The sequence below is a fragment of the Carassius auratus genome, unplaced genomic scaffold (genome assembly GCF_003368295.1).
Source record: "Carassius auratus strain Wakin unplaced genomic scaffold, ASM336829v1 scaf_tig00047446, whole genome shotgun sequence".
In the NCBI taxonomy this organism is placed as follows: Eukaryota; Metazoa; Chordata; class Actinopteri; order Cypriniformes; family Cyprinidae; genus Carassius; species Carassius auratus.
This window is the reverse complement of record NW_020527031.1, coordinates 4,944-77,032: the sequence shown is the minus strand read 5'-3', so window position 1 is coordinate 77,032 and position 72,089 is coordinate 4,944. Positions and strand designations below refer to the sequence as shown.

General features: G+C 37.9%; 1 protein-coding gene across 1 annotated transcript; it reads right to left on the bottom strand.

Annotated features, from left to right (window-relative positions):
- Positions 1-22,832: 22,832 nt before the first annotated feature.
- On the bottom strand, positions 22,833-41,273 carry LOC113088892 (uncharacterized). The gene is made up of 15 exons (XM_026255861.1): positions 41,180-41,273; positions 40,552-40,642; positions 38,219-38,305; positions 38,042-38,134; positions 37,796-37,870; positions 37,224-37,337; positions 34,074-34,208; positions 28,945-29,028; positions 27,550-27,648; positions 27,358-27,438; positions 26,273-26,368; positions 25,390-25,488; positions 25,070-25,098; positions 24,382-24,438; positions 22,833-24,264 (listed from the first exon to the last, which is right to left on the bottom strand). The coding sequence occupies exons 2-15, from the start codon at positions 40,619-40,621 to the stop codon at positions 24,025-24,027; spliced, it is 1,359 nt and encodes a 452-aa protein (XP_026111646.1). The 5' UTR covers positions 40,622-40,642; positions 41,180-41,273; the 3' UTR covers positions 22,833-24,024.
- Between the last annotated feature and the right edge of the window lie 30,816 nt (positions 41,274-72,089).

Sequence of the window (72,089 nt, the reverse complement as noted above, 5' to 3'; positions counted from 1 at the left end):
CAATGAACGTTCAGAGGGAGGATTCATAATAGACCTACAGCTAATGAGAGAGCAGATACAGAGCAAGAGAAAGTCCACTGGGAGGAGTCACAGACCTACAGCCAATGAACGTTCAGGGGGAGGAGTCATAATAGACCTACAGCTAATGAGAGAGCAGATACAGAGCAAGAGAAAGTCGACTGGGAGGAGTCACAGACCTACAGCCAATGAACGTTCAGGGGGAGGAGTCATAATAAACCTACAGCTAATGAGATAGCAGATACAGGGCGAGGGAAAGTTCCACTGGGAGGAGACACAGAACTACAGCCAATGAACGTTCATAGAGAGGAGTCGTAATAGACCTACAGCTAATGAGAGACCAGATACAGAGCAAGAGAAAGTCCACTGGGAGGAGTCACAGACCTACAGCCAATGAACGTTCAGGGGGAGGAGTCATAATAAACCTACAGCTAATGAGATAGCAGATACAGGGCGAGGGAAAGTTCACTGGGAGGAGACACAGAACTACAGCCAATGAACGTTCATAGAGAGGAGTCGTAATAGACCTACAGCTAATGAGAGACCAGATACAGAGCAAGAGAAAGTTCACTGGGAGGAGTCATGGACCTACAGCCAATGAATGTTCAGAAGGAGGAGTCATAATAGACCTACAGCTAATGAGAGCAGATACAGAGCAAGGGAAAGTTCACTGGGAGGAGTCACAGACCTACAGACAATGAACGTTCAGGGGGAGGAGACATAATAAACATACAGCTAATGAGAGCAGATACAGGGCAAGGGAAAGTTCACTGGGAGGAGTCACAGACCTACAGCCAATGAACGTTCAGAGGGAGGGGTCATAATAAACCTACAGCTAATTAGAGAGCAGATACAGGGCAAGTGAAAGTTCGGGAGGAGTCACAGACCTACAGCCAATGAACGTTCAGAGGGAGGGGTCATAATAAACCTACAGCTAATGAGAGAGCAGATACAGGGCAAGAGAAAGTTCAATGGGAGGAGTCACAGACCTACAGCCAATGAATGTTCAGAAGGAGGAGTCATAATAGACCTACAGCTAATGAGAGCAAATACAGAGCAAGGGAAAGTTCACTGGGAGGAGTCACAGACCTACAGACAATGAACGTTCAGGGGGAGGAGACATAATAAACATACAGCTAATGAGAGCAGATACAGGGCAAGGGAAAGTTCACTGGGAGGAGTCACAGACCTACAGCCAATGAACGTTCAGAGGGAGGGGTCATAATAAACCTACAGCTAATTAGAGAGCAGATACAGGGCAAGGGAAAGTTCGGGAGGAGTCACAGGCCTACAGCCAATGAACGTTCAGGGGGAGGAGTCATAATAAACCTACAGCTAATGAGAGAGCAGATACAGGGCATGAGAAAGTTCACTGGGAGGAGTCACAGACCTACAGCCAAAGAACGTTTAGAGGGAAGAGTCATAATAAACCTACAGCTAATGAGAGAGCAGATACAGAGCAAGAGAAAGTCCACTGGGAGGAGACACAGAACTACAGCCAATGAACGTTTCAGGGGGAGGAGTCATAATAGACCTACAGCTAATGGGAGAGCAGATACAGGGCAAGTGAAAGTTCACCGGGAGGAGTCACAGACCTACAGCCAATGAACGTTCATAGAGAGGAGTCATAATAGACCTACAGCTAATGAGAGACCAGATACAGAGCAAGAGAAAGTTCAGTGGGAGGAGTCATGGACCTACAGCCAATGAACGTTCAGAGGGAGGAGTCATAATAAACCTACAGCTAATTAGAGCAGATACAGGGCTAGGGAAAGTTCACTGGGAGGAGTCACAGACCTATAGCAAATGAACGTTCAGAGAGAGGAGTCATAATAAACCTACAGCTAGTTTACATTTACATTTATGCATTTAGCAGACACTTTTATCCAAAGCGACTTACATTGCATTCAGGCTAACAGTTTTTCTCCTAACATGTGTTCCCTGGGATGAGTTAATGAGAGAGCAGATACAGTGCAAGAGAAAGTTCACTGGGAGGAGTCATAAACCTACAGCCAATGAACGTTCAGAGTGAGGAGTCTTAATAGACCTACAGCTAATGAGAGAGCAGATACAAGGCAAGGGAAAGTCTGCACCCACATTTTATTTAGTAGTCCGGTTATCAAAATGTGTGTGGCAAAGCTGCATGACGCACTGGACAGTTTAGAGTAAATGCATTTACACTATAGTTCTTATTGAGGGTTAACAGAGGGTTAGGTGTTGATGATTTATTGAAAATATTTTCAATAAATATTTTTTTACTTTATTATACATTGATGTGTGTTTAGCTTTTGTTGGGCTCTTGACCTTTGACTTTTAAAAAGTTAGCTTTTCTCTGTAAGACACTTTTGTTATAGCAAGTAATTCCAGGAGAAATTATGATCAGGTGTTGATGGTTACACAGTACAGACCAAAAGTTTGGAAACATTACTATTTTTAATGTTTTTGAAAGAAGTTTCTTCTGCTCATCAAGCCTGCATTTATTTGATCAAAAATACAGAAAAAACAGTAATATTGTGAAATATTATTACAATTTAAAATAATAGTTTTTAAATTGTAAAGCAATTATTAATTTAAAATAATTGTTTTTAAATTTATTATACTTTAAACGATCATTTATTCCTGTGATGCAAAGCTGAATTTTTAGGATCATTATCACATGATCCTTTAGAAATTATTCTAATATGATGATTCATTATCAAAGTTGGAAACAGTTCTGCTGCTTAATATTTTTTCAGAACATGTGATACTTTTTTAGGATACTTTGATGAATAAAAAGTAAAAAAAAAAAAAAAAAAAGCAACTATGTTTTTAAAATATAAATATTTTGTAATAACAATATACGCTACTGGTCAGTAATTTGGGGTCAGTAATTTATTTATTTTTTATTTTATTTTTTAAATAAAATCAATACTTTTATTCAGCAAGGATGTGTTAAATTGATAAAAAGTGATAGTGAAGAAAATATATTATTACCATATATGTATTTTTTTAATAAATGCAGTTCTTTTTAACCTTTTATTGATCAAATATATTAGACAGCAGAACTGTTTCAAACACTCATAATAAATCAGAATATTAGGGTCATTATACGAAAACGTGCCATTTCCCACTTTTAATGTTTCATTTTCAAAGTACTGTTTTGAAAATCTTTAAGCCCCTTTTTGGATGAAGTAGATCCTTATCTCTCAGGAAAATGTGCCGTGCCATCTCAGGCTATCTTATTTTTTTTTAATTTTTTTCATGTAACTAATTTAAAAATGTGTTTTTGGTCAACCCTGTTACCAACATATTAATTACTTTTTGAAAAGGTTTTAAATACATGTATAGAACAAATCTGATATACTGTGGAAGATACATAGGAAATGACGGCCGTGTGAGTTGTGGAAAAGAAGGGGGGAAGGGTCTGCAAGAAAAAATAAGGCTACTATGATACCCCCCCCCGCCCCCCATCCCCCACTTGGGACTTGAACTCATGACCCTCTGGTGAATGAGTTCATAGGCGTCACAGCCAGTTTTGTGGATGAAGCAAGTTCGCTGGGAAACTTTCAAAACTGGATTAAGGGATTGTAAACACATAACTGGAAAACTCTAGCATAGCTGACAAAATTATTAAAGCGTTTTTTACATGAATCCAGTCTTTTCCAACAATGTAAAAGTCAAATCAAGACATACAAAATCAAGTTTGTAAATCAAGACATACAAAACAGTCACTGACCACACATTTCTTTTAAAGAAAAAAGTTAGCAGAAGTAGCACATTATGACGTGCCTATGATAACAGGGTTGACACATCAGTAACAGGGTTGACAACAGTTACGGTATTGGTTATACTGCTTGTTTGAGTTACAGTTATGGTTGTAATGGAGTCTTAATTGGACATTCATAAACCTTTAATTCAACATGACTAATCAGCATATTTTGTAGATAGTTCTATTGAGATATTTTAGCATAAAAATTATGAAAAACCGAAACTTATCTGTTTGCATGAACTTTAACTTTAAAATGTTTTTACTGTTGCCCCTCCTTCTACTTCTCAAACCTCGTACTTTCTATGATATAGTGCTGAGAAAACACAGAGTTACCCATTGTGTGTTGGTAGTGGCGTGTACCACAGTTTGCTTTGCCAATTGCGAAACGTGATTGGAAAACAGTTTGCCAGAATATACCCTGACCCAGATCTATCCCGTTAGTGAAGCATTGGTTTCCACACTGGTTTCGTTAAATAAATAAATAAAGGAAATTATTATTTTAAAAGATTCACTCATAAGAATCATCTGTTCACGAATTGGATCGTGAACATGCCTTACCGAGCCAAAGATGATACTGAACATTTCAAATGAATAAAGAATTCAAGTTCATCTGTAAAGCACATAAAGCTATTGTTTGACTTCATAAACCTTTATTTTATGCATGCTTCGTATGGATCTGTTGACTGAATGCAGATCCTGATTTCTAGGAGAATGTTCGTGTCATTATGTGCTTGTATGCACGCTCACTAGGAGTTGCTAAATGAACAGCTGCTGCACACAGTTTTTTGTTTCAACGGAAAAAAATCTGTCACGGAATTGGTTGAAATCCCCAAACTTAAATATTAAATTAATAAATGACATCAAAATAAAAGTAATCACTGGTAATCTAAAATAGTTTTCAGATGTAACTGTAATCTGATTACCCCTTGTTTAAAATGTAATTTTAACGAAATACAGTTACTCATATTTTGTATTTTAAATACGTAACGCCGTTACATGTATTTCGTTACTCCCCAGCCCTGATTATTTATGATTGTGTAGCATGCTGTAAATTTAAGTAGTCACATGCCCTCAAATAACCATACAAGTCACACAAGTTTGATTTATTTTTTGACAAGAAAACTTTTTCAAACTGTTTGGATGGAGTGCATGTATGGAGAGTATCCCAAACGCAAACTGAAAAGCTTGTTAATTTATTGACTTCTCATAATAAAAATAATAATGACTTTTGGTTTATAAAGCACATTTATAAAAACCCAATGCACTTGTGTGTATCAGTATAGATCAGTAACCTCAACATATTTTAGCCTACCTATCAGTAGAATAAATAAAAAACATGATTTTTAGGGATGAAAACTGTAAAAACATGTATATTATGTATACTATTTGTAAGTAAAGTACGTCTGTTAAAATTCTCAGTCATCCAGGTCATAGTTATCGAAGAAGGGTTGGCTCAGGGGTGACAACCCCACAGAGGTTAAATGCCTGACACTCCCCATCAGTCATTTAGAAATGAAGAAACCCCTTGGATGAGAGGCAATATCTTTAAATATGGACGTACCAAGTCCAGTTGCCCTTGATTTAACCCTCCTTGAGTATACAACATGGGTAAGACACACAGAAGCATACTTGCGTCAACCCTCTTACCCTGTAATGGTTACAGGGTTGACGGTAACAGGGTTGACGAAAAAGGTTATTGGCGGCCATTACTAGCCATGAGGTATAGGTAATGACACCACATTACGTGCCTTAATGAGAGGCTTAAATATTATCATATATGTAAATTTTTAAATATGTACAAATAACTTTTTAACGTATACTTTTCTGGTAACAGGGCTGACACAAGAAGCGTGTCCCTGTCTTTCAGACATTACATAAACTCAAAGAAAATTCATTAAAAAGAAGAGAACACTTACTTGTCTTCTACCATCAACTTCATGAAAGTCAGATGATGTCACTTCCTGTAACTGATGCAACTTTTGGAACAGTCCATTATCTTTAAAGAGGTGTTTTCAAAAAAAGTAACAGGGTTGACGAGAACCTAGGGACCAGACTAAATGAACTGACACTTAAGTCTTTATACAAGTATATGTTTTTTTATGATAGTTTGACTTTTTTGGCCTCGATAGCAAGTAGAAGTACAAAAATCAAACTGAGGGACAGGCCATTTTCAACATTTCTTCAAGATGCTTTGCACAAAAATGCGATTAAAATCCTTTAAAAACCAAAGAAACAGAAAATAATTTATTATTTTATTATGAGACATTATGGAAACTAAAATATAAAATATTTTATTTGTTTTATGTTTTATTACGATTTACAGAGCTTTTTTTTTTCCTGAGGGACACAAAATGGCACGTTTTCGTATAATGACCCATTAGAATGATTTCTAAATGATCATGTGATCGACTGGATGTTACATGTGACACTGAAGGCTGGAGGAATGATGCTGAAAATTCAGCTTTGCATCACAGGAATAAATCATTTTTTAAAAGTATATTCAAATAGAAAACTATTATTTTAAGTTGTCATAATATTTCACAATATTGCTGTTTTTTCTGTGTTTTTGATCAAATAAATGCAGGCTTGATGAGCAGAAGAAACTTCTTTCAAAAACATTAAAAATAGTAATGTTTCCAAACTTTCGGTCTGTACTGTATATTGACTGGTCTTATTCAGAGTCTAAAGCTGAATAATTGTAAAATATTGTTAAATAAATATCTATGTATTTGTGTCTTCTTCGATTCTATTATTGATACACCATTAAACCAAAACAAACTCACAGTGGTGATGACATCAGTAACCCATCCAAGACCCAAAGATACTTTCAGCTTTATTTTGTTAAATAAAAATGTAGCCATTTTTACAGTGAGAGTAGGGAATTGGTTTTGTCTGTGCTGGATTTGAGTTTAATCTGTAGATCAATAGTGTTAAAGTTTACGGCCCATCTTTAAGTGGAACAGGCAGCTTTTGTGACTGATTGTAAAGAATTTCCGGTCCATTAGCTGCAGAGATACACTTGAGCCAGAGTTGAAGTTTAGACGTGCGGACAGGCAGAGGAGATATATAGGAAAAACACAGATGATTATCTATCATATATCATACAAATACGGAAACAGCTTCCACTGTTATGCTGATGATACTCAGCTATATATCTCACCGAGATCAGATGAAACTTCTAAATTATCTAAGCTAGCAGATATTTATTATTGGACCAAAAACACCACATAGAATCTTGTAGATTACAATCTGCAACTAGACGGATGTACTGTTACTTCCTCTACAGTCAGAAATCTGGGTGTTATATTAGACAGCAACTTGTCTTTTGAAAATCATATTTCCAATGTTACGAAAACTGCATTCTTCCATCTTAGAAACATTGCCAAGCTACGAAACATGTTATCTGTTTCTGATGCAGAAAAGCTAGTTCATGCATTCATGACCTCTAGACTGGACTATTGTAATGCACTTCTAGGTGCTTGTCCTGCTTCGTCAATAAACAAGCTACAGGTAGACCAAAATACAGCAGCTAGAGTCCTTACCAGGTCAAGAAAATATGATCATATTACCCCAATTTTACAGTCTCTGCACTGGCTACCTATTAAGTTCTGTATCAGTTACAAATTATCATTACTTACCTATAAGGCCCTAAATGGTTTAGCTCCTGCGTACCTAACTAGCCTTCTACCACGCTACAACCCATCACGCTCCCTAAGGTCACAAAACGCTGGACTTTTGGTAGTTTCTAGGATAGCAAAGTCCACTAAAGGAGGTAGAGCTTTCTCACATTTGGCTCCCAAACTCTGGAATAACCTTCCTGATAATGTTCGGGGTTCAGACACACTCTCTCTGTTTAAATCTAGATTAAAAATGCATCTCTTTCACCAAGCATATGAATAATGTATCTCTTAAATTGTGAGTGTAGTTGTATCTGACCAAATGTGCATTATTATTCTTTAGCTTGGGTTAAACTAATTAATTTTACTTTGTTGGATCAGCAGCTTTGCTAATGATGTCTCTATGTGTTTCTCTGTTTCTGCTGGATCTTCATCCCGTGGTAACTAGGATTTACACAAGCTCCAGTCTGGATCCAGAACACCTGAGAAGAGATGATGCTAACCCTGAATCAACAAACAGAACTAACAATTATTGCTACAAGTGTGACTGCATCATATAATAATTATTAATTCATAATATTAATAATGTTCATCGTCTGGCTGACTACGTCTTGTATTAATTTTTCTAAAAATCCTGTCAAACGTGCACAAACTGACAGTCACCACTTATAAGCTATTACTAAATATTGTAGAAACATAATTTTCGTTAAAGTTGCTTTGTAACGATTTGTATTGTAAAAAGCGCTATAAAAAAATAACCTTGAACAAATATCAATGCATATAATTTATAATAATAACAATTATTTTGTTTGTGGCTCAGGGATGAGCCCTTTTGACTACACTACTGTCATCTTTTATCTCAAATGGGTTTCATTCAGTACAAATCCCTGTGAGTATTTGTCAAATTCAGTTCTGTTTGTTTCTTTTGCACTTCACAAGCAAACAGTTTTTATGAATCATTGACAGAAATTCATTCACTTTTATTGTTATAGAAAAAAAAACAGGTTGTAAACGCTGGGTCAGATCCGGTACCAGGAAATATGACCTGATTAAAATGTCAAAGTACAACACAGACAGACACACCTCAACATGACAGCAGCTGACACGAATGTTACCAAAGCAATGATAATCAAATCTAAAGATCTCTAGCTCTGCTCTCTCTGGACCTTGAGCTTCAAGAGGTGCATCATGGGAAGCATTTAAACACTGCCTTTCCTTTACTCTCTGCTCATCCACAGAAATATTCTTAATTAAAAGTTTAGTTGCAAAAATAAATTTGTGCTTTTTGATTTTGTTAATTGTGTCCCCCTTTTTTCACAAACATTGAAAAAAAAAAAATAAAGTACAAACTATTGAATATTATCAGAATGATGAGCACAAATATAATCATCTTTGACTCTTCAAAATCAAACTTAAGTTTTATAAGAGATAATTCTGGCACATCCAGACCTGTGATACTTTACCGTTTAGCTTAAGACATCAAGCAAAATCATGCTGAACATAAGTAAAGCAGGAGAGTTTCATCTAAAGGTGCTTTTAATATCTACTAACTATAACACATCATTGATTTTACACACTACTGAAGGAGGAGACATGATCTTGTTCTTCACTATTAGGTACAAAAAATTACATTTTAATTAAATATTTTGTAACGTAATCCATATGTAGGAACAAACTCATGTCAGGCTTAAGCAGAAGCCTCTACTGTAAAGGATTTTTAAGATCATGACCAAAATATATTCAATTCAAATGTGTCCAAAACCTTAACTGATGTTGTAAGTTTTGCTGAAATGTTAACGGAACATAATTAACGAAGTGTCATGTCTTGCCTTCAGAATAAAGAGAAAAACAATGCACATACCGTCAGATATAACTGGAATTACAGTCACAAACATGAACAAAAGCAGCTCCATGTTCAGCTGAAGCAGAGACGATCATCTCTCTGGATCTTAAAAGTGAAAGTGATCTGCTATAGTGAAGACAGTATGTTTAAACCTGTACTGCTTTCTTCCTCATGACTGACAAAGAAATATGACACTGCAGCTCATCCAATCCTGTTCTGATTAAATGGAAAATCATCATGAAGGGTGTAAAAAAAAAAAAAAAGAAGAAGAAAAGCATCTGTAAAGAGAGTATAATCCAATATAAAACATTTTTTGAAGATAAAGCATGAGCAGAATTTCTACCCTTAATTAAAAAATGTGTTAGTTGGAATAATGAAATAATTTTCCCGCTGATTGATGCTTACCTTGAAAGGTGCTGCATGTAAATTTCATATTTATTTATTTTAACTCTATATGACTGAATCCAGATCTGAATAAACAGAAGCTGGAGAACACAACTGAGCAGTTTCTACATGAGGATCAAGATCTTCAAACCCTAGCTCTAATGTGTGGACTCAGAAGTGTGCATAACAGCATCTGAAGAACTGAGGAGGAAAAACAATCAGTCTATTCTGAGAATCATGAAGAAACAAAACCAGACATGTATGAACAAAACCACTGATAGTGGAGATATTTGAAGTTTACACACAGTCTTAGTGTACACAAAACTTTGTGTACTAGTCGCCATACCAGCACTATATAGAGAAAAAATAAAATAAGAATAATAATTTAATGTGTTGCCTTTTATTGGTGGCATGTTAAAATCACACTAAGATGACGTCGTTGTCCGCGGCACGTCGTCTGCTGCTCTCTTTCTCATTTTTAAATGTTATGATTCTATGCCTGAGCCTAATAATTACAGACTGGAATATGTCGCTGGTTTATGTTTGCCAAACACTGCTGTTAAATATCTACATGGCTATCGACTCCACCGAGAGTGACACTGGTGTGCCCCATCGATTTCCCTTCCCTGGACACTCACACCTCCATGTGTAGCAGGTATGTATTTAGGAAATGATTTTGTGATTCCACTTGCCATGACCATATTTGGGGCTTCCTGCTGCCACGCTCACTTGGTGGTTGGTGCACTATGTGCTTCCCAGTCTGCATGAGACGTCACAGTGGTTGATCGCACAAGTTTTCTTAAGTTTCAATTAGGGCTGTATTTCATGTAACAGATGAATTCACATGATATGTTTGTATGATTGTGATCTAAAGCCCCTCTGTCTCTGTGATGCACACTCACAAACAGATGTTTCATTGATAATTTTTTCTTTACTTAAGTTTGTTTTTAATATCTGTAATTGCTGCGGCATGCTGGTTTATATGCTGCACGAGGGTTAATTTAGAGTATTAATCGCAGGAATTCTAAATTATATTGTCAATTTTAATTTTATAGATTAACATTTATTGTAGAAGAAAGGAAAAAAAGTCAATTACATGAAGTATTGTGATTGGAATAGCTGATTCTGATATGGAGGGTTCTGATAGTCAGAACAGTATGGGAAGAGGGAGAGGGGTACTGAGGTTTGCTCATACACATCAGATTAGTGGGGCTGATAAAATAGGTCCACTTTTCTCAACCTCTATTCACACAAGAAGTGTTGATGTGCAGACACCCATTGTGTCTCAGTCTTGTGCCGTATCTGATGATTCTGTGCAATTATCTGATTTGAATGCTGTGCCAGTGAACCTGATTAATGACATAGTGAATGGCTAGAGTACGTGGTACAGCGACTGGCTGCACACTGCGATACAAAACATTCCCTCGTGTTTCAAGACAGCTGACAGAACTGACACTTGACTAATCGGGTCATTGTTGAATTGTCAAAAAATGTTTTATAATTTGCACTACTTTAAGTATTTTAAGCCATTTGGTACTCGCGCGCTCCAAAGGCTGTATTATGTGCCCTCCCAGTCACATCCAAAGTTTGTGTGTATAAAACCGCCTCGCGAGTATTATGTAAGTAATTTTTCATAGTTTGTTGAGCTTAAGCAACCAAAGACACACAATATGATGTTTGATGTACTCATGCAATGTATTGTTGTAGTACATTAAAGTATTCTTCAATTGAAAGTGTGTACATGTGTCATTTTAATTTAATGATTTTTGTACTTTTAAAATTCCATTATTCCAAAAATAGCTTTATAACAAACTAATAGTATATTAGTAATGTAATTCTAATGAGCTAAAATCTATTGAAAAGGTTCTTGAAGAATATTAAAGTGAGACTTAATTCTAAATGTACTTCAAGAAGCATAAATAAATAATGTAAAGAAGCACAATTAAGTTACACTAAAGATACATTATAAATATTAAAATGTATTCAAATAGCTTAACATTAATCTTAAGCATATCTTAAAGAACACTTAACATACTTAAGTTGTTCGAGAGTAACACATTCACTATGCACTTAGAACAGTATAATATAAATATAATAAGTGGATAGATATTAGTACAACTTGAGTATTTCTTTTTTACCTGGAAGCACTTTCAGGAAATACAGGACTGATGGAGTGATGGAGAAGCACTCGCTGATAACTAACAGAGTTAGCTGATTTCTTTCCTGTGATCTGGTTCTTATGTGCTCTGGTTCTCCTGTGAGTGTCAGTCACATAAAAAAAGTTAACAGCTTAAGTCATTTGTGGATTAATGCTTATTGGAGACACGAACCGTTTAAAATGATTCAGTTCGATTTGGTTACATCGAATGATTCGTTCACGAACTGGATATCACAAACTGCTTTGATTTAAACTCTCTCGCACAACAGACAAGGAAGAGAAGACAATGCTGAATAAAGTCATCATTTTTGCTATTTTTGGAACAAATGTATTTTCGATTCTTCAAAACATTCTAACGGACCCTCTGATGTCACATGGACTACTTTGATGATGTTTTTCTTACCTTTCTGGACATGGACAGTAGACCGTACACACAGCTTCAATGGAGGGACTGAGAGCTCTCGGACTAAATCTAAAATATCTTAAACTGTGTTCTGAAGATGAACGGAGGTTTTACGGGTTTGGAACGACATGAGGGTGAGTTATTACAGTTTTTTTCAATCACTAACAAGCGCTTAACCATACTTCAGATACTTTTTCTAAACTATTAACACAGACTCAAACTTACAAAACACAATTGGCCAAATGGATAATTTTCTTCTCAAAAACACATTTTGTTAAATATATACTAAATCTTCATTTCAAAATAGAACACATCTTTCTCTGCACACACCAACTTTACCAAAACACTGGAAATCTGACTCAAAATTAAATTATTCTTTCAAAGAATAACACTTGTTTTCACCTCACAAGGTACATGCAGTCAATCAAAGTACACCGGGTTTCAAAATACTGGCTATTGTTGACATTACAAAAACTTCATAGACTTTTCAGTCTCAGTTTTACAGGTATTTGCATGCAAAACATGCAATTCACTGTTTTACACTAAATTTATTGGTGGGGGGGGGGATTAAAATAAAAACAATCTCTCACTGCTCCTCTCACTGCTCCTGCTCCTCTCACTGCTCCTCTCACTGCTCCTGCTCCTCTCACTGCTCCTCTCACTGCTCTTGCTCCTCTCACTGCTCCTGCTCCTCTCACTGCTCCTCTCACTGCTCCTGCTCCCTTCACTGCTCCTCTCACTACTCCTGCTCCTCTCACTGCTCCTGCTCCTCTCACTGCTCCTCTCACTGCTCCTGCTACTCTCACTGCTCCTGCTCCCTTCACTGCTCCTCTCACTGCTCCTGCTACTCTCACTGCTCCTGCTCCTCTCACTGCTCCTCTCACTGCTCCTGCTCCCTTCACTGCTCCTCTCACTGCTCCTGCTCCTCTCACTGCTCCTCTCACTGCTCCTGCTCCTCTCACTGCTCCTCTCACTGCTCCTGCTCCCTTCACTGCTCCTCTCACTGCTCCTGCTCCTCTCACTGCTCCTGCTCCTCTCACTGCTCCTCTCACTGCTCCTGCTCCTCTCACTGCTCCTCTCACTGCTCCTGCTCCCTTCACTGCTCCTCTCACTGCTCCTGCTACTCTCACTGCTCCTGCTCCTCTCACTGCTCCTGCTCCTCTCACTGCTCCTCTCACTGCTCCTGCTCCTTTCACTGCTCCTGCTCCTCTCACTGCTCCTGCTCCTTTCACTGCTCCTCTCACTGCTCCTGCTACTCTCACTGCTCCTGCTCCTCTCACTGCTCCTATCACTGCTCCTCTCACTGCTCCTCTCACTGCTCCTGCTACTCTCACTGCTCCTGCTCCTCTCACTGCTCCTCTCACTGCTCCTGCTCCTTTCACTGCTCCTCTCACTGCTCCTGCTACTCTCACTGCTCCTGCTCCTCTCACTGCTCCTATCACTGCTCCTCTCACTGCTCCTCTCACTGCTCCTGCTACTCTCACTGCTCCTGCTCCTCTCACTGCTCCTCTCACTGCTCCTGCTCCCTTCACTGCTCCTCTCACTGCTCCTGCTACTCTCACTGCTCCTGCTCCTCTCACTGCTCCTGATCCTCTCACTGCTCCTCTCACTGCTCCTGCTCCTTTCACTGCTCCTCTCACTGCTCCTGCTCCTCTCACTGCTCCTATCACTGCTCCTCTCACTGCTCCTCTCACTGCCCCTGCTCCTCTCACTGCTCCTGCTCCTCTCACTGCTCCTATCACTGCTCCTCTCACTGCTCCTCTCACTGCTCCTGCTCCTCTCACTGCTCCTGCTCCTTTCACTGCTCCTCTCACTGCTCCTGCTCCTCTCACTGCCCCTTCTCCTCTCACTGCTCCTGCTCCCCTCACTGCTCCTGTTCCTCTCACTGCTCCTCTCACTGCTTCTCTCACTGCTCCTCTCACTGCCCCTGCTCCTCTCACTGCTCCTGCTCCCCTCACTGCTCCTGCACCTCTCACTGCTCCTCTCACTGCTCCTGTTCCTCTCACTGCTCCTCTCACTGCTCCTGCTCCCTTCACTGCATCTCTCACTGCTCCTGCTCCTCTCACTGCTCCTGCATCTCTCACTGCTCCTCTCACTGCATCTCTCACTGCTCCTGCTCCCTTCACTGCTCCTCTCACTGCTCCTGCTCCTCTCACTGCTCCTGCTCCTCTCACTGCTCCTGCTCCTCTCACTGCAACTCTCACTGCTCCTCTCACTGCTCCTGCTCCTCTCACTGCAACTCTCACTGCTCCTCTCACTGCTTCTCTCACTGCATCTCTCACTGCTCCTCTCACTGCTCCTGCTCCCTTCGCTGCTCCTCTCACTGCTCCTCTCACTGCATCTCTCACTGCTCCTCTCCCTTCACTGCTCCTCTCACTGCTCTTGCTCCCTTCACTGCTCCTCTCACTGCATCTCTCACTGCTCCTCTCCCTTCACTGCTCCTCTTACTGCTCCTGCTCCTCTCACTGCTCCTCTCACTGCATCTCTCACTGCTCCTGCTCCTCTCACTTGTAGGGGAATTTACAGTTAAAACCCAAGGACCAGATATGTTGCAATGAAGACCAGGAGTCAGAGATGAGTTCAATTAATAATAATAATTTTACTTGAAGAAAATAGTTTGCAATTTCATCAGCATATTATTAAACGTACTGCACGTTTAATAATAATAATTCCTTTGATTTTATGTTTAAATATGTTTTTATATCGCTGTATTCTGAAGGAAGACTTGCATGTTATATGCCTGATAAAGCAGCGTATGAGCGTACCAGCTCTGCTTTGTTTACAGCTGTTACTGGGGAAACCTCTATTTCTCACGCTTTATGTCTATGCTTTAAAACATCTCCTGCTGGCAAAGAATGAATTTGCATTTTCATTAAGTCCGCCTGATCCACGCAGCAAACATATTTTGTTTGTTATCAAAAAATATCTACTCTAAAGGGACTTGACTGTTGTTATTGATTCTATTTGGAGTCTACCGGAAGTTAAGTTAGGTCCACAAAAGCGCTCACGCGCATTAACGTTTGTTTATGTTGATGCCATTGAAACCGTCTATACCCTGACAGAGGATACTAATTGCGTTAATACATGAGTCAACACAATTCTGATTGGTTCCAAAACCTAGATAAAACTCTCACTTCTCTCACTGCTCCTTCTCCTCTCACTGCTCCTGCTCCTCTCACTGCATCTCTCACTGCTCCTGCTCCTGCTCCTCTCACTCCATCTCTCACTGCATCTCTCACTGCTCCTGCCACAGAAGTAATTACCACAGAAGTAATTCGTCTTTGGCATATCACTTAAAAGCAAAACACCCCACCGAAACCATCTCTACGGGGCCTCGCCAATGTAAATTGCAGGAGTGCGTTGGTGGTAAAATGGTTATTTGGATAGCAAGGCAAGGCAAGGCAAGGCAAGGCAAGTTTATTTATATAGCACATTTCGTACACAATGGTAATTCAAAGTGCTTTACATAAGAGAAAGTAAAATAATCATGAAGAAAAATAATAACAAAAATAAAACAAGTAATTTTACTTTTAAAATGATTAAAACATTTTAAAACAGTTAATAATAAAACAATAATAAAACATAAAACAGTGAAAATATAGTGCAATCAGTTCGGACATTGCACAGTGCTCATTCAACAAATGCACAGCTAAAAAGATGCGTTTTGAGTCTAGATTTAAATGTGACTAGTGTTTTAGCACATCTGAACTCTTCTGGAAGCTGATTCCAACTGCGGGCAGCATAGTAACTAAAGGCAGACTCCCCTTGTTTTGTGTGAACCCTTGGTATTTCTAACTGACTTGATCCTAATGATCTGAGTGCTCTGTTAGGTTTATATTCAGTGAACATATCTGCAATATATTTTGGTCCTAGGTCATTTAGTGACTTATATACGAGTAAAAGTACTTTAAAATCAATCCTAAATGTAACTGGAAGCCAGTGTAAGGACCTGAGGACTGGTGTGATATGCTCAGATTTTCTGGTTCTAGTCAGAATCCTGGCAGCAGCGTTCTGGATGAGCTGTAGCTGTCTAATGGTCTTTTTCGGAAGGCCAGTGAGGAGCCCATTACAATAGTCCACCCTGCTGGTGATAAAGGCATGAACAAGTTTCTCCAAGTCTTGACTGGAAACAAAACATCTAATTCTTGCGATGTTTTTTAAATGATAGTATGCTGATTTAGTTACTGCTTTGACATGACTACTGAAACTAAGGTCTGTCTCCAGAATCACACCAAGATTCCTGACTTGATTTTTTGTTGTTTGACCCCTAGAGTCAAGGTATGCATTCACCTTGAACACTTCATCTTTGTTTCCAAATGCAATGACTTCAGTTTTTTCCTTGTTTAACTGAAGAAAGTTCTGGCACATCCAATTATTAATTTCTTCAATGCATTGGCAGAGGGAGTCAATGGGGCTGTAGTCATTTGGAGATAAGGCTAGGTAAATCTGGGTATCATCAGCATAGCTGTGATAGGCAATCTGGTTCTTTCTCATTATTTGACTTAGTGGAAGCATATACAGGCTAAACAAGAGCGGTGCAAGAATTGACCCTTGTGGGACTCCGCATGTCATGGACGTCCACTTAGACTTATGCTCTCCTAGACTCACATAATAGCCTCTCCCTTCTAAGTATGATCTGAACCATTTGAGTACCATCCCAGAAAGCCCGACCCAGTTTTCCAGTCTCTCTAGTAGTATGTTATGATCGACAGTGTCAAACGCAGCACTGAGATCTAGCAAAACCAGCACCGATATTTTGGCAGAGTCACAATTTAAGCGAATATCATTTATTATCTTAATGAGTGCTGTCTCTGTGCTGTGATGTGGTCGGAAACCAGATTGAAAATTGTCCAGGTATCCATTTGAGTTTAAGTATTTGTTCAGCTGATTAAAAACTACCTTTTCTATAATTTTGCCTATAAAAGGAAGATTAGATATTGGTCTAAAATTGCTCAAAGTTGTGTTATCAAGATTGGTCTTTTTCAGGAGGGGCTTTACAACTGCAGTTTTTATGGAGTTTGGAAATGTCCCAGAAAGAAGTGAGGCATTCACCACTTCTAAGAGATCTGCTTTTAAACAGTCAAGCACACTTTTGAAGAAAGATGTGGGAAGTGTGTCAAGACAACAGGTTGATGATTTTAGTTTCTGCACTATGTCTTCCAGAATTTTGCTATCAATTTTTTCAAAATTAGACATAGTATCTTTTTGATATTTTGGCCGAATCTGTCTGACCTCTGCATTACTTGAGGATGTGCTAATCGCCTTCCTGATATTTATGATCTTCTCAGAAAAGAAAGAAGCAAACTCATTGCATTTGCTGTCTGATAGCATATCAGTGGGAATCTGACTTGGGGGGTTTGTCAGTCTCTCAACAGTGGCAAAAAGAGTACGAGTGTTATTTAAGTTACTGTTTATAAGGTTTGAGAAGAAGTTCTGTCTAGCTGTGGCTAGTTTCACATTAAAAGCATGAAGGATGTCTTTATAGATGCTATAGTGAATTTCAAGTTTCGTCTTCCTCCACATCCGCTCGGCTTTTCTGCATTGTCTTTTCATAGTCTGAACTTCTGTTGATCTTCTCCAAACTGATTTCTGTCTGTTTGTTTTCTTACTGACTATTATTGGTGCAATATCATCAATAACATTCTTAACTTTTGAGTTAAAGGAATCAAGGAGAATATCAACAGAGTCTGCAGAAATGCTTGGTGTTAAAGATATAGCCTCCATAAATTGTACACTTGTGTTCTCATTTATGCATCTCCTTCTGACAGAGACAGATCTAGATTCAGTGGTAGCAGAGATCAATATATCAAAGAAAATACAGAAGTGATCAGATAGTGCTACGTCCTTAATAACAATGGGTGAAATGTTTAGACCCCTACTGATGATTAGATCCAGAGTGTGTCCACCTTTGTGTGTGGGTCCATGCACATGCTGAATCAGGTCAAAAGTGTTTAAAACCGTTATCATTTCTTTTGTAGTTTTGTTTTCTGCATTATCTATGTGAATATTAAAATCCCCTGCCATAGCAAAACAGTCAAACTCTGAGGAAATCATTGATATCATTTCTGTGACCTCTTCAACAAAGGCTGGAGAGTATTTTGGAGGCCTGTAAATAATAATAAACAGAATGCGTGGAGCACCTTTCAGCACAATCCCTAGATATTCGAAAGAAAAGTACTGACCAAATGACACTTGATTGCATTGATAGACATCTTTAAATAGAGCAGCTACACCCCCACCTCTCCTAACAGTCCTGCAAACACTCATGTAAGTGAAGTTAGGAGGGGCTGCTTCATTTAGGATTGTTGCACTGCAGCTGTCTTCAAGCCATGTTTCATTTAGAAACATACAATCCAGATTGTTTGTGGTTATAAAGTCATTGATTAGAAATGATTTATTTTTTAGTGAGCGAAATGTTTAAAAGTGCTAGCTTAATGGCTGTGCTTTGTGTCTTTACATCAATCTTAGTTTGATGCATAATAGGCCGCAGATTAGATGAGTTTGCCCTTCGGCTTGAGAAGGCCTTAGACTTTCTATCACGTGATAAAACTGAAATAGAGAAAGCTACAGGCACACTGGGTTCCCGCTTGTTCAGTAGGCATTTGTGAATGTTGCTGTTATTATAGCGGGGACCCGACACATATCACTGAGAGCTGCTATCAGTTGTTTTTGGTTCACCTTCAGCAGAAAGAGGGTTTGGGCCCTGGCGTTGTGGCAGCGGTCGGAGAGCTCTCATAGGAACAGGACCCACAGGCTTTGGTGGTTGGGGGGCCCGCCGTTTTTTAGTTGATATCTGCGGGCTAGCAGCGAATGAGTGGGAGAGTTTAGTCCAAACATACACCAATTCCTCCATTTTCTGTGAGAAGCACAGAAGTGGAGATGCTGGAGAGAGGGATAATGTGTCTGGTGAGATGGGCTGTGTCTCTGGTGTTTCTGGTGGCTGTGATGTGTTGCCCTGGCTTCCCTGGCTTCCCTGGCTGTTTTTCAGAAAGTCCTACTTGGGTGGTGAATCTTGTAGCTGTTTTGATACATCACAGTCTGTCTGTGAGGAGCTTGTGGGCAGGGCTCAGCAGGGATAGTGTCTATCAGCAGTGATTGTTTTGGCTGCATGGTGTTATCAGTGTCCTTGTGGGATATGTCAACCACATGATGACTCGGACCTGGTGTGTGTGTGCTGAATGGATTGACACACTCTGCTGAAGGATGACGAAGGGAGAAGAAGATATTGTCCTTAAACACTCTTGCACCTAGTTTGTTTGGGTGAAGGCCATCTGGTTTAAACAATTGTCTATGGCCCCAGAAAAGATTGAAGTTGTCAATGAAATTTACTCCTTTTATATTACAAGATCTTTGTAGCCATGTGTTCAGCCCAAGCAACTGTGAAAACATGTTCCCCTTGCTGGGAGTGGTCCACTGATGAACGACTGAACTTTGAGTCTTTGAAGTGTTTCAAAGAGTTCAATGAAGTCCTTCTTAAGGAGTTCTGACTGCTCTTTCCGAATATCATTCTTCCCCACATGGATGATGATTCGATTTGCAGTCCTGTGCTTCATCAGAATGTTCTGAAGTTCCTTGTTCACATCAGAGACCGTTGCTTGAGGAAGGCAGCATGTTGTTGTAGTCCTGCTACGGATGTTTCTGATAACAGAGTCACCCACTATCAGAGTCCTTGGCTCGGCTTCGCTCTAAGCTGAAAGCTGCTGTCTGCTCGTCCTTGAGCGCCTGTTAGTAGTGGTGTTTGCTGCTGGCTGATCAGATCCATGTTTAAATACATTTGGGGATTCCTCACCCACATTTATTAATGCTTGAAATCTGTTCTCCAGATGTATAGGTGGTGGTAGAATACCAGTATTTACAAGCCTTGTCATAGTCGAATCTGGGGTAGAGGAAGCTATGGCAGCAATACGAGAAACTCGTGACAATCTGATATCTCGTGTTCCTTTGGGTCTCGCTCCCTGTTTGTGCCATCGATTAGTGTGATGATCAGTTTCGGCTTGTTCCTCTACACTTGGTATAAACTGTTGAGATTCAGAAGATTCATGGGACTCACCGGCTGTATGCTGAGGGGGTCCATGACGACTGTCTGCTAAGTGTTCCGTCTGTTTTGGAAGTCCAGAAAGTAACTTTGTTTCAAGAATCACAATTCTTTGTAGAAGTTTGCAGCAGTTCATGCAACAAGTAAATCCAACAGGAGGCATTTTCTCTCTCTTCTGTTTGAATGTAGGCAGTTGTTATCCCGTCACAGGAATGTAAGCTGTTTGCAGTGTGGAGACGAAGTCTTCTTTTTGTAGTATTATTCCAGTATTATTCCAGTCCCAGTGTTTTTAGTTTCAGCGTTTGTGCCAAAAATCTGTTGTTTGAGCACTGTGCTGATCTGCTGAAGTAAAAATCTTAGAAAAATCTGATAAAAGTACAGAAATAAGAAGCAAAGCGCAGAGCAGTAAGCTAGAACGTCCGAACGGTAGCAAAGCCGGAAGCAACTGCCGACCCATTAACATAGTAGATGACGATGGACTGCGGGACATCATTAGAACTGCATTCGGAGACGCCTCTTACAATATGCCCTCAAGAGGAACCATCATGTCAAAAATACACACTTTGTATGATGATGAGAAGGCACGGAGGATGAACACGTTACAGCAAGCGACACACATCGCACTGACAGGGGACCACTGGACTTCTGTGAGCAATGACAACTACTTAGGCATCCATGGCCTCGGGAAGTGGGGGTGCTGGGGTGCTGCACCCCCTATTGACGAGAGGGAGATAAAAAAAATGTAGGCCTATTAAAATATTTTGCACAATTTATAAATTCCTTATGAATATTTTAGAAAATGATTTTTCACGAAGCACGTGCAACTGAGAAAGAACTGAAACTGTCGAAGTTTGCAGATAATCACAGAGGAACCTGACACTGTACAACGAGTCGGATGCACAATTTAAACTTATTTATTAACAGACAAAACATAATGAAAATATGTCTATGACTGGTTTTATTAAATAAGCCTTCCTTTCTATTAAAACACGGGTAAAACTAAATTTTACAATGGCTTATTGTGCATGCAGATTTTATATTAAATCAAGGAATTTATAAGGAAAAGTTGATAACACTGGTTTCCTCATTCTATGTAGCCCTACTTTAGATATAAAGAACATATCTGTGTTTGTGCATCAGTGTCTGAAGTGTGTGCTGTAGCTGCAAAACCTGACTGTTCACTGTTCAGTGAAGGATAAGTGAATTAAACTGAACACAGACACCATTAACTTAAGCGAATGAAAGGCAATAAGCAGCTAAATGCATTCACACAAATAACTTTTTGAATGTTTCAATATTCATTGAAACAGATTTGTTTATTTATATGTTTCCTTGATAAAGGCCTAACATGACAGAGTTGTTAGAAAAGAAATGCATTGTGAGATCGTTGATGATGCTGTCAGGATTTGATGAATCAGTGTTTTGAACCGGTTCATTGAGCCGCACCGTCTGAGAAGAAGCAGTTCACAGAAATGAATCAGACTTTGCATCACTATTGTGTTGTATTTACTAACATTATTCAATATTACTGTATCTGTTTGATCTTCCAGTGTGAATATAAAGACCGATCATCAGTGCATTAGTCACTAACATGAAGATTACCATCACTGTTCTTATGACTGAATCTGAACCTGAAAAAGATGAGAGTGTGAGAATGATTTGATGAATGGTCTTCTCACTCGCCGCTCACTCACCGCTCACTACCTCATTCAGCAAGGAACTGACGTCATTCCACTACCTCATCAGTCAGATAAATAACTGCTCTTAGTCACTTGTCACTTGTCACTTCAACCAGACTTAATAAGATATTTTTAATAAGTGATTTTTTTTTTTTTTGCACTAAAAAATCTTTTAACTGCACTGTTGTTCACTTCATTGATTTGCACTATATCTGTCATTTACCTTGCGCTGCTTTATTTAACTTTATTTTAACTTTTATTTTTATTATGTCTTTTTTTATCATTCCCTTATTGTATAGTTGTATCTACATTTTATATTTGATCTAGTTATTTTTTAGGCTTTAATGTTAATGTTAACTGTATGCACCGGGGTCTGAGAGTAACGCAATTTGGATTCTCTGTGTGTATGTACTGTACATGTGGAAATTAACAATAAAGCAGACTTGAACTTGAACTTGAATAACACTTAGATACTGACAGAAACAGATCAGATCAGGGGTTAAACTGACTGACAGAGAAACATCTGAACACAGATCACTGAAGAATCAAATCATTCATTTCTCCTGGAGACAGAGAGAGCATGATGACTTATTAATAGATGAATAAATGATAACTGATTGATCCATCTGACCATCTGTGATAGTAAAATTACTCAAAACAGTAAATACACTACAGATTAATACTTACTGCTGAATACTTTCATTAAAACCCAACAACTCTTTCAGTTCTTTAGAAATGATTGATTACATTACAAATTTACAACATGACACCACAACACAAACTTTATTAATCCAATAAATGATTTTATTTAATCCAAAAGCTGTTCTGAAACTGCAGCTGTTCTGATGTGTGTTTGTGCTCATGGTTCATCGTGTGTGTGTGTGTGTGTGTGTGTGTGTGTGTGTGTGTGTGTGTGTGTGTGAACGTTAGGTGTGTGTGTTTGTGTGTTTATATAAAAGAAAAACGGCAAGAAAATAAAACGTGTGTCTATGATTTTACTCTGAATTTATATGTCAAAATATTTGTGTGTGTCACAAGTGTATGTGTGTGTGTTTAGCTGTGTGTGTGTGTGTGTGTGTGTGATACATTATTTAATAAATTACATGGAGTAAGGGCCAGATTTACTAAACAGGGGATATTAGTGATCAATAAATGATCACATTACAGTAATGTGTTTCTGTAAACACAGATGATCAATATAACAGAGATACTGATACAGTTAAACACAGATCAGATCATTATTCAGCAGATACTTACAGTGCAGTCTATCATAGCATCTATCAAACCATCTGAACACACACACACACACACACACACACACGTTCAGTGTCTTGCTCAAGGACACCTCAGTCGTGGTATTACCAGCCTGAGACTCGAACCCACAACCTTACAGATAAGAGTCAAACTCTCTAACCACTAGGCCACGACTTCCCCACAATTTTAAAATTAAATGATGTTAAGGCAAGGCAAGAGAACAGCATAACTGTTACGTATTTTTGGCAGAATTCATTGAGTGATTCGTCAGTGTGATTCATAGATTAAGTGTTTCAAATGCAGGCTATTATATACACGCACACACAAGTTTTTTTTTTTTTTTTTTTTACCATCTTTTGGGGGGTTCTTGCTTTTTTCTTGCTAGTCGGATACAAAACGTCTGTTTAAACGACTGTAAAATGAGTCGTCACGCACATCCCTACAATAGACTCATACAGTAGATGTCTGAGCTCCTCCAGTGTTTGACCCTAACTACAGTGCAGCTGTTCCCATGAGTCCATCTGAGATAGAGTAGAAATACATCATCTGTCTGAGTTACTTCTGCTTCTGTCATCACACTGGAAATGGAGAATCAGGTGAAACACTTTGCATTGTGGGATACAGAAACTGATCTCTGTGATCTTGAGACTCCAGCATCAATCCACATGTGTTTATTAAAGTTAATATTATAACACTGATTTCTCTCCGTTGATCTTGAAGGAGTCTGAGTTTCATTTCTACTGCTGTAGTAGTTTACTATTACAGCAATATAAAGACATCCTGCATATATTTACAGCAAACACACATTAAATAACGGCCTCAATAACAGATGAAGAATGAGACTGAACTCTTAAATCCTCACAAGTGTTTTTCTCTGACTGTTGATTATGATTGTGAAACCACTGAATCCGGCTGAGCTTCCTCCGTCCCGTCGCTCCTGCTGTTCTCCTGGTGTTGTGTGTTCACTAGAGGAATCGTCTCATGTGCTTCTGCTGGGTTCTGGTTCTGGTTCTGGTTCTGGTTCTGGTTCTGACTCTGGTTCTGGTTCTCGCTCTCGCTCTCGCTCTCGCTCTCGCTCTGGCTCTGGTTCTGGTTCGATCCAGTGGCTGAATCTGCTCCTGCGTTCTGGGTTCAGAATCAGACTTTAACATGTGTTGTTCAGCAGCAGTGATTAATAAATGAAGGAAGCAGTGATCTACAGTCATCTCTGTGCTTCTGGAGAACAGTAATCCTGACACTAACCTGAGATTCCTGATTCTGTGATCCAGCGGCTGCAGCTCGACAAGACTGCATTGTCTTCTGTGTTCAAGACAAGACAGTTCATTCACACACACACACACACACACACACACACACACACACACACACACACACACACACACACACACACACACACACCTTCACTAAATGTGCTTCTGCTTCTCACACAGTTCTTTAAAGGGGCAGTCAGTGACTTTGTCCACTTTTATAAAGCTTTATATATAAACTAAAGAATAGCACTTTTGACAAATCCAGTTAAACTGATGTAAAGTCCTCTCAGAAAGACAGCTGCTCAAAGAGCTTTGTATTTTTATTAATTGTACTTCATTTTACTCAGTTAAATGTCCAAGTATCTAGTCGCTTCCTTGCAAATGTAATTTAGTAAAACTAGTTATTCTATTTCAATAAAACTCAAGTGAAGTGAATTTCCCCAGAACAGTCCTTCAGTAATGAAGCAGAATTAATTCACAGATTATTATAGAGTTTGTGGAGTCAGTTGATCACAGGTGACAAATAGAAATGTGAATAGAGCAGGTCTATTTCCACAGTGAGGTCTGTAAGCAGAAACTGATGTGTGTCTGTATGAAGTATTTAAGAGAAACATTAAATCACCAAGAGCTCCTTTAACTCACGGCAGGAGAATGAATCACATCTGGTTTCTGATACTCACCGTACACGACTGCAGACACGGTGTGATCCCTGTGAAGAAAGAGATCTGATCAGATTCAGACACATCACACTCAATAACAGACCAGTCTCAGAACGAATCAAATAAACCCTCAGATGTACGTCTGCATATATGAGAATGAGTTTAATGATGTTCAGAGAGTGATGAAGAGCTTCAGATCAGTTCAGAAATGACTGAACAAACAGACAACACGGAAAAACAGTAGACATATCTCTAGAAGTGTCACATCCTAAAGATCATATTCTTAAATGAAAATAATAAAACACCTGAAGTGAATGTATTTAATGTTCAGTTATACTCACAGGGTTCAAATACCATTAAAATGATCAGAATTAAAGTGAAGAGTAATTCAGAGGAGAAGACGATGATCCTCATGTCTCCCGTCGCTCCTTCACCATTAACTGAAGATGAACATAAACAAGTGTTTTATTCATGATATTCACCAAACAACATGATTATCTGATTACAATGATTATTAAGCTACACACTACATGATTAGCTGAAACATCCTGAGACTGACCGATAAACCTAACCATTGTGTTTCATGTTCACACCAAAGTCCATTTCTGACAGAAAACACTCTTTCATGAGATCGAAATTTCCTTATCCATTTGACACAAAACTAAATATATATATATTTTTTGTTTTATGCTAAATTAGTTTTGAACAATAACTATTCATGTTCATAGTTATATTAGTTATGAAGAAAATTCATCATGAAGAATAGCTTATTTGTTATGAAATTTATTTTACAATTCTTAACATTTAAGAAAAAGTGAAGTCAAGAAGAATTCTTGATAACATCTTTAAAAAGAGAGAAATCGCTGACATCATTAAGGCTATTTTAATTTATTTGACTGTAGATAAAAAAACTAATAGTCTTAAAACCCTTTAACCTGCAATGTTAACTTATGAAATAAAATAAAGATAATAAATAAATCACAACAAGATGTGTAATCAACTATTTGATAAAATGACATGAAACTTAAATGTTGTTTGACAGTGAACATCTTCAGAGTCTCTTATACAATATCTGGAGACAGTCACAAATATAAACAAGATGTTTCTGCTGACTGCAGACGGTGACTGAGCCCAGACACGATCTGTCCTTAGTTTATAATAATCATTAATGTGCAGATATATGAGTGTAATTGTGTAGTGTGTGATGATCGAGTGTTCATTCACCTGTTTTGAGGATCAGTTCAGTCATCAGAGCAACAGAGTTCAGTAACACAACACCGACTGATCCAAACACATACACAGCTGTGACACTGGGAAGATCTGGAAGATCAAATCATACGGATCAATATCAGCAGCATCATATACGATTAAACCACTTTAATAACCACTACAGAGAAACAACACCACAAATTAAATCTCATCAGGACAGAAGTGCTTCATGAAGATAATGAGAACTAATAAATCATACAGACATTATTCTGCAGAATAATAAGGTTTTTCATCATTCATTTGTTCATTGATAGAAGTTGAATAAAACATGACAACAACACAATATTCATACACAAACACAGCCTCATATTTCACACGTTTGAGCTTGATTGAGGAAACATTACAGTGAAATATCAGCTTGATTTCATGAAAATCATTATTACAACAGAATTAAAGCTTTTCTGGGATAGAAAATGATGAATAACTTAACTACACTTTAAAAACAGCTGTGAAGTTTTACAGTAAAAATAAAATAAAGTCAGAAGAACTTCATCTTAAAATATATTCAGGATTTATTGATGTGTCTTAAATGATAAACCTGTATTTCATTAACTGCTATAATGTTAATATTTCAGCCTCCTGAAGCGCTGAAATCTGTTCTGTACATTTATGAAAGACTGACAAGAGAAAGTTACTGATGAATCAAAGCTCATCATAAGCTGATGAGGAAAACATTAATATACAGAAGCTGCATCATTCACACAAATAATAAACACCACCATCATAACACACACGAGACTGAAATAATGCAGTTAATATTAACATAAGATGTAACAAAGTCCTAATGCTCATAACTTATAAGAACAAAAACAAGAAATTGTATATATTAAGGGAAATTACTGTAAACTGTTTTTACTGTTGCATTTTTACATTCCTTTACTGTTACAATTATGATAATATTTTCCAGTGTGGAGACTCGATCTCTGTTCAGAGAAGTGAAGGGGATAAACGAGAGCTGATAGTGAAATCATGACAGTGAGAAGAAGATCAGAGCAGATTATTAACACTATACCACATGACTGAAATGATTTATACTGTACCCCATGTAAATGAGGCTGTGAAGTTGACCAGTGTCCAGAGCGTCTGGAGAAACACAATCACACAGACCCATCCGACACGATCTGAACACCAACACACACATCAGATTCAGCAAGAGTTCATCACTGACAAACACTGCACTGTAGAACACATATAAGATGATTCAGTTCATGAGATATATCATATTATCATACCCTTTTCATTTTCCAGAGCTGTGATGTAGAAATAGACCAATACAGCATTGATCAGCATCATGAGAGTTAACCACACTGATCTCATGAGCGCAGGTGAACCTGAAAAACAGCTTTAATATTACTACATATGTACAATAGTATATCTATAATCTAGTGTTTCTGCTGTGATATTATAATATTATATCTTTAGAGCTTGGTAGAAACTGATTATATTTAATCTGAGTTATGTAATCAGATTCCAGAAATTAAGTACTTGTAATTAGATTGAATACTCAGAATCAGAATACAGTTACATATTATTTATACAAATGATGTCCCTTTTATTTAGTGATTCTCCCTAATTCCTCTTTTCCATCTTTTAAACGTTCCTTCCTGAGATATCCTCCGCTTCTATAGACTCAGACAGTCTCCAGTCTTCAGAGTCCAGTCATTAGTCAGCTGACCACTGCATTTACAGAAATCATCTAACTACTGATGAACACAATCATATTTATCTGAATTATCACCCAGTAACTTATTTAACCGTCTGTTTTTAATATCTTTGGAAGGCATAGGTCTTTCAAACACATTAAAATACACAAATTCACATTATTTCTTATTTACATATAATGATGGGTTTCCCAAATGTATTTTTGTCATCTGAACATCTTTCATCTGATATATTTACTGAGATTTTAAAATGAATATTTCATAATTTACACATTTGCTTGTTTATTTACACATTGGTTGATGTTCATGTTAAATGCAGATAAACAAATTAAATAATTCATTTTTAGGAAATGTCAATTTGTATGATTAACTTAATAATTAACTTCTCATTAAACTCACAAACCTCTTGCAGTTCTTCACAAACCCCAGCTTGGGAAACATTGACGTAATGTGATCTTTAATCCACTTTATGTTGTTAATTTCAATGAAAGGAATATACTTTCTTTTGTTTTTTTTTATATCAATATGGTGCAAGATTATCATGCTTAAAACAATGTGATGAGTAAGATCAAAAGATATCTAAAACTAATCCAAAAGTAATCTGATTATATCACCTGGAATGTGTAAACTTGTGTATGTAATCTGGAATCAGTAACAGATTACAGTTTGTGAGTAATCTGCCCAGCTCTGTATATAATATTATAAAAAAATGCACTTCTGTAATTAAAACTAAATAATATTTAAACCATCTCACAAATGCTCAAAACAACTGAACACCAATTATTACATCTGAAATCACTGGAAGTATTTCTAATCTCATTTAACCCTTCACCCAACATCTGTGAAGATGATAAATACATAATGACTAACAGAGAGCATTAATGAATCAGATATTGATCAGATTATGATGTCATGAGTTATTAGTGTCTATATCAGGGATCAGATCAGAATTCATCAAACACTTACAACCCATCTGTTGACCACATACTGCATTCCAGTTGTATCTCGTCACTGTGGTAAACACTGGTAAAACTGCCACAATGATGAATCCTGGAAACAGAAGAGTGATTATATTAATATACAGATACTGAGATTACATTAATACAGATGCATTCCCTCAGATAAATAACCCCACTGTCTGAAACTAACACAAACACACAGTGTAACACCACACAGATGAGCTGAAAACAGCACGAGAGGCAGAAACACTTTCACTCACACTACGTCAGTCTAGCTGTGAAAGATAGAAATAACGGGATAATAAAACTGGATAATAATTGTTCTGATCAAGACTGTCTAGCAATGTGCAAACAGCTCAAAAGTTTGTCTTGGCAGAAACACAGAGATCCGGATATAACAGAGATTCACCTTCTTTACTGTCAAACACTAAAACAATACACACACACTCAGATCCAAAAACACAATATACCCCAAAACAGCTGACAATAATCAAGAAGTCTGTCAGTGCAAACAGATTCTGGGACAACTGGAAAAACCTGAATAAAACTGAACATGAAGAACTGGCTCTTCATACTGGAGAAATATGGGAAACCCATTCCCAAACACTGTTTAATAAAGTGGAAACAGACACAAACTGTAACTAAATCAAATAAGCAAACAATTGGAAACACTGGCAATTAAACATTCAAAATCATTAACGCATTTGGCAGATGCTTTTATCCAAAGTGACTTACAGTGCATTCAGGATATACTTTTTCTCTCTCTTTTTTCTTTTTTTTTTTTTAACCATGTGTGTTAAATTCAGTCAGCATCTGAAGCTCAGTTCCCTGCACTCACAGCATCATGAAGAGATCCAGTCCAGAACAACACGGACAAACACATCACAGCACAAAAGAAACACATCACACCAATCCCTGGGAGACTCAAACGCAGTGGTATCGGTCTCTGAAAGAGTAGAGTACGTCAGACTCTGTACACAGTGACAGAAGTCAAACTGAGAAGCACCTGGAGCAGAACAGACTCATGACAGAGAGACACATCTAAACGTGTTTTAACATAAAACATGTGTTCATCTGTCACAGCACAGTGATCAGCTCCAGCAGTGCTCTTTCATACTCCATTACTCTCTATAACAGAGATGGGTTTAACATTAACCTGGACATCAGTGTGAATCTTTCACATTGGTGGTTTATTGTGCTAATCAAATCAGCTTGTTTCTTCTGTTCTCAGTTCAATTCGGTTCAGCCTGTTGTAGTTTTTTTTAATTTGGGTGTAGCTTGATGATGCAGAGATTGAGTGTGGAATCATGGGAGTTGTTGCCTTAATAATATTAATAATCAAAATATCAACTTATCGCACAATATGTACATGACCTCAATCATTTTTGGTGACTCAATATATCTTCGATTATATTTTCTTCAATTACTGTCACCATGTTTTGATCATTTCACCATTGCTCCTGTGTCTTTAGCAGCTTTTCAAACACTACCTGGTTTAATCCTGAGCTGCTAGATCAAATTTAAACATCACTTCTACAAAAGTTTCATCTGCAGATATGATCTCTGTGCACACAGACGTCTGACTGCTGAGCAGTGATTGTGTTTCTCAGTAATAGTGTGCACCCTTCATTTACACAGAAAACAAGCTCAGCAGTTTCTTTTTCTCTACTTGTTACTTTGTACTTTGTTGGAAAATGTGTATCTACTATTTATTCAGGTATTTGATGTATCTAATATTCTGGTACTTAATTTCCATGATAGAATTAAAGAAACAATGTCATCTGGAAGTGTGTAGGTGTTCTTGCATTATGCTGTTACATTATGATTACATGTTCAAGGCCATAAAATGTTTTTTTAAATGACAATAATATCACTAATCACTATTTCTGTGGTGATAAATCAGGGCTATTATAAACACAGGGCTGGTATAATGTTACTCTGAGCGCTCGCTCGAAGGCTCCTGTGAGACACTGCTGCACACTTCAGTAAAGACTCATCCATGTTACAATATCATATTAACTCTAGAGTAACACTAAATGATAAATGATCCTTGAGGACAAATGTGGGCAAACCCTTTTTCCTTCTTTCTTTTATAAAAATGGTTTCCTTAATCTGAGCAATACAAAACTTGGCCATGTTTTCCCTAAGTTTACCACCTGAGCACACACACACAAAACTTGATTTGACTCAACAATGTTAAGTGGTTAAAAAAAGTCTAGAATTTGTCCTTTGTGGATTCTGTGCTTGTTTTTTTTTTTTTTTTTTCTCTACAATTGAACTTGTGATGAAATGTAAATCTTCAGAGGTTCAGTTTGTTCAACAGTGGTGTAGTTCTCAGTCTACATGCAGTCAGTGAGCTCTACTGCCATCTAGTGGCTAATATTGATATTTCATGAAATTATTATTTTTGTACCAACATATCACACCAAAGTAAGCCAAAGTTTAAGATTTTGGCTGATGAAGCCTACTGAAATGAATATTTTTACTGAAGGGAAATAAATAAATAAATAAATATACATATAAATAAGCATATTTTACATCAATGGAGTCAATGGAGTAATTTATTAATTTTAGAGGTAAATAAGGTTAAAACTACCAAAAACACACAAAAGAAATGCATAAATTGATTGGTTTGACTTTAGTAAAGATAGTATTATGACATTTATTTAGGCATGGGTCATTACCAGTTTACAGGTATACCATGATTTGAAGATGTCACTGTTTCTACACCACTGATATTCTCCATTATACCGTTCCTGCGGTATGCTCTGTTCTCCATGTGTCCTCAGAGACTGAGGAATCTCTCAGACTGAGAGCAGTGTAGAGAGTAACACTGACCTTCCTCCTGTTGAGCGAGCGAGCGGTCAGTCACGTGTGTGTAGGGTGACCGAACTTAAGACACATCACATTCAGTGCTCATTTCCGTCTCACACACAGCCGCGTCTCACAGCTTTCAGAAGTATACTCCACCGCAGATGAGCGCGGACAGCTGAGCTCGACACACGTGCAGTACACAAGCCATCGTGATGACCAGAATAATGTAATGCTGACGATATGCGGACAGCCGAAGTATATTTTGGCCTGTATGCTATCGGCAACTGGCCGTTTTTGGCCTTATTGCAACTCTCTGTTCTGTATTTGAACAAACTGCGTTGCAATGCAATCATTTTCCAAAAAAATGTAATTTATGTGATAATATGAAGTGTGTTAAGCTGTAAACACAGACCAGAGACACTGAAGACTTACGCACAGAGAAACATACTGCAGCAGCAGATCACTCACTGTTCATGATGTACGAATTATTGGATATTGATTAGGGGTTGATATGAATGTGTTTCTGAGGGGAGGGGAGCTGACTGTCTTCTGGGAAGTTTACGTGGTATGTTCTTTTCATCTGGTCTCTGTATAGTTCATATTAAAGCAGGAAACGCTGTATCTGGTCTGTGTCTGCTGTTCCAGAGGCGCCTCCTGCTGTCAGAGTGTGAATCTGCATCTCATTCAGAGCTTCTTCAGACATGTCGCATGATTTCACAAAGATTGACACAACATTCTGTTTCTGCTTCAGATTGGGTTATTATCAGTGTTTGAAATAACAGCGTTTAAAAGAACGGTGTTAGGTAACGACGTTATTTTTTCAGTAACCCTAAACACACACACGCAACAGCTACACAGAGATTCGCAGCAGAGATGGCGAGTCAGGAGCAATCCAATGAAAATTTGGCATTTTCAAGAAGATATAAGCACAACTTCAAATTCATTGTGGTCAAAGGCAGGAATGTGCATGTAATGTGTGACATGCATCTACAAAGCTAGTGGCCAAAAACACTTACAAAGATAATACTTGAAGTGCAGGATAAACCTCTTGCTGTCTGTTGAAGTGCAATAAATATTGAAAGTTATGTACGAACACCTGTCTGATCTACTCATTTCAACTGACTTGTGAAAACTGCAACAAAAAAATATATATATATATTTGACATAGCAACTTTTTTTTGTTTTTACAGTAACGCAAATAGCTACTTTCCCTGGTAACGAGTTACTTTTATTACAGAGTAATTCAGTTACTTTTTGGAACAAGTAGAGAGTAACTATAACCAATTATTTTTTTAAAGTAACGTTCCCAACAGTGGTTGTTATTAAATCAAATTATGTGTATGATTATTGTTATATAACTAAATGATATGTTTATGAATTATATAACTAAAATCAAATAACTAATTACAGATTTAGGTTAAATAAAGATTTCAGTCTTAATCTGTTTCCTTTTTAAGAAACAAATCAAGGAAAAATAAACTATTTCTACTGTTTCTAATATTCTATATGTTGCTCAAAAACTAAATATATTGTGTTCAGCGGATTCATTTTCAGACAGATTGTATAATGAAGAGAATGCTGTATTATTGTTATTAAAAATAAAGCTGTGTCTGAGTATGTTGTTAACCGCTTGACAGAACAGTGTTGTCTCTGAAGCAGAGTAAAAACATGGTACTCACGGTAAACCAAGAAAACAGGGTTCAAACAATAACTAACAGTGTTGAGCTATTTAACACAGATCTGTTCTCTGTCCATCAATCTATCCACACAGTTGCACACCTGTCTAATATAACACATAATATATATATTAAAGCTTCGAGGGAGTGACGTCACTGCAGACGACACAATGACTCTCCATCACACTGATTAAAATGAATTATCTCTCTGGATTTAAACATTCCTGAAAACATATGAGATAATGTAAGTACATGGCATCAATATTTATAACACTGATCTAATGTTTTTAGGATATTTTAATACAAAAATCTTACACATTGTGTCTTTAATATCAACTTTACTCTAGTATTAAACCGTTTCCTTCATCTTTGGACTCATTCCTGACAGTTTGAAATAAATGATATGCTTTTAAAAGATACTTTAATATTTAATAGGTGTGTCATGAAAAACACCCTTCTCCTTTTCTTCTTCCACTCTCTCTACTGGATATAAACTGTAATTCATTAATCAGATCAGTATACTTTAATTAGTGTGTATGTATAAGTTTCCACAGATTTTCTTGATTGTATTTTAATAATGCTGAATAATGTTTTCTTGCACTATTCCTCATGAATGAATGTGAATAGTTGATAAATGTAAACTCACCTCCTTTAATCGATCCAAAGGAGAAGAAGATGAGGATGAACTGAAGTGAAGGCAGAATATCAAAACTGATTCCAGCCAGAACACTGAATATAGTAATCATCCGTTCACTTGCTTTACCATTCAATCTCAGCAACACTGTGAAGAAAACAACAACAATTAATATAACAATCCAAATATTTGATCTGACGCTAAATTAATATCATTATAATAGGTACAGAAGTAACTTCACTTATACACAATTTCACTCATTGAAAACTATACAAACATATAAAATATCATATACTCTCAAAATCCTCAAAACAGAAGATTATATTATATACTAAATATTACACACATTAGAAGTGTTATGAAGATATTAAGATGAACATCTTTTTACAGTAAGTGAATGTGCAGAAGCTCCGTTCAGTATGAATCATGTGTGTCTGTGTAAATGTATTAAATCATGTGTGATTGTTGATCATGTGATCTGATCAGACTGTACATGATCATGATTCATCTCTCCTGTATTAAGTGTTTGACCTCATCATTTAACTTCTGTGAACACTGATTCTGGTTATTAATCCCTGGTCAGATCGAAATATGATCAAAATAATATCATTACAGGAGAACAAATGATCCATCCTACTGATCATTACGATGATATAACTTTTGTGTGATGTGTATATGAGACAACATAGCAGACTGAGCTTGATGTTCAGTTTAATGTGTTTGCTGTCTTCTGAACAAACGATAGGTTAAAGCCTTTTATACAGTCTTTTTATTATTATTGTTATTATTATTATTAAACAATACAAACATTAAAACAGTACACTTAACGGAGCCGGGTTGAGTTTGTACTATGGGCACTATTGGTGTATTGGTGTGAGGCTCACTGACGGGGTTGTAAATTAACCTTGCTTCTGCTGTTACCTGCTCCAGCTCCTCCTTTCCCTGCCACACTGCGGTTTGTCTCAACTAACTTATATTTCGTCTGTAGACTGTTCAACCGGTTGTATCTACAGGATCTCACTCCAGGATATTTCAGACCTGTATCTAAAATTTTTAGCTACTGAAGGCTTAAACATGAAAATCAAGGGAAGGTTCTCCAGAACAAAGTTCGCTTCACTCATTTCACATGCAGTAATTTATGATTAAGATTTAGGAAATATTTTGTCATTTTCCTCTCAGGTCCAGCACATATCTTAGATATTGACTGAATTACTAGCTTTTTTGTTTCCCATTGTTACTTGGTGACATGAATGTAAACGTGCCAGAATTTACACATTTTCATCCATGCTAACTAGATTTGAGTAAAACTGTGTTGAGATGTTTTGTTGAGTCAATCACAATTACTAATTACTCTTATTTTATTCAGGATCTTCACAAAACTCACGCAGAAAGTGTTCTACAGAGGAGATTGAGGCTGTGGGGAAGACTGCATCGGGTCAGGAAAGGTTCCTGGGAAAGCTCTGTGCATTGAAAGCTCTTCAAGGGAGAAGCTGGGAGGGGGTGACATTTTATGTTAAGAATCATATTGAGTCCTTAAAGTGAAAAATGTAACGCAAAAGCTGGAAGGGCCTTTATCTAGATGTTTTTTCCTGTTTGTTGAAGGCAACATGTTCAAAATGTGTTTGCTTACAAAACTAATTTCAGTACATTAATAGAGCTTTCAAGTTAACACACTGACAAGTTAAATAAGTGTTTAAGAGAATTAAGAAGTCAGTTTTGTGTTGAGTTTTTGGATTCACAAAGACAGTGTTAATGTGAACAATTGCTGAAGCTCATTTTTGCACATTTTTATTTTGTTTCATGTTGTGCAAGTAGTATTGCATATTGAATAAAAAGTGCTGCATTTGATCTATTCCTCTACTCCAGAGTTGTGTGTACTGTTACAAACCTAATATTTATAGAAATATACAGCAGTATGAATGGCAGGCATGTGTTGTTTTAATTCAGAGTGGATTCCAGTACACACAGATCAGTATTATTTAGACCATGATACCCATGGTGTCAAAGCTCCATGAACATTTCTCGCTTGTCATACAACATAACATATCTTAGTTATTATTTGGACCTTTTCAGATTCTCAAAACTGAAGAAGATTAGACGTGTTAAACAGGAAGTGAGGTAAGGCTTGTTTTCACTGTTTCCATCCCCAGAAATGCTCAATTCAAATACAGTTGAAGGGAATTAGTGAAAGGCAAGAATAGAAAGAATTCAGTAAAAATATAAATACAGACAGAATTTATTCATTTTAAACAACTCCTTAATGATTGTCCAAACTTAAACTTTGTTGTTAATCTTATAAAGGCTTATAATTCTTATAAAACAAATCATATATAGATAATTTATAATAGGGACACCCGATGGTGGTTTGGGGGAACACACAATAGTGACGTCCCAGACAGAATAGAAAAACCTGACAAAAATGAAGCTTTTTCAACTTTAAATAAATATATTTTTTTTGGGATCAAAAATCCCTCCTGAATTTTTGTAACAGACACACAATATCTCTACATCAGAGATGCTCAAATCTGTCCTGAGATCCAGTTTCCTGCAGAGTTTACTCCTGTAACTCTGATCAAACACACCTGAACATGTTAATCAGTTCAGGATCATCAGAGAATCACAGGCACGAGAGTTTGATCAGGATTAGATGGCCCTCCAGGACAAGAGCTGACGAATCTTGAATATATATATATATTTTTTTTTTAATACTGTATGCTGTCATGAAAAATGTAGTATTTTGTGTATAATAGAATAATTTCTCTTTTCTTATTTGTCTTTAAATCACTCAATGGCCTGAGACTGATATAAACTAGAGACTTCATCTGCTGATTCACTTCTCATTTCAGTTCCCATCCTCTAATGGACAGTGACAGTCTGTTTTATACATTTCATACATTTTAAAATCAACACTTAATTTTAATTTGTTTTTGTGTTTTCTTCTATTCTTTCTTCAGTTTTTTCTCTCTTCATCATGTCTGTGTAAAACACTGAGTACTATATTTGCTATAATAACTCATCTAATGGAAATGTGTCTATTAATTGATGAATCAGGTCTGTTATTGAGGTTTAATATGTTGTGTCTTTAACAAGCAGCATTAATCAGATAAATCATGATTTACAGCACATTCATCTCACTGACTCTTAAAGAAAGGAAATACTCACAGTAAATAATATAGATGAGGTTGAACAGAATCACAATCACAAAGAAGACTATAATCATGACTCCTTCAAATCCAGTGTAATTCAGACTCTTGTCCAGGGCAGATTTAAACAGAACTAGAAGAAACAAGATGAAAAACATCAATTACTAAAAAAGAAGAACCAAATATAATAATACAGATCACAAGAATTGCAAAACCTCTTCTCACTGCACAGATACAGCATTATTTACGACTCATTCATTGAACTGTTCCTGACACTGACCCTGTGACCTTTGTGCTGATTATATGACCCCTGACCCTCACATGACCCCAAAACATGCTGAGAAGTGATGTAGAAGTAGCTTCAGCTTCAGTCTCAGTCACTATAACATTATGTCTGTTTATTAATGTGATTTCTCCATCATTAACCGGTGTAGATTATAAGAGTGACGACACGTGTAGATTATTAATCTATTCATGTCATGTTATTTTTAAGAGTTTCTGCAGGATACGGAGAATATTTAAATATAATTATGGTTCAAGTGTTAATGTGCATTTTAATGTGTTTATGATAGTAATTGTTCATTTCTTTACCTGAATAAAAAACAGCTGAGAAAACCATATATTCTGTCTCATAACTGTCATACTGAACCCATGTTTTCATGTTGTCTGTAAAACAGAAAAGATGAATTACATCACAATATCATTTACAACACCAACACAATGAAACATTGAATCAGTTTTAATCTAAATTAATTTAGGTCCTGACTGACTGTTTAGTATCTGGGTATTATAATTCATGAAGTATATTTCTCTCATAAGCTGGTAACAATGAATCACCTGTGAACTCATTAATATATGGAGCCGTCCAGAGCAACAAGAGAGGCCTCAGAAAATAAAGAGCACAACAAGAGACCGACTCAAACAGAGACCCTGAAACAAAACCAGACATTAATAATTACTGTTAGAATTATTTATTATAATGCACTGATGATTAATGAGCAGTGGAACACTGACCTTCAGAAACACCCCAGAGGACAAACGCTAGAAACATCAGAACATTTGGACAGAAGACGAGACACATCTGAAGACGAAAGACTGTGTCTGGAGAGACAACACAATTTAATCTCCACAGATGCTCAGGACTCCACAAGAGCATAGTTTTGTTCTGAACATTGAGGGGTTAAAGCATTAAACGTTTTAGCAGGGCATAAGCTCCCTCACAAAATGTATTTATTTGCTTGTTTTTCTATTTATTTTTGCAAAATGGTCTTCGTGGTATCATCCACATGCAAATTTGGTTTATACATAATTGCAATAAAATTATTGTCAAATAAACTTGTTTACATACACAACAAAATCTCCAGTAGAGAGGAAATCTGATCAGGTGATGATTATGTATTGATTACAATATAATTATCATGTAGTGACCTAATTCCTCATGACCTAATAAATTGGCAATATACTTCAAATGGGTTGAACATTTTACCATCACCTTAACAATTGGAACAGCCCGCAAAAATCTTATCACATTTTTGGAGAGCTGGTAAACTTGTGCAGTGTATACGGTGATTTGTACGCCACTCATAACATAACCACTTATGAACATATTAGTGAACTGTACTCAGTCATATTGCACGGATTATTGGTTCGTTTAGTTTGCATACAGGAACTAAGTGCTAATAAAGGTTATTGGGATGGTTACCTGCCCCCATGACACCAATCAAAATTCATCCATGGCTCCCAGCATGAATTTTGGCATGAACATTTATTTTTACAATTTTATTTTATTTTTTGCCATTTATGTGACTTTAGCAGCTTGTTTTGAGATGTTCAGAGTTGATCTTTGTATCTGAATATCCTGTTCGTCACTGTTGTTGAGATCCATACACTGAATCTTTATGTGCATGTGTGTCAGAATGATTTAATAAAAATGTTTTTTTTTTTTTTTTTTTACAAATTCTTCCAATTATATTAAAAAATGTCTTTATGCAGGGCTCCTGTAATCAGTAATGTAAATCTAACTCTGAGATAAGGCTCTTAACAAGTTTGGTTTTTCAGGTCATAAATTATTATGTCAAAACAACCAACACAACCTAATCACATTTAGTCTTGGCTTATATGGTTGTTATAACTCAGTTACAGAAGGCAGACAAAATCTAATGTTAAAAAGTCAAGGGTCAAGATTCAAACTACACTGATTACCATAATGGTAAAATAAAAATTGTGACTATTTCCATTAGTGATTCTGCCTGTTATCAGGTTTTCATTACTAATGGACAATCATCACTCATTAAATCACTTAATTTTCTAATTCACTTTAACACTGTTTCTGTGTTAATTTTAATTTTTTTAAATAATTGGTCCCACAATTATTTTAAGCTGCAATGCTTGCTGGGAACTTGCACAACTTTGTTCTGTGTAAAATTGTTTATTAAAATAATTCAATTTGGAAAGCTGGGACAACATTTAGACATTTGTTAGAAGTGCATTTTGTTGAAACCTATAATGTATAAATAAATTGTATAATCTATAATTAAATACAACTTGCAAAATGTTCTAAAATAAAATAAAAGTAAATAATTAAAACCAACTAGAGAAATAATAAGTAGCTATAATAAAAATTGTTCAATTGGATGAGTCAGTTTATTATCTTGAGGGAGCAAAACAAGAACACTTTTAACATGTTGCAGACAAACTTTTTGTTTTGTTTACCCTGCTTAGATGTTCAAGAATGTTATTAAATCCTCTTCAAATTGAAGAGTACAACCTCAAGAACCAGTTAAACAGCCTTAAAATACTAAATCAATGCCATTCATATGGATTTCATAGTAACACTTTACAATAAGGGGTATATGAATAATAATGTACTGATGCCTAAATTAATACTTAATTCATCATATACTAACAAAACTAACCAATAAAGATTATGACAGCACTAAATATGTCAAAACCTCAAATTATGATATTCAATTATTTAAATTAATTTCAAAGTCTGAGTATTTCTTATTCCTTCTTAGAGAAGCTGTTTGATTTAGTTATAACTATCAAAGTAACTATCAAACATGTATTAACATGTAGTTAAGGCTGCCATTATTCATGCCTGAATTCATATGACTCCAGTCATAGTTAAGGATAGCTCTTCATTAGTTTGTGATTAGTTAACACCTTTAATAATCATTAGTATAGGATGAATTAAGTATTAATTTAGGCATTAGTACATGATTATTCATGTACCCTTATTGCAAATTGTTACAGATTTCTCATTAGGCATAAGACAATGTCTACTTTTCCTAAACTGCCAGCACAGCCGATGAAGAAACCTGTTCAGCTGAAGTGTAATAACTTACCCTGTGTACGGTCAATTTGTTTCACATAATTTGATGGAAACAGTCCTGTTTTGTTATTTTTCTTTCCCATCCACCACCCGTCCTCCTCATTCTGCAAGATAAAACAGTAAAATTGAGTATTTAAATAGAAAAACAGAATCTAGATTAATTATTCCACTCAGAAAGATATTATATATAAATGAGTGAATTATTCTTTAATGTTGGGTCGCCGTGTTTTTGCCAAATAAGACATGTTCCTGGATCAACATCTTTTGCTGATACTGGATCAACATTATTGTCCAAAAATACAGACTTAACACAATCCCTACCCCTAAACCCAACCCTACCCATAATTTATTCCTAAATCATTGTGAAATGATAGCTTATTAAAAATGATTTAGAAGCACCTAATCCTGACTATAGGCCTAAAACTGACATTTCCTGAAAAGTTATACCTGAGTTCTGATTGGTTGATTGGAATGATGTTCCAGGATCAATAAGGATGTTGATAAAGGAACATGTTGTACTTGGTGAAATCATGCTCACCTTAATGTGTACACATGATTACTCAAGAAAAGTCAAACATAGCAAAATAGTCCATTAAAAGATGCAGTAAGCTTTGAATGAAGTGTTGTGTTAATTCGCATACCCCTGATAGAATCTCTATTGTTTCCCCAACAACAAGCTCCAGCTCGTCATCTTCCTCAGCAGTGTAGTCATACAGCACCTCACATTTCCTAACTGGAGTGAAGTAAAAAAAACAAAAAAAACAAAAAAAAAACAGGATGGAACATGTAAACCAATTAAAGGTATGAGAACAACACTCTAAAAAATGTTTGTTTTTTCAACCCAACTGCTGGGTTGAGGCCGTTGGATAGGACTTTGGGATGTTTTAACCCAAGTTTGGGTTGAAAATAACTATCTTTTTTAACCCAGCGGGGGTGGGTTGAGGACGCGGACGTGAAGGAGAGCACGCACGTCACGTCAAAATCGTACGTCTCCAGTGCGAGCAGCCGCCATTTTCTCAGCGTGATAGAAGCGAGAAGCGAGTGAAAGACTATGGTAAGTAACGTTAAATATTCAAAATGTAAAGTTATCTTTTATTGTTTACCCGGTTGTATGAAAGGCGGAAGGTTTTATGAAAGGCGGAAACAAAGGAGCTTAACGTTATATCTAACGTTATATAAAAAAAACGGACGCGGTTTTCGCCTCGGACACGGAGGTCTTGCCTCATGTAACGTTACTGAACGGAGGATGTACTTTTAATATAACGTCTGTGAATGTATTTTGTCATATTTACATAAGATTTTACATTATCTGTTCTCTTTGAGGCGTTAACAGACGGTTATGGTCACGGTTACGCTCATGTGAATTTGTCTTTTTTTTTTCGCGGTTAAACTGAATGTATGTTTGTCTCCTAAAGGAAACGGCATTGTGTAGTAAAGACTAGCATAATTATTTTGAGGCTGTTGAAGTGGTAACTGTTAAAAGTATGTTTTACATGTAATGTTTCAGACTTGTCCAGCTCCTGTCTTCATTGTCCTCGCGCTGAGAGTTAAAGACACAGAAGCTGTTTGTGTGAGGAGTCACAGACCTGTGTGAGGATGAGGAGGAGGTGTTCTTCTGAAGAGAGGGACAGACGGTTTAAGGAGAGTAAACTTCAGAATAACATCGTTATCTTTATTTTTACTAAGACTAAAATAATGTGTGTTTTTTTTAGATGTTGAAATCCAGAGACAAGATAACTTCATTCTTTTGAGACTGATGTAAGTTAAATTATTATTACTTTTTTTTTTTTTTTTTAGAAAATTTATGTTTCTGTTTCTGTCCTGCCTGTTAACTTCACATTTTGATGCAAAAACAGTGTGATTTTATATATGTATGTATGTATATGTTAATATTTTATTGAAACCATTGATGCCCCTCTTTGCAGAACTCAAACTAACTGGAGTTAAGGACACACAAGTCTGCTTGTGTGAGGAGGTGGTTTTCTCAGCTTCTTCTGAAGAGAGGGAAAGATCGTTTAAGGCAAGTAAACTTCATAATTTCATGTTATCAGTTGTTGTTTTTTTACTAAGAGTAAAATAATGTTTGTTTTTTGTTTTTGTAGATGTTAAAAGCAAGAGACATGGGAGATCATCATTCCCTTGAGATTTTATGTAAGTTATTTTTAGAAAATAAATTTTTCTGTTGTCTCCTGCCAGTTTACTTCACATTTTGATGCAACAACAGTGTGATTACGTGCTCATTTCATTAAGACCATTGATGTCTGTGTTTTTCATTGCAGAACTCGAACCAACTTTGGAGTTGTCTGATTTGGAGAGTCATTATTCTTGGTCTGCGCTCTTAGAGGTAAAGTTCACACAAAAAATCATTTACTTGCCCTCAAGTCATTCCAAACCTATAAGACTTTTGTCTGTCTTTACAACATAAATTAATACATTTTTAGTTTTCTCATAATATTTGTTAATCCATTTATAGTTTAGATAATCAGTATTTTCAAGCTTCATAAATATAGTTATTGTAGAAGTAAATTCTGATATTTATATATGAATACATCTTAAATTATATGATAGCAAACATGTATGTTCAAAATAAAATATTGGTCTCCCAGACCAGCAATGGAGGACACAAAAAGAGAATATTAAATATATTCATATGTTTTCCAAAAAATGAACAGAGTTTGTATGAGTCTGGAAAAACATGGGGAGAGTAAATTATGAACATTTTAATTATTTGTTTAACTAACGGTTTGAAGAGCAGCCCTCCATGTATATGAATATTGTGATGTATGTGAATGTCATGTCTGTTTTAATGTTTCAGTAAAGAAGCTTTCTGAAAGCAATATTTATTCAAACAATATCGCATGTCCTCACACTAGTGCTGCCATTATAGCCTCCTGGAGCGCTGTGGTGGACTGAGACATTAAACAACCGCACAAACTGTTGAAACTTTAACCGATTATTTACCTATCCTTACGGATGTGAATACACCTCTACCTGAAAATGGATAGTTTAATTAAATGTTTAATTTTTTCAAATGTGTTTCTCTTAGGCCACTGATGAAGAGCAGGTGGTGACTGGATGAATCCTGGTCAGAGAGGAGAATCTTCTTTCCCCTAAACTGATGCAGCGGTGGTTTTAAAGGAGGACGCTGCCCTGGATGATGTAGAAGATGTCACATGCTGTGCTGATGGGGTTTCTTCATGATTACATCAGTTATGCTAAAGAGATCATGAAAATTGACCGTGATGCATGATCTGTATTCATGGACAATGAAACAAACTGTAAGTGTATAATTTGTTAAAAAAAAAAAGTTAAATGCTTTTTCTGTGTTGTTTAGTAGAAAAGTTTACACTCTGTCATTCATACACCTGCTCACATTCTTTCACACACACACACACACACATGCGTCTGTTAAAGGTTATAATATCAAAGTTAATGTTGTGATTTATTTGTGTACTGTCATGCCAGAATAGTTGGAAAAAAAACTAACTAATTGTAAATTTATTGTATGTGTTTTCGTATATTTTTATACAATATATACAATTGAACAAAGTCCAATTTGATCTTAAGTTAAATTCATCAAATGTTCAATGCTTTGTTTATGAACTCTGTGGCTGTTAATGCCATCCTTTTCTGCATTTCTTCTAACATGTTACTTTTTGACTTTTCTCTTGTTTTTAATAAATATTTTCCTTTTGGTAATTATTATTTGTGTGTAAAAGTGATATTTAAAATGAACAACATTTGTAGGTTTAATGCCTAGCTCAATTTTGGTTAATTTTAACGTAGAAATGCATTGTTTCCCCACATGGCTGCACTCTGCGAGTTTATTCTCTGCCAGCAGGAGGCGCTAAGAGCGGGAGAGGTGAGCTCTCAAACGCTGCCTTATCAAGCGCATGCGAAATGATATCGAACATTTTCTAAATACAGTAGTTTTCCTTCTGAAATACAGTGATAAAAAACACCCGCTCTGGTTTTTGAAACCCTGCAATATAGTCATTTTAAACCATAAAAAAGGCAACCCAGCAGGCTGGGTTAAATATGATAACCCAACTGGTTGGGTTAAAACAACCCAGCGCTGGGTTCGTCCCTTTTTGACCCAGCGCTGGGTTGTCAAAATAACCCAAATTGGGTTGTTTTCAACCCAGCAGTTTTTAGAGTGAATGCTAATTATAACCTTTAGTGATGATGCAAGTGCAAGAGACAATTCCTGTGCCAATTGTGAAGTATATATATATATATATATATATTTAGGGGTGTGGTCCAGGTCAAGACAATCTCCTGAACTCCAAACTGAATGTCAGAATGGGAAAGAAAGGTGATTTAAGCAATTTTGAGCGTGGCATGGTTGTTGGTACCAGACGGGCCAGTCTGAGTATTTCACAATCTGCTGAGTTACTGGGATTTTCACGCATAACCATTTCTAGGGTTTACAAAGAATGGTGTGAAAAGGGAAAAACATCCAGTATGTGGCAGTCCTGTGGGAGAAAATACCTTGTTGATGCTAGAGGTCAGAGGAGAATGGGCCGACTGATTCAAGCTGATAGAAGAGCAACTTTGACTGAAATAACCACTCGTTATGCAGCAAAGCATTTGTGAAGCCACAGCACACACAACCTTGAGGTGGATGGGCTACAACAGCAGAAGACCCCACCGGGTACCACTCATCTCCACTACAAATATGAAAAAGAGGCTACAATTTGCACAAGCTCACCATAATTGGACAGATGAAAACTGGAAAAATGTTGCCTGGTCTGATGGGTCGATTTCTGAAGAGACATTCAGATGGTAGAGTCAGAATTTGGCGTAATCCGAAGGAGAACATGGATCCATCATGCCTTGTTACCACTGTGCAGGCTGCTGGTGTTGGTGTAATGGTGTGGGGGATGTTTTCTTGGCACACTTTAGGCCCCTTAGTGCCAATTACCCAACAAAACGGACAAACTCCTTCTACTCTCCCGGACAAATAAGGATTTCTCTCACTCTGCTGCTGTGTTTCACAGAAACTTGGCTAAATGACTCCATTCCAGACAGCATGCTCCATCTGCCGGGCTTTCAGCTGTTCAAAGCAGAACGTGATTCACAATCAATGGGGAAATCACACGGCGGCGGGACATGCTTTAACATCAATGAAAGGTGGAGTACAGATGTAACAGTGTTAAAGAAGATGTGCTGCTCAGATCTCAAAGCACTCTTCATTAACTGCAAGCCGTTCTATTACTCTCATCTACACAAGCATTTGTGTACAAAAGGACCAGTTGTCTTTGAGTCCTGGATGAGCTTGGAAGAGTGCGAGAAGGGATAGTTGGTGGATGTGTGGCAAACAATGTTGGAAACTCAGAAAGGAAGCCCAGGAGACTCTTGGGTAATCTTCAGCAGGACTCTTTATTGAGAATGTGCTGCGTGGCACTGCAGTCATCAAAAGTCTAACTAATGCATCATATATATATAGAGAGAGAGAGGGTGGAGACAATCTAAACAAAGCATGCAGATGCAGTACAGGAATCACCCTGTTACCCGGAATTTCCCCAGCCCAGATCTCTTCAGCATAACAGTGTCATTCAAATGCATAGGTGCTAATTCAATCAGCCTGACAGTATCGCCCATATCTTCACAGCATCATAGAGACAAAGGCACAGCTGTGCCTTGAGCTCAGCATTCACCTTTATCTTGGGACCCTGCCCCATAGTCAGGAAGTGCATGAAGATAAAAGGTTACTGTCTCAGACAGGCTGCTTGACTTGATCTTCTTAGAATGTCAGCCTTTTTGACCTTCATATGTAATATACTATTACATTGGATAAATGTGTAATCCCACAGTGGTGACTATATTATCTAACTGTGGACTGTGACATTGTAGAAAACCAGTAGGATTTTGTGAGTATTGTGGAGAACTTGTCTGGATATCAACCGACTGCCTGTACCGGTCCAGAATGATATTTTTCACAAGCTTCTTGGCTATATCATACAACATGGCAGGGAGAGGAATGGAAGTAGACAGAGTTAGTGTAGAAGAAAGTGAGGAAGATGGGAGAAGGGAAAGTGAGTGGGTTGAAATGATGATGGATATGAAGGAAAAAGAATGGAAAAGAAGGAAAGAAGATACATCTAGCATAGGAGAATCAGAGAGTGAGGGAAGATAAAAGAGAATGTTAGGAGAGGAATCACTGAATATAGTACTTAGAAATTGAAGATGGAGGAAGTATTAAGAAGTTTGATCCAATCAAACTGACAAATATCATAAGAGGACAGGTTGGAGAAATAAAATATGCAAGAGTGTTAGGAGATCGGAATCTATTAATTTGATGTAAAAAATTAAGTGCAAATAGACAAAGGAAAAAAAGAGCAGACCTTGGGAAAGTCAAAATCTCAAAAGGTAGTGAGAGTTAGTGGGAAAAGAAGCAGTAGTAGTAAACGAGTGATTCATGGGGTTCCTTTAAATGTTAGGATAAAGGATCTAGAAGAGCACATGAAAGCTAAAAACAATAGGGTGATGAGTGCTAAAAGAATGGTTGGAGGAGTAAAGAAAAAATGGGATTGTCCTGATCGAGTTTGAGGAAATAGTGCTCCCAAAAGAGGTGTATTTTGGTTTTCTAAAATATAGTGTGAGAAAGTACCATCCAAAACCTACATAACTACATAAATGGTAGTGTTGTTTGGTGTGGTGATTTCAATGGGCATAATACATTGTGAGGTAGAGAAAGAAGAGTTAGCAATGGTCAGATCAGAAGAACTATCAGACAGGAATAATTTAGTATGTCTAAATGATGGCAGAAGTACAAGAGTGGATGTTCAGACGGGAATTGAGTCAGTCATTAACCTCACCTTAGTGTCAAGCAGTATAGCAGCAAAATGTAACCGGATAGTATTTCAAGAAGGAGTTATAGGAAGTGATCATTATCCAGTCTGGTTTAAGATAATATAGAAGTTCAATTGGATACAGGAAACATGGGAGGGAGGTGAAAATTTGGAAAGGCTTTGGAAAGAAATTTCAGGAAATAAGTAATGTATACTTGTACTGTCCGTGTACCTTTGGATATACCGTTCATTTTGAACATATTATACCATATTTATGAACATAAAAAACAAACCTGAGACATATTTTAGTTTGTTTTCCTCAATATTTCTTTAAACGCATCAAATAAATATACAATAAAACCAACAAAGTTTTATGAACAAAGTGTGTTTTAGTCAATTTAGTTATATGTAAAAATACTGTCTTGGAAAGTGTGTTCGAAAAGTCTGTGGTTATGTCTTAAGTGAAAGAAAAGACTTGAGAAAGAAATCAGATGTGTATCTTTATAATGGATGCACTGTCTCTTAAAGTGAACGCGACTAATTTAGTAGCTCTGCTGTCAGTGTCTTTAATGTATGAAAATGAAAGTAAATCACTCACTGCTCTTGACTGAATTACTTTGTAGTTTTAACAAGATATAATTGATTATATTGTTCTACTAGTGGGTGCAGGATACTAGTTCTTTTATGTAAGCGAGTATAGCAAAATACAGTGAACTGTGAAATATTATACCCAAAAATTCTTCATACTGTAGCCTAATTTGAAATTGATAAAAAAAAAATAAAAAAAAAATAGGGACCTGACCATGTTTTGCTTATGTGTTTTTTTTTTTTTTTCTTAAATTGCGAATGCAACCTTTTCACACCACCGACTGAACACAATTAAGCATTGCTTGGTAATAAAGCAACAAAGTATTGCTAGTTGTCTAAATATCGTTATACATCTTTCTATCAAAGTTATCTGACATTATCAAGATGAATTTGTTCTGACACAGTTTAACTCTGAGTTCTTGTCATATTTTATTACACATTTCTAAACTATAGCAAATAAACTGTGATAATGTGAGAAATGTTTTCTAAATACATTTTGGTTTGACTGTGTATTTTATTTTACAGTGAAGACATGCAGTCTGCAGTGCCACTTTAAATTAGTTTCTGGACACCTACAAACAAACAAACAAAAAAAGTAAACATTGTGTAAATAGCACAAATAAATAAATAGAATGAACATACAGTAAATATTAAACAGTTTCAGACAGGGCTCACTGTACAACCTGCACCAGGGCCCCTCTAACCCCAGCTACGTTGTAGACTCTATGAGGGCGATTATTAAATGATGTCAATGATGTTGTTACGTACCCAGTGCTATGTAAGCATACTTGTGTATATATTGTATGGGTGCGTTTGTTTGTATGTTCTGTTTGTTTCAGATGCGAAGCTCACTGGAGGATCTGCCTGTTAATCTGCTGACGTAGGATGCTGATGTTCATGAATGAGCCGCCAATGGCCTGCGGCTGTTTTAAGGTTCTGTTTTTGCAGTAGTTTCAGGGGTTTTCACTTGTCGATTGATTTTGATGTGCGCGTTGCACCTGTTTGATATCATCTGATCACCTGTTGTGAATCGTTAGTTACTGATGATAGTTGTGCAAGTTGTGTTGGAGAGATTGTGAGTAAGGTAAGCATGTTGAGTAAGGTAAGATGAAAAACATGAGTTCTGAAATTGCTATGATGTTCATCAGAAACTGTTCAGAACCAAATCTCTCTAGTATGTTTAGGTGTAAGCCCATCAGTAAATGGTCAGTCACGGAAATCCAGGAGGCCATTGATGAACACCAGAGGGAAGTCCAGTCTAAAAAACTGTCTGCTGTAACACATGATGTTAACACTGTCCAAGTCGCAGCAGCTAAAGTATCAACTGTCCCCATCAATGTCACCAATCAATATAGTATGAAGGCAGATGCACCTGTTTACGTCCCTGACACTCCTTTGAAGGCTGCTGACCCTGCAACTTCGGAAGCTGGCACTTTAGAGCGAGTTTTAAGTATGCTGGAAAGGGTTTTGGACCGTACCAGTCAGAATGCTCCCGTCTCACAGCCGAGAACAACTCAGTGGCGCAGCTATCCCCGTGCAGAGTCTGCGGTGATAGGAAACATTCCACCCATTCACATTGTATGAAAGAAAGGAGATGTTTGATGTGCTTGGAGATTGGGCATCAGCAAAAGCATTGTCACAAAGTCGTTAGCCCTTCTATTCCATCTGCTTCTGACCTGCATGCTCAGGGAAACTAACACACTCACATAAGAAGGGGACTATGTGAGTGGGGAGTGTCAAACCCTCAATGTGGATGATGATTTATTTGATGAATGTTGCAAGTTGTGTATGGCAAGTTAGTGAGTGTGCCTACACTAGTTGTCCCGGGACAGAGAGACCAGTTAATTCTAGGAACTAATGTTTTCAAGTTCATACTTACTCAACTCAAGCAAACCTCTGGCTACTGGAATGTGATGAATCGTCCTGATACATCTGGAGAACCTGAAATTGAGCAGTTTCTGAACATGTTGTCAGGCATTAACAGGTGGAAGGGTGGTGAAATCCCTGATGTTGTGGGTACTGCAAAACTAGCCCAGTTCGTCACTCTGTCACCCAAACAAGAACACCTTGTGTGGGGTAGACTTCCGTCAAATGCCCCTATTTCCATGGGAAGTGCTGTTGTGATTGAGCCATCCAAGGCGCAGACCCACAAGAAAGGCATCATGGTGGGAAGAGTCATAGCCTCTATATCTGGTGATGGATGGGTCCCAGTCAGGATCATGAATCCCCTTGATAAGGCTATTACACTGAGAAGGAACACGAAAATAGCTGATGTCTTCCCTGTTATTGCTGTTGAGGACCTCAATGTGTACCCGGATCGCAAACACAATGAGATGGTGAGTGTGCAGAGTCAGAGTACCATTGGAGGCATTGATGAAGGAGATTGCCCTGCCTTCAAGCTCAGTGAAAGCCTTCATAAACTTGGTGTTGGCGATTTAGACATTGAGTCATGTGAAGTATCCCACTATTGGAAGAGTCAGCTAGTTCAACTCATTATGAGGCATGATGATGTATTTTCCAAACACAAACTAGAGTCTGGTGAGTCTAAGGAGTTTGTCCATCGTATCCATTTATCAGATGATCGTCCCTTCCGTCTTCCTTACCGCCGCGTTCCACCAGCACAGTACCAGAAGTTTAGGAGTGTTCTCTCTGAGATGGAGGAACAGGATATTATACGCAAGTCCAACAGTTAGTGGGCTTCGCCACTAGTGTTGGTATGGAAGAAGAATGGAGACCTTAGAGTGTGTGTGGACTACAGTTGGCTAAATGCTCGGACTGTTAAGGGTGCCCACCCCTTGCCTCAACAGGCGGACTGTTTAGCAGCTTTGGGAGGGAATGTGATCTTTAGTGCAATGGACTTGACCTCTGGTATTTATAACATTGTAATGTCTGAAGAGGACAAGAAGTTCACTGCCTTCACGACTCCCATGGGCCTGTATGAATTCAACCGTCTGCCTCAAGGGCTCTGTAACAGTCCAGCCAGCTTTATGCAACTCATGACCAACATCTTTGGGGATCAGAATTTTCTCACTTTGTTATGCTATCTGGACGACCTTCTTGTGTACGCTCCAAATGAAGAAGTGGCCATTGAGCGGCTTGAGCTTGTGTTTTCTAGGCTCAGTGCACATGGACTGAAGTTAGCCCCGAAGAAGTGTCATTTTCTACGAAGAAGTGTGAAAATTCTGGGGCATGTCATTGACGGCACTGGTGTAGCAACAGATCAAGACAAGGTTAGCGCCATCTCAGCCATATCTGTATCTGATCTGATGATGCCGGATGGAGTGACACCTTCAACTAAAAAGATAAAGTCATTCTTGGGCATTCCAATTCCAATTCACACCATTGTGTTATATTATCAAAACTTCATTCAAAACTGCTCCAGTATTGCAAAGCCACTGTTCGCCTTGACTGCTGCACCCAGAGGAAAGAAGACCCCTGTGAGAGGTATTGCATCATTCAAAAAACTTAACCCTAATGATTGGAAGCAAGAGCACAGTGTGGCGTTCGAAACACTAAAGACAGCTCTGTTAGAATCCATTGTACTGGCTCACCCCGATTTCAGCCGGCCATTCATTTTATGCACTGATGCGTCTATGGATGGGTTGGGAGCTGTGCTGTCACAGGTCCCAGAAGGAGAAATTAAGGCACGTCCTATCGCCTTTGCCAGTAAAGCTCTCACTCGTGCACAAGCACGATACCCTGCTCATCGTCTAGAGTTTTTGGCTCTGAAGTGGTCTGTCTGTGACAAGTTTAGTCACTGGTTAAAGGGACATGACTTTACTGTGTGGACAGACAACAATCCTTTAACATACATTATGACAAAGCCAAAACTTGATGCATGTGAGCAGAGGTGGGTGTCTAAGCGGGCCCCCTACAGCTTTAGCATCCAATACATACCTGGCAGTAGAAATGTGGTCGCAGACGCTTTGAGTAGGCAGCCCTTCATCCGTGGATCTGTCAGGTTGATGTGCGAGCCGTACAGTGTGCTGTTGAGAAAAGCGGTGTCCATGTGCAGGTTCAGAATCAAGTTCACTCACTAATGTTGAAGTGTCTGCAATCCTTGATATTCATACAGAATGGGAAGTAGGCACGAGGGATAGGGCGGTCCAGTGGCTTACTCAGGATACTCACCAGTTGTTGTCTCCAGGTCCTAGTCCCCTGCCAGTTTTCTCATTGAGAGAGTGACAGGAGAAGCAGCAGGAAGATGCAACCCTGTCAAGAGTCTTGTTCTATGTGAGCAGAGGAAGGAATCCATCTAGACGTGAGAGAACTGGAGAAACTCACAAGGTAATTAAAACACTTAAACAGTGGGAGAAGGTCAAAATTCTTGATGGTATACTATACCGAGTGTGCAAGGATGTCCTGACATGGAAAAGAAAACTGCAGTATGTTGTTCCTAGTTCACTGGTGAAGCAGGTTCTTCAAGGCATTCATGATGAGGCTGGGCATCAAGTTCAGGGTAGGACTTTATCCCTTGCAAGACAGAGGTTCTTCTGGGTCAGTTTGGAACGAGATGTACGCGAGTATGTTAAATGTTGCAAGCGCTGTGTAGTGAGCAAAACTCCAGAACCTGAAGGAAGAGCTCCTCTGGAAAGCATCAAAACATCGAGCCCTCTAGAATTGGTCTGCATAGATTTTTGGTCTGCAGAGAATTCCAGTGGTCGCAGTGTGGATGTCTTGGTCATAACAGACCACTTTACCAAGATGGCCCATGCTTTTCCTTGTAAAGACCAATCGGCAAAGCAAGTTGCAAGGCTGTTGTGGTATAGGTACTTCTGCGTATATGGCTTCCCAGAAAGGATCCATTCGGATCAAGGTGCCAATTTCGAGAGCCAGCTCATTCATGACTTGCTGGAAGTTGCTGGAGTAAGAAAGTCTAGAAGGACTGCATATCACCTGATGGGCAATGGGCTAGTCGAATGGTTCAACAGAACCCTGGGTGGTACGATAAGGGCGTTGCCACCCAGGGCAAAGCAGAAATTGCCACAGATGTTGCAATCGTTAACATTCACTTATAATTGTACTGCCCAGGAGTCGACTGGGTTTGCGCCTTTTTACTTGATGTTCGGCAGGGTTCCAGAGCTCCCAGTGGATGTGATGTTCAGCAGTGTGGAGAGGGACGATGTCCTCATTGACTATGATGCATACGTGAGGAGATTGAAGGATGATTTGAAAGAAGCTTTGGCCCTTGCTCAGAGGAATGCTGAGGTCAGTCAGCGACGTCAGGCAGACCTATACAACAAGAGGTCCAAAGGTTGCAATATTGAAATTGGGGATCAAGTCTTACTGGCTAACAAAGGCGAACGTGGATGAAGGACATTGGCAGATAAATGGGAAGCCTCTCCATACATAGTTGTTGCCTTAAATCCTCAATGTCACACCTACCGTATCCGCAACACCCACACTGGTCAGGAAAAAACTGTTCATAGGAATTTGCTTCTTCAAGCTAACTTTCTGCCAATTGAGGTTGAGGTAGTTGAACCCTCATTCAGTGACTGCAGTGAACCAGCTGAAGACTGTAGTGAAGCAGCTTTGAGCGTTGCCATAACACCCATGTCTGAATGCAGCAATGCAGATCGAACCGCCACCTGGGTGGCAGGGACTCTTGCCCCAGATGATGACCAGAGTAGTACATCCTCTAAGACAGAGAGTGTCCCTTCATTGGCAGTGGATTCTGTGACCACACAATCTGTGTTTCCAGCCACACAGGATGATCTTCTGGAATGTAATGTTTCTGATCATTCAAGTAATTCAGGATTGACTTGCGACACTGTGATCACTCCATCTATGGGAGGTTCAGTTGATGTTCAGATCTCTGATCCTGTGGATTCACTCCCAAATCAGGTGGTGACTCAAGTTAGAACCAGATTTGGCAGGCTTGTGAAACCCTTGATTCAGAACATGACCCAAAACATGAAGATGAACAGTTCAGTTAATGGGGTTACCAGGTCTTTATTGTCATAAGATGGTTAAGATATTACATAGATCATGCAAGTGTTTCTTTTGAGGTTATTTGTTACATCGAGTTGAGAATGCCAACATTCAGAAGTCTTTCAGACACATTTAACAGTAGCTGTCACATTGAAATCATAATGGTGGTGTTTGGGGCACCCTGTTTACAAGTGTTCTCTTAGTAGGCCTGATCACCCTGCTTGGGTCACTTTCCGTATGCTGGGAAGCATATGTTGCTGTATTGATTTTTATTGATTGTCAGTTGAGTTATTCTGTTTGTGGCTTTTTGATCGGCTGTTTATCGTTATTGAACAAGTTTTGTGAAGTTCAGCGGGGAGAATGTAGCTGGTTCAAATATGAATATTGTTAATGAACTTCATTAAAACTTATATTTTTTTGCTTCATATTTTTATTTGGAGTTATTATGGGGCATAATGTACATAATACAGTAAGATTGTTATTCATGCCGGCGCTAATGATGTTCGACTTCGCCAGTCGGAGATCACTAAAAATAACTTTAAAGAGGTGTGTGAACTTGCAAGCACGATATCAGACACTGTAATATGCTGTGGTCCCCTCCCTGCTTACCGTGGTGACGAGATGCATAGCAGATTGTCATCACTCAATGGCTGGATGTCTAAGTGGTGCCCACAGAATAACATAGGTTTCATAGACAATTGGACGAGCTTTTGGGGCAGACCTGACCTGTTTAAAAGAGATGGTCTTTATCCCTCCTGGGGTGGCGCCACTCTTCTGTCTAGAAATATGGCACATAGTCTTAGTGTTTATACTTGACTAACTGGTGCCCAGGTCAGGAAGCAGACAGACTGGCTAAACCGACCGTCTGCTAGCTGCCTCCCGTCACAGAGGTCAGTTAATTCTCAGCACATAGAGACTCTTTCACCTAGATATCACACTATAGAGACTGTGTCTGTTCCCCGAACTAGAAAATACAAAAAACGTCCAAACCAAGTTAAGGTTAACAATTTAATTGAGGTTCAACAAATAAAAAACAAATGCAATATGGATAAACAAATGATAAAGATTGGCTTATTGAATATCAGATCCATTTCTACGAAAACACTTTTTGTAAATAATATGATAACTGATCATAATATAGATGTGCTCTGTTTGACAGAAACTTGGCTAAAACCTGATGATTACATTATTTTAAATGAGTCCACCCCCCAAGATTATTGTTATAAACACGAGCCGCGTCTAAAAGGCAAAGGGGGAGGAGTTGCTTCAATTTATAACAACGTTTTCAGGATTTCTCAGAGGGCAGGCTTCAAGTATAACTCGTTTGAAGTAATGGTGCTTCATATAACATTATCCAGAGAAACAAATGTTAATGATAAATCCCTGTTATGTTTGTACTGGCTACTGTATACAGGCCACCAGGGCACCATACAGACTTTATTAAAGAGTTTGGTGATTTTACATCCGAGTTAGTTCTGGCTGCAGATAAAGTTTTAATAGTTGGTGATTTTAATATCCATGTCGATAATGAAAAAGATGCATTGGGATCAGCATTTATATGCATTCTGAACTCTATTGGTGTTAGACAACATGTTTCAGGACCTACTCATTGTCGAAATCATACTCTAGATTTAATACTGTCACATGGAATTGATGTTGATAGTGTTGAAATTATTCAGCCAAGTGATGATATCTCAGATCATTATTTAGTTCTGTGTAAACTTCATATAGCCAAAATTGTAAATTCTACTTCTTGTTACAAGTATGGAAGAACCATCACTTCTACCACAAAAGACTGCTTTTTAAGTTATCTTCCTGATGTATCCGAATTCCTTAGCATATCCAAAACCTCAGAACAACTTGATGATGTAACAGAAACTATGGACTCTCTCTTTTCTGGCACTTTAAATACAGTTGCTCCTTTACGCTTAAGGAAGGTTAAGGAAAACAGTTTGACACCATGGTATAATGAGCATACTCGCACCCTAAAGAGAGCAGCCCGAAAAATGGAGCGCAGCTGGAGGAAAACAAAACTAGAGGTATTTCGTATTGCTTGGCGGGAAAGTAGCATATCCTATAGAAAAGCATTAAAAACTGCTAGATCTGATTACTTTTCTTCTCTTTTAGAAGAAAACAAACATAACCCCAGGTATTTATTCAATACAGTGGCTAAATTAACGAAAAATAAAGCCTCAACAAGTGTTGACATTTCCCAACACCACAACAGTAATTAACAACTATTATTAATTCCTCATTGTTATTAGGATATGTCCCCAAAACCTTCAAACTGGCTGTTATTAAGCCTCTCATAAAAAAACACAACTTGACCCCAGAGAACTTGTTAATTATAGACCAATTTCGAATCTCCCTTTTCTGTCCAAGATACTATAAAAGGTGGTATCCTCACAATTATATTCCTTCTTAGAGAAAAATGATATATGTGAGGATTTCCAGTCAGGATTTAGACCGTATCATAGTACTGAGACTGCTCTCCTTAGAGTTACAAATGATCTGCTCTTATCATCTGATTGTGGGTGTATCTCTCTATTAGTTTTATTGGATCTTAGTTCTGCGTTTGACACAATTGACCACAACATTCTTTTGCATAGACTTGAACACTTTGTTGGCATCAGTGGAAGTGCATTAGCATGGTTTAAATCGTACTTATATGACCACCATCAGTTCGTAGCAGTGAATGAAGATGTATCATATCGATCACAAGTGCAGTATGGAGTACCTCAAGGCTCAGTACTAGGGCCGCTACTCTTCACGCTTTATATGTTACCCTTGGGAGATATCATCAGGAAACATGGTGTTAGCTTTCACTGTTATGCTGATGATACGCAGCTCTATATTTCCTCGCAGCCCGGTGAAACACACCAATTTGAAAAACTAATGGAATGCATAGTCGATATAAAAAATTGGATGATGAGTAATTTCTTACTGCTAAATTCAGAAAAAACAGAGGTGTTAATCATAGGGCCTAAAAACTCTGCTTGTAATAACCTAGAACACTGTCTAAGACTTGATGGTTGCTCTGTCAATTCTTCGTCATCAGTTAGGAACCTAGGTGTGCTACTTGATTGCAGTCTTTCCTTAGAAAGCCATGTTTCTAGCATTTGTAAAACTGCATTTTTCCATCTCAAAAATATATCTAAATTACGGCCTATGCTCTCAATGTCAAATGCAGAAATGTTAATCCATGCATTTATGACTTCAAGGTTAGACTATTGTAATGCTTTATTGGGTGGTTGTTCTGCACGCTTGGTAAACAAACTACAGCTAGTCCAAAATGCAGCAGCAAGAGTTCTTACTAGAACCAGGAAGTATGACCTATTAGCCCGGTCATGTCAACACTGCACTGGCTACCTATCAAACATCGTATAGATTTTAAAATATTGCTTATTACTTATAAAGCCCTAAATGGTTTAGCACCTCAGTATTTGAATGAGCTCCTTTTACATCATACTCCTCTACGTCCGCTACGTTCTCAAAACTCAATTTGATAATACCTAGAATATCAAAATCAACTGCGGGCGGCAGATCCTTTTCCTATTTGGCGCCTAAACTCTGGAATAACCTACCTAACATTATTCGGGAGGCAGACACACTCTTGCAGTTTAAATCTAGATTAAAGACCCATCTCTTTAACCTGGCATACAAATAACATACTAATATGCTTTTAATATCCAAATCCGTTAAAGGATTTTTAGGCTGCATTAATTAGGTAAACCGGAACCGGAAACACTTCACATAACACCGTACTTTCTACATCATTAGAAGAATGGCATCTACGCTAATATTTGTCTGTTTCTCTCTTGTTCCGAGGTCACCGTGGCCACCAGATCCAGTCTGTGTCCAGATCAGAGGGTCACTGCAGTCACCCGGATCCAGTACGTATCCAGACCAGATGGTGGATCAGCACCTAGAAAGGACCTCTACATCCCTGAAAGACAACGGAGACCAGGACAACTAGAGCCCCAGATACAGATCCCCTGTAAAGACCTTGTCTCAGAGGAGCACCAGGACAAGACCACGGGAAACAGATGATTCTTCTGCACAATCTGACTTTGCTGCAGCCTGGAATTGAACTACTGGTTTCGTCTGGTCAGAGGAGAACTGGCCCCCCAACTGAGCCTGGTTTCTCCCAAGGTTTTTTTCTCCATTCTGTCACCGATGGAGTTTCGGTTCCTTGCCACTGTCGCCTCTGGCTTGCTTAGTTGAGGTCACTTCATCTACAGCGATATCACTGACTTGATTGCAAATAAAAACAGACACTATTTAAACTGAACAGAGATGACATAACTGAATTCAATGATGAAGTGCCTTTTAACTATCATTTTGCATTATTGAGACACTGTTTTCCAAATGAATGTTGTTCAGTGCTTTGACGCAATGTATTTTGATTAAAGCACTATACAAATAAAGGTGATTGAATTAATTATAGTGGGAACCGTTCATGCAGAATACTGTCTTGTAAGGGGCACATTTTGGTGATGCACATGATACCTCGTGCGATTGGCCTACAGCGCCATCTTTAGAAGCACATATGCTGCTGACGAGGTCGGTTGTGCTGTCTCTCGCTCTTCAAATGAGAGCGCTGCTTTCTCCATGCTGTACAGGCAGACTGAAGGGGAGAGAAGGTGTATCCCAAAAAAGTTTAATTGTGCTCTGTGTGTTTCTGCAGACCTGCTTTTTGCAGAATAAAACATCCTGAGACCTCCTCCAGCCGCATTGTCTTCATTGAGAACAACAAAACACAACCAGAGTAAACCTGTTACACTGGCGTCAATATAGTGAAGAGCTGAAAACACCACGCGTGCTTCAGTGTGTTTGTGTGAGTGAGTTGAGTGTGTGTGTGTGTGTGTGTGTGTGTGTGCGTGTGTGTGTGTGTAGTGGAGCACACATTCCCAGAGAACAACACCTTCAGGTCCACTGCTGGCCAAATGTGTGTCCTGAGCAGGATTGTATTGTTGTGCCCCCTTCCTCAAATATGATGATGAAAAAAAACACCTACTATAGGAGTGAAAATAGAACTTTAATCAAATAAAAAAACTAAATGAATAAATTGTATTATTTACAAATTACAATTTTAGCTCTCGACATTTACCTGTGGCTTCTGATTCTGATTCTATAACTTTATTATGACTCTAATTTATTTTACAGTCTCAAGCATTCAGAAATCATGCAAAAGGAAATTAAGCAGTTTTACTATGATAAAACCATGGTTTATTTTTGTAAGCGTTGTGATATGCATGTTTTTTGTTGAACATTTTATAAAGGCTGTGTCATCTATAGCAAAAAGGTGTCCAAAATTAAAGATTTATTGAATATTTGAATTAAATGTTTGGTCAGTAGCCTAAACAAGGATTTGATCGTCCTGTAAGTGTAACAGCAGCAATCACATGGCAACATGTACATAAACTGTTTATTTTGTATTTGCCTACATTATGTGTTGTAACAGTGTTATTATTAACCAATCATTATTGCCTCATTGTTTTTTTTATATAATGCATTTTAAGTAATTTTAAAGGCTATTGATGGTTTAGGTCTGTTTTTATAGCAACAACGACAAAAAAATATTACAGTATATTAATACTTCTTTGTAAATTATTATTTGAAGTAACAAAACCATATATGCAGTTACCATGGCTATACGAACAATGATTTGTGGTGTTATTGTTAAAACCATGGGTATTTTTCATAAGGTAACCTGAGAAAAAAAAAAAAAAACTTTCACATGAATGTGCCTGAAAGTGATAAACGGGCCTAGTTTTTACCTAAATGATTTATACTTTATTTTAATAAATATTAAAATGTGTAATGTGTGCATTGTAGCTGACACCTAAATGAACACATTACAATTGTTTTATGACTGCAAGTCTTTCTCCTCAAATGCTATTGAGCTTCAAATTTGTGTTTGAGCCCATGTGAAAGAGTAGCATAATTTACATATGATTTACAGTTTATTTTAATAAATATAAAACATTAAATTTAATTGTGCATTATAGCCAGTGTTGGGAAGGTTACTTTGGAAATGTAATCGGTTACAGATTACAAGTTACCCTATTTAAAATGTAATAGTAGTGTAACTTTTTTAATTACTTTAATAAAGTAATTTAACTAATTACTTTTGAGTACTTTTTGATTACTTTTCTAAATTTCAGAATCAGAATCAGAATCAGAAAGAGCTTTATTGCCAAGTATGCTTACGCATACAAGGAATTTGTTTTAGTGACATAAGCTTCCAGTACAGAGACAACAACAACACAGAAAAAAAAAAAAAAAAAAGAGATTTACAAATTGACAAATAAATAAGTGTATAAACAATTGTGCTATAAATGATAATGGAATAGGATTGAGTGAGATGCAGGAATGTTCTAGGATGGAGGGTTAACAAATAAATATAAGGATATTGCACGTTTATAAGCATAAGTAGGGAACATTTAACTGTTCATGAGGTAGATTGCCTGGGGGAAGAAACTGTTCTTGTGCCTTGCTGTTCTGGTGTATGCGGCTCTGAGGCGCCGGCCAGATGGCAAAAGTTCAAAGATGGGGTGACTTGGATGTGAGGGATCCAGAGTGATTTTCTGAGCCCTTTTCCTCACTCTGGATGTATACAGTTCTTGAAGGGTGGGTAGGGGAGCACCAATAATCCTTTCAGCAGTCCGAACAGTTCTCTGTAGTCTTCTGATGTCTGATTTTGTTGCTGAACCAAACCAGACAGTTATTTAAGTACAGAGGACAGACTCAATGACGGCTGAGTAGAACTGTTTCAGCAGCTCCTGTGGCAGGTTAAACTTCCTCAGCTGGCGAAGGAAATACAACCTTTGCTGGGCCTTTTTAACAATGTAGTCAATGTGATTGTCCCACTTCAGGTCCTGAGAGATGGTGGTTCCCAGGAATCTGAATGACTCCACTGCAGTCACAGTGCTGTTCATGATGGTGAGTGGGGGGAGTGCAGGGGGGTTTCTCCTAAAGTCCACGATCATCTCCACTGTTTTGAGCGTGTTCAGCTCCAGGTTGTTAAGACTGCACCAGACAGCCAGCTGCTCAACCTCTTGTCTGTAAGCAGACTCATCACCGTCCTGGATGAGGCTGAGGACTGTAGTGTCGTCTGCAAACTTTAGGAGCTTGACAGAGGGGTCTTTAGAGGTGCAGTCTTGGTGTACAGGGAGAAGAGCAGAGGGGAGAGAACACATCCCTGAGGGGCACCAGTGTTGGTGGAGCAGCTGTTTGATGTGAATTTCCCCAGTTTCACTAACTGTTGCCTATCTGTCAGAAAGCTGGTGATCCACTGACAGATAGAGCTAGGAACAGAGAGCTGGGTCAGTTTGGTCTGAAGGGCTGTTGGGATGATGGTGTTGAATGCCGAACTAAAGTCCACAAATAGGATCCTCACATAAGTCCCTGTTTTGTCCAGATGTTGCAGGATGAAGTGCAATCCCATGTTGATTGCATCATCCATGGACCTGTTTGCTCGGTAAGCAAACTGGAGGGGGTCCAGTAAGGGTCCAGTGATGTCCTTCAGATAAGCCAGAACCAGTTTTTCAAACGACTTCATGACGACAGACGTTAGAGCCACAGGTCTGTAGTCGTTAAGTTCTGCTATCTTGGGTTTCTTTGGGATGGGGATGATGGTGGAGCGTTTGAAGCAGGAAGGCACTTCACACAACTCCAGGGATCTGTTGAAGATCTGTGAAAAGATGGGGGCCAGCTGGTCAGCACAGATTTTCAGACAGGCTGGTGTAACACCATCTGGGCCTGGTGCTTTTCTTCTTTTGTTCTTCTTGAAGACCTGGCGCACATCATCTTCACAGATTTGAAGAGCAGGAGGTGTGGAGGGTGGGATTGCAGGATGTGTTAATGGTTGTGTAGGGAGATGGTCAGAATGGGTGATGGGCCTTTCAAATCTGCAATAAAACTCATTCAGGTCATTAGCAAGTCGTTGATTAGCCTCAGTGCAAGGGGATGGTGTCTTGTAGTTCGTGATGGCTCTTAGACCTCTCCACACTGAAGTTGAGTCGTTGGAAGTGAACTGGTCTTCCAACTTTTTAGCGTAGATCTTTTTAGCCGCTCTGATCTCTTTGTTCAGTGTGTTCCTGGCCTGATTGTACAAGACCCTGTCCCCATTTCTGTAGGCATCCTCTTTGGCCTGACGAAGATGTCTGAGTTTTACTGTAAACCATGGCTTATCATTGTTGAATGTTAAATAAGTACTGGTAGGAATGCATATATCCTCACAGAAACTAATATAGGATGTTACGGTCTCTGTGAGTTCGTCCAGATCGGTGGTAGCAGCTTCAAAAACACTCCAATCAGTGAGGTCAAAACAAGATTGTAAATCCTGCTCTGTTTCGCTGGTCCATCTCTTCACAGTCCTTACTACAGGTTTAGCAGATTTAAGTTTTTGCTTGTAGGACGGTATAAAATGAACCAGACAGTGATCAGAACATCCCAAAGCTGCTCGTGGAACAGAGTGAAATGCATCCTTTATTGTGGTGTAACAGTGATCCAATATATTACTGTCTCTGGTGGGACATGTAACATGCTGTCTGTATTTTGGCAGTTCACGGGAGAGATTGGCTTTGTTAAAGTCCCCAAGAATGATTAAAACAGAGTCCGGGTGTTGTTGTTCTGTGTCTGTGATCTGATCAGCGAGTTTCTGTAAAGCTGAGCTCAATAGCGGCGAATAGAACGGCTTGCAGTTGACAAACTGCATTTCTAAATCAGGACAGCACATCTTCTTTAACACAGTTACATCTTTACACCACCGTTCATTGATGTAAAAGCATGTCCCACCGCCGCGCGATTTCCCAGTTGATCCTGATTCGCGATCCGCTCTAAACAGCTGAAAGCCCGGCAGATGGAGCGCGCTGTCCGGTATGGCGTCATTCAGCCAGGTTTCCGTGAAACACAGAGCAGCAGAGTGAGAGAAATCCTTATTTGTCCGAGAAAGCAGAAGGAGTTCGTCTGTTTTGTTGGGTAGAGAGCGGAGATTTGCCAGATGGATGCTAGGCAACGGCGTTCGAAATCCGCGCTTCTTGAGTCTGACGAGCGCTCCCGCTCGCTTCCCCCGTCTGCGCGTCCGGAAGCGCTTGATCAGCGCCGCCGCTCCTCCGATAACAACGTTCAGTAAAACGTCTGAATAATTTAAATCCGGTAAGTCAGAGATGTATAAAGTACTAGAGAACCATACTTGAGTAAAAGTACAAGTGCTCTATCAAAAAAGTGACTTGAGTAGAAGTAGAAGTGCTCTTTAAGCACCACACTTAAGTAGAAGTACTAAAGTATTCAACATTTTTTGTACTTAAGTATTGCAAGTAGTCTATTTTAAAATTTACTACTCAAGTACTGAAAGTAAAAGTAGAAGTATTGTGTTATGTAGCTATTAAAGAAAATAGTCAAAAGTTTGAACATATTGTTTTTACTATTTCAAATGATTAACCTAAAGGACAATCACAATTCCTTTGACTGTAACTTCTTGTAAACAAAAAACAGTTACTAGGGTTAGTTAGCCCAATTTGCAAAATGATGTCATTAATAACTTACCCTCATGTTGTTTCAAATCCGTAAGACATCAGAGGGTCATTTAGAATTTTTTGAAGCATCGAAAATACATTTTGGTCCAAAAATAGCAAAAACTACGACTTTATTCAGCATTGTCTTCTCTTCCGTGTCTGTTGTAAGACAGTTAAAAACAAAGCAGTTTGTGATATCTGGTTCGCGAACGAATCATTCGATGTAACCGGATCTTTTTGAAACAGTCACCCAAATCGAACTGAATCGTTTTAAACAGTTCGCGTCTCCAATACGCATTAATCCACAGATGAATTAAGCTGTTAACTTGTTTAATGTGTCTGACACTCCCTCTGAGTTAAAACAAACCAATATCCCGGAGTAATTCATTGACTCAAACAGTACACTGACTGAACTGATGTGAAGAGAGAACTGAAGATGAACACCGAGCCGAGCCAGATAATGACTCGTTCACGAGTCAAGAACCGTTTCTGTCAGACGCGTCCGATTCGTGAACCGAGGAGCTGATGATAAATGCACATGTGTGATTCAGCGTGAAGCAACCCGACACACAGTGCGTCTGGAACCGAACTGATTCTTTTGGTGATTGATTCTGAACTGATTATGTGTTAATGTTATGAGCCCATGTGCAGTCAACGCCAATGACGCCATTGCATCGAGCGCAAAAGAATCGGTGAACTGTTTTCTTCAACTGGTTTATTGAATCGAACTGTCAGAAAGAACTAACGTTACTGGTCATCCGAGAACCGATGCAACCGGTTCTTGACTCGTGAACGAGTCATTATCTGGCTCGGCTCGGTGTTCATCTCTCTCTTCACAGCAGTTCAGTCAGCACGCGCAGTCTCGCTTGATTCCTTCAATGATGTGCCAGCTTCATCAAACCTGCCATCTACAGTTCTGGCAGTGGTTTGTAATGGAATGATTCGTAACATTATTATAATTGTAACGAGTAACGATGCAGCACATAAAAAAAATATCGGAGTAAAAGTATTAAACTCAGCGAAAATATGTACCAAAGGAAAAGTGGAAGTACGAGAAAAAAATAATACTTTAGTAAAGTACAGATACCACCTTTTAGTACTTAAGTACAGTAGTGAAGTAGTTCTACTTCGTTACTATACATCTCTGTCAGCAGTTCATCATTGGTGAAACTGATCGTGTTTGTTAAACAAAAAACAGGAAAAACGAACAAAAACAGCACAAACACTGGAGAGCCAAGCACTGAAGCAGCCATCTGCGGCGCCATCAAGTACCACATGGCGCCGCAATTCTAATGAATGTTTATTTGCAACTGTTAATCATTTTTAAACATTTACACTATGCAGGTTTAACCTTACTGTAGTGCTCAATACTGTCAGACTTTCACCATCCTTCATCACTTGAATTGAGATGATCACATCTGAACACATCCACCACACAATCAGACTTTAGTACTGCCTTTTACTTTGAGATTGATTTGAAGTTCAATGCAGATTTAAAATCAAAAGAAACAGTTTATAGATACTGTTTCTGAACCCAAATCTTTGCATAACTACAGGAAACACTGCATCTAACAATGGTTTGAAAAAAAAAAAAAAAGCATATACATAAACTCAAATACAGTTATCTAATAAGCATGTGTCCTTTTCTGCCAACTAAGTGTATGTGTAGTAAATGAAACTGCATGTCTGTGCCATTAATTTCCACGAGGGGCGGACTGGGAAAAAAAAATTAGGCTGGGAAATCTCACACTCATACAGCCACAACACATTCTGAAACATGGACAACACTATTTTTTGTATGGCATGAAAAAAATGTAAATCCTTAGGTTGGGGACATGCAACATAATAAAGAGTTCTCTCCTGAACTGCACCCTAACTTCCATTCTCCATCCATCCTCTCATGACTTTAATACTGAAGATTTTTATTTGACTTTTACCATGTTTTGTAAGTGCATTTTAGTTTTTTGGGCAAATTAATTACCACTTGTATTTATTTTTACTACAAATTCCATGGTTAAGCTATGGTTAGTGCCATACTGTAGCTACATTAATTTTCCTAAGGGTTGTGTTTTTGTCTCCATTAGCTCCCCCTAAACCTATGATAAAATATGATGATTTGTCTGCTAAATTACTAATGTAACATTACAATAGATAGTATGTAATTTATACAGTATTTTGAGTGAGTGTGAGCAATGTGCTGCTGTTGCTCGACTCAGTAAACAAAGACAAAACTACAATAGCATATACAGATAAAACTGACCTGCACTTGAAACCCTGAACAGAAGTGTCACATCTCTGCTCCAGCTGTGTGCCTCAACAGTCCACTCCACTCTCTCGAGCCTCGCATTGATTACTCGGAGTCTGATCTAGACCGTTTGGCGAAACCGCAGAGAGCGCGCGAGCCCAACCATTGCCAGTCACGACTAACCGATCCATGATTTATTAGATATTTAATTATCGAATGGCGGATTCGGAAATACGTACATTCAGCGTGCAATTGTACAATAACGATATTAAAATAGCGGTCCAAATCGTCTGCCAGTCCACAGGGAATCCCAATGGCCAGTCAGCGCCTGATTTCCACAGACAGGCAGAACATGCAGGATTCATAGATTGTCATTTTGCGGCTTAATATTCACAGACACTCCCATATCGTGTTTTTATTAAAGTGTACTGACCTAGTTTTTGTTTATTCTTCCAAAATGTGGCATATTCCGTCCGCGTTAGGCTGGATTCCATTTTAATGACTGGATTCTATGAACCAGACTGTTTTCACATCATGGAGATTATGGGCCGTATGCAATTTGGGAAAGAAATAAGCTGTAGCCTATGTGGACTTTAGAAACGGTCCCTAAATTTGAGACTCTCGAACGTCCAACGTCAAGCCAACTTTATGGCCGTTTTTTTTGTTAAGTCTTTAGTTTATGTCCTTTACCCGGGCATAGATGTCTATCCATCACTTATGAACATTCAGCCACAAACATGAGGTACGAGTGGTCGCGAGCGCGGATGGGAGAATGGTGGAAGGGTGTTTTTTCTGAGCAACTGGGATGGTGCTTCCTTGGTGCCCTACACAGACTGCGTACTCTGCGTGTAGGTAGCGACAGTACTGAACACCTTTAATATTCACAGACACTAGTCCATATCGAGATTTGATTAAATGTACAGCTCTACTTTTGATTTATTAATTCAAAAATGGGCAAATTCCATGACGTTCTGCTTTATACAGCAAGTTCCATTTGTGACTGAATTCCGCGATTCAATCCCTGTCGCTTTGCAAACACAGACGGGGTGAATTTATGAATGAAAGTGTGAAAGTTCTGACACAAAACGAAGTTGTTCCTTATCCTCACGCTTTTTAAAAGTGGGTAACGTATCACGCAGTAGACTACACCACTGTAACGTTAGTTATTTATCATCTCAAAGTCTGTGCTTTCATTAAACCTTCATTTCTTGATAGATAGATAATCAATTTTTACCTCTTTCCTCCTGTGTCTCCTGGTTCCCTCGCTTCGCGCGCACTGAGAAATTTTTCCAAACAAATCAGTCTCGTGCATACAGTCTATGGTCTCTTGCCGCTCTGGTGTCCTCTCGTGCTGCTGGATTCATTGCAGTCAGACACTGGAGATTCGCGCTCGTAAATTTTCAAATTGGCCATAACTTTTTATTTGTTGATGCCAACTGGGGTGGCAGCAGGGGTTAGCCCCTGGCTAGTATTAATTCACCTGTGTCAGTCAATGCAGTCTGAGCCGGAAAGAGAATCGATTAGTTCATAGTTCGGGTCTATTGGGTTTTTTACTTGTTCCTTAAATGTAAAAAAAAAAAAGAAGTAAAGAGCTATTCATTCAATGGCACTTCAGTGTATACAGTGATATGATATATATATGCAATTACATTGTCTGCAAATGCATTAAAACCATAGAATATAGTAATGTTATGGCAAATATGAAAATTTTATTATAGTGTTATATTTGGTCTCCAAATCTTAAATATAGGTTTAGGGAATAGTGCATCTGACCCATATCTAAATAGTTCTGTCTTAAATCAGAAGAGATATATAAGTATATACATACATATACACACACACACACACAAACAACCACACACACACACACACACACACACACACACACACACACATATATATATATATATATATATATATATATATATATATATATATATATATATATATATATATATATATATATATATATATATATCAGTCCAAGTAGACAATATATATATATAGGCCTATATTTTTTGTTTTATTTATTTAAAGTAACAGGGACAGCGTACAATAAACATTAACCTCAAAGGGAGAGATGCATAGTACCAGGTTTTAGCTCAAGAGCTAATTTTCACCCGTAGTCCCTGGGCAGGCTGATGTTAAGCTACAATATATAAACATACATGAGTAATAAGATTTAAACTTGCCAAAAAATAAAATAAAATAAAAATTGTACAAAAGTTCATGTTCAGACCTTTCATATACTTAGACCTTAAAACACACACTTACACACATACACATATCTGGTCACATGGGGGACAGATTTGATTTGATAAAAGCCATTTCTTTGCTTGGTGTGTGAAGGTGTAAAAATTTGTGCTTTTTTTTAGCTCTGTAGGCAACATATTCCACTGACGAGCGGCCACACAAGAAAAAGCAGAGTTTCCAAATACTGTCCTGCATTTCGGGATCCTGCATTCACCTCGCACTGTAGATCTTGTGGCTCGAGCTGTTATTTCAGAGCCCAAAGATATGAATTATTTTAGTGGAGGAGCAGCGTTGTCATGAAGTATCTTATACATCAAACACAGATTGGTGTGAATTATCAGATTTTCAAAGCTGAGAAACTGGTATTTTACAAGAATATGACAGTGATGGAATCGTATGCTTTTCTTTTCGTGAATCTTTAGAGCGCTTTTATATAATGACTCAAGTGGCTTGAGGGCAGTATTAGTAGCCTGTGACTAACTTGTCATACAATATCGAAAATGAGGAACAATCATGGCATTTAGATAGGCCCCTGAGGCCTCGATTGTAAAGGAATTTCGAATGTATCTGAACTGTGCCATATTAAATTTTATTGTATTTGTTAACTTTTTTATATGCTTTTTAAAGCCTAAATTTGGTTCCAATATGACACCTAAATATTTTACCTGTTCTTGATTTAAAATGATTTGTCCATCAATTAAAATATTAGGGTAAATTTGTATTTTAAAACGATTCGTGAAAAAACAGAAACAGTCTTATCTAAATTTAGAGTGAGGCATGAGTTTTTCAGCCACAAATAAACTTTCTTTATCTCTTTAGTCAGTTTGTGAGCAACTTCTTCAGCAGTTTTACCATGTGCATATAGCACCGTATCGTCAGCATACATAATAATTTTACTCTTACACACAGTTGGTAGGTCATTTATGTAAAGGGTAAAAAGCAGGGGGCCCAAAATGGAACCTTGTGGCACTCCCATGCTACAAGGTCTTAATGGTGATTTTTTATTGTCAACCGCAACACATTGTTGTCTGTCATTAAGGTAAGATTGAATCCATGTTATTGTATTTGTATCAATAGAAAAATGTGATAGTTTGCTAATGAGAAGCTGATGATTAACTGTATCGAAGGCCTTTTTCAAGTCCAGAAAGACCACCCCTACCACACCTCCACCATCAAGACTGGATTTGATGTCTTCTAGTAGGTAGCAGCACGCAGACTCTGTGGAGTATCTTTTCCTGAACCCAAACTGGCAAGGATGTAATGTATCAGTGTGGTTAAGATGCTCTACTAGCTGTTCTGCCACCACCTTCTCAAAGATCTTGGAGATGGCTGGTAGAATGCTAATAGGTCTATAGTTTGAGACACAGAGCTTGTCTCCTGACTTGAAAAGCGGCTTGACTACTGCTTCTTTTTAGCGCCAAAGGAAATTTGTTTTCATTTATGGATTGATTCACAGCTATTGTTAGTGGAGAAGTTAAAATTGTTTTGTGTTCTTTTAAAAGTGATGTATCAAGTCCAAATATATCTTTTGCTTTACTATTTTTTAAATCTGACATTATTTAGAAAATTTTGTCTTCATCTATATTCTGCAACCTAAAGTAAGACGCATTAACATCCCCATGATCATCTCTGCAGCAGTTCACTTCAGGGAAAGTCTCCGCCAGGTCTAATACAGAATCCAAGAAATAATCATTGTAGTGTTTAGCCAAAATAGAGCTCTCATTTTGAACAATTCCATTGATTTTGAGCTGTAAAAGCTCCTGATTTATTTTTTGCCTTCCCAATAGTTTGTCCATGCTTCTCCACAAATTTTTACAATTACCATTGGCCTCTTTGATTAAGTTAAGGAAAAAAATTGTTTTTGCTTTTCGAAGAAGCATGGTAACTTTATTTCTAAGAGATTTATAAATGTAATAATCAGTGGTTAATTTAGATTTAAGAGAAACCTTGAGAGCTTTATCTCTCTGTTTCATTGTATCCCAAAGGGATTCATTAAACCACGGGAGACTCTTTTTATGTGATTTTCTATGTTTGAGCTGTGTATGTTTATCAACTTTATTCTTTATAGCAGTATATAATATTGTTGCATGTATGTACACAGCTATCTTCATCAATTTTGGAGGCCCAGTCAATTTAATTTAAATCATTCTTAAGGTGTTCTTGATTTCTTTTAGGAATATGAGTAATTTTGCATTGTTTATTTGAATGTTCTTTGTTCATGTTTCTTGATTTATTTAATTTCCTGGCTATTAGAACAAAATTATGATTGGATAGTCCAGTTATTAGGTTGTATGTTTTAACTATCCTGTCTGGTTTATTGGTGAATATTAAATCTATCAAAGTTTGAGACGTTTTTGTTATTTCTAGTAGGCTTTTTAATCAATTGTGTCATTTGTATTGAGTTTGCAATATCTTTTAGGTGTTTCCTCTTGCCTTTATCAAGCCATTTTACATTGAGGTCACGCATGAGCAATATTTCCTTTCGTTCATGTTTTTAAAATTTTTGTTAAACCAGTATAAAAATCACTTGTTGCATTTGGTGGTCTATAAACACAAAGTACAATAAATGACATTTGAGGCGATAGTTTGATTGTAACACCAACACACTCTATAGTTTGATCTGGAATGTGTATTTGGTGACTGTCAATACGTAAATCAAAACCCTTTCCCCTTTCCCCTGTCCCGTCTGTATACTTTATATCCCGGAACCATAAATGCCGATACAGGAGTTGTAGCTGTAATCCAAGTCTCAGAAAGACACAGGTAATGTAGATTTGATCCCAACAGTAGATGTTCCACATGAATTTTAAGAATCATATGCTTTTTTGTTTGTTTAGATAAATAGTTCAGGAGGGTTTGACTAAACTGTTAAAGGTTGTTTAGAAATCATCCAAACACCTGATTCATTTCTAATAATATGACTAAGTAGTATTAAATTGTAAAGAAATTACAGATCCATCTTTGAAATCTGATTGGTTGATAACCTTTGAAAAAGTTTAATTCAGCTGTGAAAATAATTAATATCTACAGCGCATGACCACAGAGAGACACTGCACGCACTCTTTCCAGATGAGAGAAGCATATGCTGTATCTGAGTGTGCACATCCGGTTTTGTGCTAAAGCAAAGGAAATCCACGTGCAAGTGGAGAGATTCGCCTCATGCATTGTATTAATGTGCTTTGATGCTACAATAATGAGCTCTTGACATTTGTCAGTAAAATAATGGCATAATAACCAACAAAATCAGGAGTTGAAAAACTAGCCATCGCGGCGAAACAGAGATGTAACTGGGTCGATTCTGTTCAAGCAGCTGCAAGTGAGGATAGGAGAACAGTCGTGAACCTGAGAAAGCAGCTAAAACAACTTACCGATAAAGTGACGAATATGGAGGACAGGAGAAAGAGAAATAACTTGCATTTGTTGGGGTTGTCAGAGGGGCGGGAAGGCTTTGATGCAGCCGGCAATCTCAGAGATAAACTTTCTAGTAGATTCCTGCACTGAAAGAATGTGATATTGAGATGGGCTCGTTGCATGTATGTTGAAAGAAAAAGTAACTCCAACTGTCCGTGTACTCTCATCTTTCGTGTGGTGAGATGGGAAGAAAGATTGTGATCCTAAAGGGTGAACGGCAGGCATACCCGGTGAAATATACGCAGGATAATGTTATGCTGTTGTTGTTTTTTAAGTAAGTAAAGGCAGCTCCCTTTAAAATCACTAAAGTTGTCAATTAATGAAAATATTTTTTCATCATGTGCACTTTTTTGATTATAATGAGAGAACCTGAATTTAAACATGAGGACATTTTATTAATCCGTCATTCTTTTCAGTTTCAATGATTTAGCAAAATCGTGGTCAGGTTTAATTTATTTGTTTCTTGTTTTAGTTAGGCCTAAATAATGGGAGCAAAATTATTCAGTACCTCACGTTTTACTAAATTAAAGGAAACAATTTATAAAATAAATAAAACACGCAACAATTTCTTAATCAGTGTACAAATAGATATCTCTTTCCCAAGTAGTTATCTGTCAAAATAAAGGACAGGCAATGAATAACAAAGTATGTGCATGTCAAAAATGCATGCTGTTTTATGAAAGGACGTTTAATATATAAATTGAAAAAAAAATGCTTGTGACAATTATAGCCTTAATATGTGAGAATACTGATATTTTGCTTAGAAATCAATGTATGTAGCCTAGCTCAATAAAACAGGCTACCACTT

What these genes read in the sequence shown, in the direction of transcription:
- LOC113088892 (XM_026255861.1), bottom strand. Translation starts at nt 40,621, where the DNA reads ATGGGAAAGAAAAATAACAAAACAGGACTGTTTCCATCAAATTATGTG. An exon ending in AGCTCTGGAAAATGAAAAGG is followed by an intron (nt 27,439 to 27,549) that starts GTATGATAATAT and finishes GTTGGTGTTCAG; the next exon opens with ATCGTGTCGGATGGGTCTGT. An exon ending in CACAGCCTCATTTACATGGG is followed by an intron (nt 26,369 to 27,357) that starts GTACAGTATAAA and finishes TTGATCTTCCAG; the next exon opens with ATCTTCCCAGTGTCACAGCT.